The following is a 71,568-nucleotide window of genomic DNA, read 5'->3' as shown; positions in this document are numbered from 1 at the left end:
AATTCGGACCGGATGTCTGGCTGGTTTCCGGTTCGATCAATCCAACCGGCCAATCCGGTCCGAGTTTAAAAACACCAGGTTTCTCTTGCTTGGCCAAGAAATATCAGGAAAATCTTCCCATATTCTGCAACGCCAACAACAACAATAGCTGATTCTTCCTTGAAACTCCGAGTTATGCTGTTAGGATTTCTAAAACCTGATGTTCTTCATAATCTTGTTGAGGTTGTCGATTCTGTCGTGAAGAAACACTTTCAAACTCACTGGGATTTCCAAAAAGAAGTCAATGTTTTATCACTTGTCAAGAAGTTTGCCTGTAGATTTTTTTTGAGCATTGATGATCCTAACCAAATTTAACATTTTTCCGAGCCATTTGATGTAATGGCTGCTGGGATTTTCTCCTTTCCTATAAACTTACCAGGGACTTCATTTTATCGTGGAATCAAAGCCGCACATTCTATAAGAAAGAAATTATTAGGAATTATAAGGCAAAGAAAAATGGATCTCGTGGAAAAGAAATCATGTCATGCTGATGATCTTTCATCATATCTGCTAACCGTGCCAGATGATGGAGGCAAATTCATGTCTGAGCTGGAAACTGCTGATAAAATATGGGGCTCGATTATCGGTAGCCAAGACTCAACTACCACAGCCATCACTTTTGTTATGAAATATCTTGCCGAATTTCCCGATATCTATGATGAAGTCCTAAAAGGTAGAAAAATCTACAATTTTCCTTTTATATATAATTGCAAGAAAGTATTGGACTGACCCTTCTGATCTGAATTTTGGAATTAACAAGAACAAAGGAGCATTGCAGAAAAGAAAATTCCTGGGGAGCCGCTAAATTGGAAAGACCTACAGAACATGAAGTATGCCTGCAATGTGGCTTGTGAAGTACTGAGACTTGTACCTCCAATTCAAGGGAACTTCCGCGAGGCCTTAACTGACGTCACATTTTCCACCTTCTTCATTCCGAAAGGATGGAAGGTATGGAACCTTTTGATCTTGAGTTAACCTTTATTTGATCTTTATTTGAGAGCATGGTAAATTTCTTTAAGCAGTTTATAAAATGAATTAAATATTCTTTTTGATAAAAAAGATCATTTCATTTAATAAATTTGTAATAATGGCAGAAAATATATCAAACATGATCCATATACATATAGATCTGAAATCTATAGATATAACCTATTTAATAAATCAATGCAAATAAAGATAATATTGATACTTTTACATATCTTCCATTCGAATGAATCATTGTAGCTTAACATATTTGTGTATGTCTTTTGATAGTCACACTTGATTAAAACTGATTTAAGTCCAAAGAAAATTTTAAATTTGATAATAATAGAAAAATTGCATATATGAAAAAATAGATCTTAAATCTACAAAATCTCAAATTTCACAAAAAAGATAAACAAAAATAACTTTCACAAAGAAAAACTCAGGAAACTGCGCTAGAACAATTTAGGAGAGAAAAGAAAAACTCTCACTAAGAAATATTAGGAGAGAAGAATCTCTCATTGGGAAATCCTAGAAAAGAATTTATTCAAACAAGAGAAGCTAAGAACCAGAGAGAGCACTTCCTCTAAAGTGGAAGAGAGATGAAGGAGATTTTGATTGAGTTAGAAAAGGAAAAGAATTTAGAAGAAGAGACTATTTATGTACTGACAATGCAGTGATATTTTTATGCTAGAAATAATGAATGAATATCACATGTGGCTGATTTAAATTTTAAAATTGAGTTTATCTTATGTGGTATGATCTAAATTTGTTAGAATAAAAAATTTTGTGCTCACTCTTAAAAATTGAGAAACTTACAAATTATTTCTCTCAAACGTATTGTTAATCTATTTCCATATCCTTAAATTATAAGTATGCCCATCCCTATTTTCTAGACACTCATGAATCTTGAAAATCTCAAGTAATGACAAGTAATGACTTTCCAAGTTGTGTTTAGATTGAGAGATTTGATGAAGAATTTGAATCCTTTCAAATCTTTTTAATTGTTTAAATTACTCAAGAGATATTTGGATTTATAAACTACCAATTAATTTAGTGTTGAAAGGACTTCCCATTCGCCTCTATCCCCATTCAACTTGAATTCCCATTGAGTCTATGATGGCAATGGAAGTAATGCACAATTGTACAAGGAGAGAGGGTTGTTTTATTTATTTCTTCTATCATAATTAAAGAGATTACAAAGGTTTATCATGCAATTAGACATGAGAAGAAGGAAAATTGTTGCAACATGCCAATGCATATAGTTGTCCACTTAACATTAACAATTGTAAATAATCTGGTGATTTGAGACGTCTTGATAAAACTGAGAATGTAAATGCTTATGTATTATAACCACAATCGGATCTCTTTGAATTCACTAGTCTTGCTGAAATTTGTTGCACTCTTCGCTTTGTTTTCATTTTTGGGCTGAGAATCACAATTGATAAAAATAATCTTCTGTTAGGACTAGCAAAAGATGGTTGTTATTTTGCCAACTAAAGAATCCACAGCTTCTGCTAGTTTGAACAAGATATGGGTTGGGAAGAATGATTTCTTTAGCTTCCTTCGCCAATTATTTATTTTTAAACATGATTGATTTATGGGCTTGTCTTTTGATTTTTGATTGCTTTTTTGCCATTGCGTTCTTCCACTTATATTCATACATATGCTAAACACACGAGATCATACTTCAAATACTAAATTACTTCAAGAGAGTACATTGGTAAGAAGTTTTCCACCAGTTTATGAATCAAAATGCAGGGATAAAAAATTGAAAGATAATGAAAAAAATGATGAAATTCCATGAAGAAGCTAATGGATTTCGCGGAAATCACTCAACGGGGAAGAGGTTTTAATTATTTTGTTACTAATCCGAGGTGAAAAATTGGCATTTAATCCGCATATAAAGTCACTAAAATCCAACACTCACAGTATAATGCTGAGATTTGTTTTCCCTTTCTTTGTCTTTTTTGGGAGGTGGTAACTTGGAGTTTTCTGGTAATAAACGGTATTTCCTATGTAATATTGGCACTTTATTCCAAAATGCTGAGATGGATGAGAAAAATATTAAGCTGGCATATGGAAGAAATGGGAATTTTTTGCTCTTTAAGCTGATAATTTAAAAGTCTAAATGTTGGTTCAGTAATAATATCAATTACGATATGTCTAATTTCTCATAACTTGTAACCGCAAGATGTCAATTGACTGTCAAAATGTTACGGAAAAAAACAAATTTGTTTGAAAAGGAAATGATAAAAGTAGATAACTGTTCCATTGAAGGATTTCTTAATTGTTGTAGAGGTAATAGCCAGGAAAAGAACCCCCTTTCACCCTTTTGTTGTTAATTAAAAAGATCAGCAAATTTAATATATGAAGTATCTCAAAATATTTGCTTTCCGGTATGAAAATCCAAATTGGTCTTCCAAAAATTTGACATCTTTTGGCTGATGACACTTTTATTATTCTGTAGTATCTCAATATCTTAAACTCATCAGATTTCAGATCATATATTAATTATAGACCTGTTAAGTCTTACCAAAGAGACATCAGAATAATAAAAGAATAAATTGAAAAAAAAAAAAAAGCCAACTGCATAGCTTTGTCATTTGAATGAAAAAAAATTCTAGCAGATCTTTTGGAATTATTCTAACTTATTAGCAAGTAATCCCCTTGCATATTCCAAGTTATAAAAAGTACTGCAAGTTATAAAAATTAATTTCGTTTTTAAACTGAATTTCATGTGCTTTATTATATGCAGGGATGATTTCATAAACCTCCATGAGATTTCTAACCATCACAAGAAGCTCCCTCTGAATTTCATGCGCTTTATAAGTAGCATCATATATTATGTGATTTTGAAAGTTACATATACTTCTATAAGTCTTATTTGTTACTTTGATACTTTTAAATATTATAAAACCTCTGAATTTCATGAATAAAATGAATTAGCAAAAGGTCAAGTTTAAAGGTTAAGTAGGTGGTTTTGAAATTCAATTTTAGTGTCAAAGTATCTTCAACTTTGCAATTTCTCATTTATGATGGCTTGCCTTATATATGATGAATGCGGTCAGAATGGTTCAGGGTAACATACATTACTGGTAACATATATTTACTGTACAATAACGTATGCTCATTCCTCCCGTAATAGATATACTCATTTACGTTTGATTTGATTTGATTTCTCATCACTATTTGATTTGATTTTTTTTTTGCTTTATTAAGACAGATATTCTTCATTATTAATATCCCCAACTTTATTATGCTGAAACATTGGCGCCTATAATTTGTGGCAATTTAGCATATCGAAAGCAAGATCACCAGCTGGTAAAATGTGTTATATTTCAGCAAAAACCCATTTCTCCTTCGTAATTCTGACACTTTATATTTCCCCAGTGATATATGTTTCCGCAACTTTGGAACCATATGATGTCTATGTAGTTAACAATCTTCCTGATAATACTAGCCCTTTAATCATTCATTGCAAATCAAAGAATAATGACCTGGGAATTCAACATCTTTTTCAGAATAGCGGTTTCCATTGGCATTTTCGCATGAATTTCTGGGACAGCACTTTGTACTATTGTGGTTTTTTGTGGGCTCAGAAGAATATTACTTTCACAGTTTTTGATTCGGGCTTGGCTGATCATGAATGTGGTCGCAAGGCTAAGGACAACATATGCTATTGGTCGGTACAAAGTGATGGTTTTTATATTGCTAACATTCTTAATCCACCTGCAGGTAGTTTGAAGAAAAAGCAGACTTGGTGATAAGGTGAGAAAATTGTCATTCAATGCTGCTTTCACACAACCATGATTAATAAGTAAAATCTCTTTCATTCTTTACTTTTCTTCTTTGTTGGCCTTTTTTTTTTTTTTGTTGGAATTTGCATCAGTTTTGTTTCTTGGCATTCTTGGTCCAATATATGGTGATGATAGGAGGCCATCCTTTATCAAGATCTTTGGTCGTACTAAAAGTATTAAGGGAAGCTAACAAATTCATGCCAAGGAAAAATACAACCTAGATGGATGTATACTATTTTGATGGTTCATATTTTAACGATCACTTAATAATTTGACTATTAGGCATGTAAAATAATTGTTTCGAACTGACATAAAATTTCTCAATCACCATCCAATTTATTCTCTCTAAAGGATAGATGAACTGCATAATCTGATGTAGAATATATAACTACTCCATGTTCACATATATTAAAGAAATCGTATGCTTTTTTTTTTCCTTGATTGTTTTTGTTGGGCCCTAAAAATATATATTTTAGATGAGAGGCTCAAAGGAAATGAGCCCAATAGTTTATCAGCAAGAAAACAAAGCTTAAGGGAGGAAGTTGTATGAAAGGGAGATGGCTTGAGATGGAAATTTTATCACAAGAGGTAGAGTTTCAATTGGAGTTTTTGGTATTTTCTGCACAAAGGAAAGGAGAATGAACTGAGAAAGGACAAGCACATTCATCAGAAACTCTAATCAAGTTAATTTTCTATTCTGTAGCAACCATTTAGGCAGGCTCTTTCTATTTCTAGTTCCTTTTGATCAATTTTTAATCCTAAACAAGGTAGAAAATCTTTTCGCAAACAGTTTTTATTTTGTATCTACCTAGAATTCTACTACGTCAAGGGTCTTATTTTAATTTCAATCCAAGTTTGAAGGTTAAGACAGCCTAGATACCGGTATCATCCTTGGAGACACAAAAACATTGCATAAACAGGGTTTGAAAGAAGGATCTTGCGAAAGCCTGCTGGCAAGAGGATTTCTTTAAGATGAGAGTACTAAAAGCATGTAATTTGTTATGTTTCTAAACATAATTTTTTCCCAAAATACAAATAAATAAGTCAAAAAAAAAAAAAAAAAAGCTTTTCACCATCTACATTTTGGAATAGTGGATGCTATTCCTTTTTCCTTTTGTTATTCTAATGCATGAAGTTTCGTGTTCATCTTATCTCAATCGTGGTCTTTCCTCCATAAAAAAAAGGAACAATATCCCCCCCCTCAACACATGCGCGCGTACACACACATATGTGTGCGTATATATATATATATGTATATATGTATAACTTATGGCAAATTAAGCATTTCAAAAGCAAGATCATAGCAAATAAAATGAGTTTTCTTTCAATTAAAATCCCTTTTTCAAATAAAATGTATTTGCGGGTTTAGAACCATATAGAGTTTTATATAGTCAATAACCTTCCCAGTGATACTAGTCCTCTTAACCTTCCATTGTAAATCGAAAAATGATGGTCCTGGAATTCATCAGCTTGGTGAGTTGGTACGAATAATGGGTTCCATTTGAAATTTCGCATGAATTTGTGGGAACCACTTTGTACAACTGTGGATTTTCATGGCCGCCGAGGAGTACTGGTTTCGAGGGTTTCAATAAAGACAGCTTGTACTCACTGTGGTAGCTAGTAACTATAAGACTAACACACACATGTTATTGGTCAGTCGAAGGAGATGGTTTCTCTTTTGCTAGTGTAACGAATCCATCTCTAGATAGATTGACAAAAAATGAGGTATTGGTAACGTAAATATTTCCTCTTCCTCAATACGAAAATTATGATGAGCAAAACATATGTGAAGAAATTGCAGATCTTTTATTTCTAGTATTTAATTATCCCTTTTTGTTACTAATATAAATTACTTCACAAGCACATTCAAAATTTCCTTTAGTTCTTAAAGAAATTGGAGCAATAAAATGAAAAATAATGGTTCCATGAAGAAAAGAGAATAGGTTCCATGGCAATTTAAGGAACCAATGGGAAAGAAAATTTTGGTTATTTGTTAACTAGCTTGAAACAAAGGTCACTATTATGGGACAACTGCCGCTAATTAGTAACAACTATTAAGTGAAGGCCGAGTTTGTAAAATTCGCTAATGTAAAGCAGATGCAACTATATAACGAAGTTGGATGGCCATAAACATCATATTATATATGTTCTTTTTAAATCCAGTATTTCTAAACTAGAATGGGATCAGACCGGCTAATTCAACTGGTTGAACAAAAATCGGATGGTTATTCGGTCTGAGTTGACAAAAATCGAATATTCATTGACTCGGAGAACTTGGTCAAACAGTTTGATCAAAAAATTTTGGAAAAAAATGTGTTTCCTAATTTCTTTGTTTTTTTAAATACTATTTTGTCTTTTTTTTGTACTTTTTTGCATGTTATTTAGTTATTTGATAATAATTAATAAATCTATGATATCATGCAATTTTTATTATTGGTCTAACCAGATCGAGCCGCTTTCCTGTTCAAGTATTAAAACATAATTTAGATTGAGAGTGGTAAATTTCAATTAATGATGTCCTCACTAAAAAATGATTGCTTCCAAATTAAAAATAAATACAAGAATGAAAGACACAAGTCTCATGAAACTGAATATGCAATTTCTCAAAAGCATGAATGAGAATTAAAATATATTACACATCGATGTATATGTAATTCAAGTTTCATATATTTCCAAGCTTTTATCTTGGTGCCATAGAGGCTGCATTTTGGAGGAGGAGGGGCCGTGAAAAATGTATGGCAAGGAGTTGGGATAGAGTTGGTGGCTGGAATGGATGCAGGATACTAGATGGCACGGGATCATCCCTGAACCGTATAACATGTTTTTGAACTTTTTGTAACTTTAAATGAATTTTTTGTACGTTCTTATAGTAGATGTGTGATATTCTGTTATCATTCATATACAATAATTGCATCTTTATTGTTAAGTTTTACAAGTAATTTACATAAAATTAGACCTTGTTTAAAAAATATTACACCATTTAAAATGGTTGTCATGTGCCCCTAATCCGATACTAGAAGGGCTTTGGGGGAGGGATGGCACAGCCTCTTATTGTTATATCAAGAAATTTATTATTTATATTGTCTTTTCAATAAGATTACAAGTAAACTACAATTTATGAGATTAATACAAGCTATTACAATTGATTGAATTTGGACAATAAGATTCAGAACTTGGTGAGAAAAAACTCCTAAACCTCAACCTTAACTACTTGATGAAGGCCTCATTGGCAGCATGATAATACTTATTTACCAATTCTTGGCAAGAAAATTCTAATAAAAAAATATTGAATTAAACCATGAACAAAAGAGAATTTAATTTTTAAGTTTATAGAGTTGGGGCTACATGGTACATACCAGAGCTATAATAAATTTTAGTCTAGCCTATCTCCAATTACTGGCCATAGACAAGATTATCCGCGGCAAATAAGACTAGTTGCGAAAATGTAACGACATTCAATTAACAAATCCTTCTTTATATTTAGTTTTCTTGAGCTTTATCTATTTTTCGAAATGTGGATTCTATTCCTTTTTCCTTTTGTTATTTTAAACAAGAATTTCGTGTTCTTAATAAGTTCGTACTAGTATTTTTCATTTCAATCTGGGTACATCCTCCAAAAAGGAACATAATGCCTATCTGTGTATATAGTTGCAAGTTTAAAATGTAGACCTTGATTAACTGACAAGTAATATTGGATACAAATTACAAACAAAAAAAGATGCGTTACAGGAACTTTCACATCTAGCGCCTAAATAATAGGGCTATAAATGAATCGAATCTCGATTTGAAGTTTTGGACTCGAACTTGAATGTGAACTCAAATCTTGTATGAACTCAAAATCTAAACTTGAGCTTGATTCGATTTCATATTCAATGAGTTCAAGCTCGATTCAAGAGCTCTAAAATTTATTTAATCCTTTCATTTTTAATATTAAATTATCACTAATGCATATAATATATATAATAAAATAATAAATATATAATTTTATCTAAAATATTAACAAATATTTTAAATTAAAAATTAAAAATTAATTGAATTGAATCAAATCTTAACGAGCAGAATATCTACAAGTTCAAACTTGATTTGATACTATAAATGAATTCTAAATTTTATTCGAATTCAAATTCGAGTTCGTCGCAAATCAAACTCGAATTGAAGCCTTAACAAGTCGAGGCCAAATTGTTCGTTAAGGCCTCGGCTCATTTACAATCCTATTACTACATAATAGCTCAGATTTCTAGGGTTTATAAGTGAATGAAGGGATGGTGCAGGTGCAACCACACCAAGCTATTCATGACTTAGATTAGGCCAACTCAAATTGGCCTGATCTTGGCCGTTGATCTAAAGAGTTATGCTGGTTTGATTCGGACTGTGAACAGCCCTCTATAGTTGCATTTGCTATCACAGAGACCCTTGTTCTGTTTATGAGTGTTTCTTTTTTTCCTTTTTTTTTTTTTTCAAGTTTTACTTACTCAATCCGGATATAAATGGATGACGTGGATTACCATCTACCAACCACTAAATTAAATGAATTAAAGTGGTCTTAAAAGAATTAAATAAATCAAAGTGAGTCAACCATTTAAATGTACTTGTTTTAGTTATCCATGTACATTTGTCAGCTTTGGTGTTGGTTGGGTAATTATTTATGGATTGAATTATCTCCTCTAACATGTATGCATATACATATATACACGCACAAAAAAAAGCCAATTCATTCTTACAACAACAAGAAGAAATGATGCACAAGCAATGATGCCAAATGATAATTTCCTCAAACTAAGGTATATATTTACAATATCTATCCGAAGGTGAGGGGTAAATAAAAAAAAAATACACAATTTTGTATATAAAAATTCACCTAGTGCCTCATATATTCAAAATTGCAAAAGGGTCCCCAAATTTTTCTGACTTAAATTAGAGATGCCTGAATCATATTGTTTTAAATTGAAAAATGGAGCTAAAGTTTTGGTTGCCTGCAATTGGGACAACCTAACAATTCATGGCAGATTGACCCATCCTTTCAACAAGGAGGACTGTAAAACATACATCATTTCGACATGAATTGTGTGTATCGATTTGACCTCTCTATGTTCAAGATTTAATTCAATGTGCTGTTACGTCAGTTAAGATTTTTCCGTATTATGACGTACTTCATTTTGACCCGCAATTTTTACGGTGCCCTGTTGATCACCTCTGTATCAGGCGGGAATTCTGCATTTCACGTGCAAGATTGCAGCCTACAGCTACAGGACGTACAATGAGTTTCATTTCAATTAAATGCCCTTTCTGCTGGTTCATCCTAACTGTTTACTTGGTTCAGACCATATATGTAAATTACCCGTTTAGGAAAATGATTAGTCTTATGTACAGTGTATATATTCACGGAATTTGATAAATATCATATTATTTAAATTTAAATTTAAATATTATATATATATATATGACATGCATTTAGATTCACTAGTATATACAGTATCAATATATAAAAAATTTAGGAAAAAGAGTTCCAATGACCCTTCAACTCTTTCCCAAGTAAAGTTTTAGTCATCCAATAATTAATATTAAAGTTTTGGTCCTCGTTCTAATAAAATAATATATTCATAGCCATTCTGTCAAATCCAGCAGTTAAAATTAACGGAAAGCATCATTTAGTGAGATGCACGACCAAATATCAAGGACATTATAGTTTCTAAGCAAAGAAATGATTTTTCCCTGCAACAATTTCCATCCCTTTTGCTCCAAAACCCTAGCACCAACTAAAGAAACAGGACACAATGATAGCATCCCAGTTGAAGATGATGTAGATGAGCCTGGAGACTGCTGGGGTTGGGCCTGCTGCTGTTGATCAGGGCGCCTTCTCTGTACATAGTATCCTCCAGAGCTGATGCAACTGAATTGGTACCAGCAGAATTTGGGGACTGAGGCTGCATATAAGGATTTGAGAAAAAGAGTTGAGCTTGCTGCAAGTTCTTTGTTAGTGGTGAGAGCAGTAGGACTCTAGCAGCACCTTTTTAAGTTTTAACACATCCCAACGAAGGAGTAGGGGCGGGAAATGCAGAGCACTCCTGTGATGTAATGGTAAATTGTAGATATATAGAGTGGATTGATGGGTCAGTGAATTGAGAAATTGACAGCGGCAATAAATTGCGACCCTACTGGTGTGTCCTTGTCTCTGTCAATTCTGATGCTGACTTCTCTACCGATGCTTTTTTCGTTGAGTCCCCTTCACCGGATCCTCCTTTTAATTCCCATTCCCCCCCCCCCCCAATATTCCCTCTGTTATAAAAACCCTTTTGAGCAGAGCACGGTGAGTAAAGGGTCAAACAACAATGGGATTGTCAAGCCCCCTCCCTCCTCCAGAATCCATTATCGTCAGACATCCATCCAGTAGTATCTCCTCCGAAAACCCAAGATTTTTCTTGGAAGCTGCAAATTTTGGTGATGAATATTTCGTGCTCTCGTCCATTATTCCCCGGAAATTGTTGGAGAAAAAATCAATAATGATAAAAGTGTTTTTACTTTTCTTTGCTTAAAAACTATGGCTCCGTTTGGATTAGCTGTTTTTAGGATTGTTTTTCAAAAACAGCACTGTAGCATTTTGTTTATGAAATACAAGTCCGTTTGGATTAATTGTTTTTGGAGTTGTTTTTCAAAAACTATATGAAAAACTTTTACTGTAGATTTTTTTGGATTATTTTTAGAAGTATTTTTAAAACATATTTTTGGGTATTTTTATAATTTATAATTTATAAATTTTTTTATTTTTATATACATTTATGCATTTATAATACATTTATAAATATTTATAAATAAATATATTTATATATTCGCTAAAAAATATATAAATGTATTATAAATGTATTATATTATATATAATACATAATATAAATATATTTATAAATATATAAGTGTATATTATTATAAATGTATAAATTATAAATGAATATTATATAAATGTATAAATTACAATTTATAATTTTTATATTTTTATATAAATATACATTTATGCATTTATAATACATTTCTAAATATTTATAAATAAATATATTTATATAAAAATATATAAATGTATTATAAATGTATTATATTATATATAATACATAATATAAATATATTTATAAATGTATAAGTGTATATTATTGTAAATGTATAAATTATAAATGAATATTATATATATGTATTAATTATAATTTATAATTTTTATATAAATATACATTTATGCATTTATAATACATTTATAAATATTTATAAATAAATATATTTATGTATTTATATAAAAAAATATATAAATGTATTATATTATATATAATACATAATATAAATATATTTATAAACGTATAAGTCTATATTATTATAAATGTATAAATTACAAATGAATATTATATAAATGTATAAATTATAATTTTATTAATAGATATTAATATTAAGTATAAATGTATTAATATAATTAAAATAAATGTACAAATGTATTAATATTATGTATAAATATAAAATTAATATTATGTATATTAATATAAAGTTATAAATGTATTATATTATATATAATACATAATATAAATGTATATTATAAATATACATTAATATATATTATGTATAAATGCACATTTATATAAATGTATAATATATATAATATACAATATTCATATAAATATATAAAAATATTTATAATATGTATAAATAAATATATAAATATTTAATATATAATATGCATTAATATTAATTATAAATATTATAATATTATAAATATGGTGTTTATATAGTATTTCAATTTGTAATATTTATTGTATATTTCATTATATAAATATTTATATAATATATAATATATAAATATATAATATATAATTTTTAATTTGTAAAATATACATAGTATTGTATATATATAATATAATATACATAATATAATATATCATACATAATATACATTATTACATTATTACATATTATGTATATTATATATTATACATACCATTATTATACACAATAATGTACATAATAATATTATACATTAATAATGTATATATTATAATATAATGTACATAATATATTATGTATAAATATTTACACATTTATGTATACAATATTACATATTATATATATTATATTATATTATGTATAATATACAATATTATGTATAATATTAATTTATATAAATATTTATATAATATATAATATATATATAATTTTCAATCTGTATATTTCAATTTATATTAATATAATATAATATATATAATATACATAATTGAAATATACAAATTGAAATATACATATGTAGTTGTTTTTGATATAATGTTTGGATATGGTGTTTTTAGAGTTGTTTTGGAAATACACATTTACTGTAGCATTTGGAATGTGAAAAACAGTTTTTCAAAAACAGCCCCAAAAACAAGGGATCCAAACACACCCTATAATACCCTTGATATTTGGTCGTGCTCTCACAAAAGTGTTTTTACTTTTCTGATGGATTTGATAGAAGGGTCACGAATATACTATTTTATTAGATCGAGAGCTAAAACTTTAATATTAATTGTTAGAGAACTAAAACTTTATTTGGGAAAGAATTGGAGGGCCATTGGGACTCTTTTCCCAAAAATTTAAGAAAAAAAGTCTCAATGACCGTCGAATTTTTAACTACATAAGGTTTTAGTCCTTCAATAATTAGGAGTAAACTTTTGGCTCCCGATCTATCAATAGTGTAAATTGCTGGCTCTTCTGTGAATTCCAGCCATTTATGTGTGACGAAAATGAGGACATTTTTGTCCATTCAAGAATATTAATCGAATATCCAAAGTATCAATGGACACCTCAACCAAAATGGACATTAACTCACAAATATACACAGAAAAAAACTCAAAAAATTTCATTTTTTCCATTCTCTTTTTAATGTTTTCACACAATTCAATGGATCTGAAACCAAACCTTATATACCTCCTCCTCTGTGTGCTTTTCTCCATGTGAAATTGAGTGAGAGAGAAAGATAGTAATAAGACAAATATTCAGCAATGGAGAGAGGAGGTGACGATGGATCTATGCAATTCATACTTTCTTCTCTGTGCTTGCTTTTCTGCTTTCTCATCTTCTGTGTCATGCTGCTATCAAGGATGGGTTTCTTTAGAAAAGGAAAAGATGCAGGATGGGTTTCTTGAGAAAGTGATGGACTCCAATCAAGATAATGGAAAGAAGGTCAAAGAATTATTGAATTTGGAAAACCCACTATGAATGTCGCCCCATCAGCTATTGTTCTTCTTTTGCTTTGAAGCCACAATACTTACTACTTTTACCTTTCAAGGATCACCCCTAAAGAGTTTCATATGGTATAAAATTAATGATTGTAAATATGTTGATTTTATTTGCATTTGTAAGATTCAAAAAACCCATTTGTTGGTTTTATAAGTTTTGTACATATCTATGTTAAAGAGTGATTTTTAGGCTGTAAAAATTTGAAATTTTTGGAATTTCTTAATTTTTTAATTTGTCCTTTAAATGGGCGTTCTAGGATTTGTTGCATTTGGGTAGCATTGTTAAAGTTGAGGAGAATTTTGACTTTATAGATTTCATTAGAGAAAATGGTTTTATTTTTTTAGCAGGAGTTTGAGTTTATTGCCGTTTACCCGATTAATATTTCTACATGGACAAGAATGCCCTCATTTCCGTTACTCATAACGGTTGGAATTCACAGAAGGGTCAACAATTTACACTATTGATAGATCGGGGGGCCAAAAGTTTCCTCATAATTGTTGAAGGGCAAAAACTTTATCTGGTTAAAAGTTGGAGGGCCATTGAGACTTTTTTCCCAAAAATTTATCCTTAGAAAAATATAAAGTTTTTATAGCCAATAACCCAGTTAGGATTTTTTATGTCACTATTCGGTGTGTCAAATCCAATATCAATGCTACTTATCATGAAAAATTACATAAACAGCACATGATAAGTTAAATAAACATGACATTTGCTATAAATATATCCCATTAACCTAGCCGATGCCAAAAGTCCTTTGATCGTCCATTGCAAATCGAAAAAAGAAGATCTCGGAGTTCATCAGCTTGCCATGAATAGGAATTTTAACTGAGACATTTCGCATGAATTTGCTAGCTACCACTTCATTCACCGGTGGATTTTGGTGGTTTCCGAAGAATCGTAACTTGTCTTCTCAATGTGGTCGCAATTTAATTAAAACTAACATATGTCTTTGGTCAGTTAAAAAAGATGGCTTTTATCTTGTTAAGGGAATGAATCCACCTGCGGACAAATTCAAGAAAATGCCCGATTTGTAGCATAAGGATTTCTCCTTCTTCCATAAGAAATTATGATGAAAAAAGTTTATGTTAAGAAATTTCAGATTTTGTTCTTCTATGCTTCTATCAGCTTGCAATTTCTTTCTTTTAGAGACTTATGCTGATTCCTCCATATTATCCTTGAGTAGTGTTTGGATTGCATTTTTTATGATTTTTCATGGAAAAATTACTGTTGCGATTTGATGTATGTGAAGAAAAAAGATAATAGAAAAATGTGATTACGGAAACGCGTAATTTTTTGACGGAAAACAGCAATTTAAACAAGGTACTTCGCAAGCAGAGTACTTGGAAGTTTCCCTCTAGTTTGTGAAGAAATTGCAGGAATTAGTATTAAGAAGTAATGGTTCCACCAAGAAAAGTTAATAGTTTTCAAGTCAATATTAGGACTGAAAGGAAAAGTAATTATGGTTATTTGTTAAAAGCAAAACTCATAGGATAAATTACATTTTATCCCCCTCTGATTTTCGTAAAAACCACATAATCCTCATAATTCTAAAAGCTATATATAAACTTTTTGTGATTTGGGTTGAAGTGTCAAACAGACTAAAATCACTTATCGTAACAATTCATGAATTAAACGCGCTTGTACTACTGGTAGCAATAAGAAATATTCTCATATCACCCCTGACCACTTTAACGGACTCGATAAAACCTAGATCTAGATCTGTGCTCTTTATCTCTTTCAATGACGACAGTGGATATGGCTCTGTAGATGGTAATGGTGGTGGTTATGGGGGCTGAAAGCGGAGGCAGCAATGACGGCAGTGGATATGGCTCTGTAGGTGGTAATGGTGGTGGGTCAGGTGGAAGTGGTGGTAGTAGGTCTGGATTGGGTGGAGGTGGTGGTCCAGGCGGTAAATATGGTCCAGGTGGCGGCGGTAATGGTGGTGGATGGAATGGTGGTAGCTATGGTCCTGGTGCAAGCAGCAGGCTAGGGAGTCGAGGCAGCAGCTATGGCTATGGCAGGGGCTGGCGCAGGGCCCTAGCTCAGAATATAGCAGCAGTAGTACTGGTCATGGCAGTGGAGGTAACAACGGAGAAGGGCAGTATGGAATCAATGGTGGGGGCCTAGACAGGGACAAGCAGCAGCTCCCATGCAGCATGAAACCATGACTAGAGCTCTTGTTTCAAAATACTTTTTCGTGACACTCTTTGACAGATACTCCTTCACAGCTACTTTTGCAACAAAGATTAGAACAAGGGAAAATCTGACTTTCATTTGCTTCTTTTTTTGTATTTATATTAGGGTAATTTAGACATTTCACTCACAAATCATTATGATAGGTGCTTTTGGTTTGTTTGACACTTCAACCCAAATCACAGAGGATTTATGTATAGCTTTTTAGAATCATGAGAGGGTTATGTGATTTTTGCAAAAATTACGGAGGGTAAAATGTAATTTGCCCAAACTCATGAGATGGTCATTGAGAGGTACTGCCTATTGGCTCGTATGGTAGTAGTATAGTTCACATATCTCTGCTGATGGCATCAGATTTACACACTTTTATTTAGATCAGACTGGCAATTAGACAAATAGAGGACATGCACAGAAGTGCTTACATTAACAAACAAAATCTGTAAATGAAAATTATTACCACATTCCTCTACATTTTTTCTTTAAAATTTTCAATTAGATGAGCCAAAGAAATGTAGGATGAACCTTCCTCCACAATTGCCTGTCTGCATATTTCTTTCAGATCCTTCACCTTCTCTCTGATTTCGTCCTTGTTTCTGTCCATCATAAGTCTCTTTATCCCATTCTCTATCTCATCAGCTGAGACTATTATCTTGCTCTCCATGTTAGCATCGTTCCTGTAATCCATTTTTATTTCAACAGCAATTCCCAGCTCCGCTACAACCTCAAAAGCATTTGTCTGTTGCTCAGCATACATAGGCCAGGCAGCAATGGGCACTCCAGCCCACAAGCTCTCCAAGATAGAATTCCAACCACAGTGAGAAACAAAACCTCCGACTGCAGGGTGAGATAAGACTGCCATTTGTGGTGCCCAACCAATCACTTTTCCAACCCCAGAAGTTCTCTGCAAGAAGCCTTCAGGGAGAACTTCCTCGGGATTTGCATATGCAGATGGAGCATCAATCTCTCCCTTTGCTGGAGGCTGCCTTAAGGACCACAGAAACCGACACCGACTATGCTCCAGAGCCACTGCAATCTCCTTCACCTGCTCACAGCTGAAGCTTCCTAAGCTCCCAAAACACAAAAACACCACAGAACAAGAAGGTTGAGTGTCTAACCAGCTCATGATCCCATCATCCTGCTTAGAGTTCCAGTTGATTATAGGTCCGATCGGGTAGATTCGTGGGATCTTTCCTTCTTGACCCGAAAGTGACTTAATTGCATATGACTCTAGCTCGTGGAACGTGTTAACTATGATTCCTTTCACTTCTAGCATCCTTCGAGCTGAAGTAACAACAGCTGCCGAGCCCCAGTTTTTGTCTAGCATTGTGGTAGGCAACACCTTAGCAGGCACTGGATTGCTGAAACTCGGGACCAAGAGCTCAGCATCTGAATCTTTATAGTGGGTGATATCTTCATTGTATTCATCATGTAATGACTGAACATGCAACATAAGTCCAAGAAAACCAGCGCTAGAAGTGAAGAACATGTAACTGGGCAGCTCAAATTCTTGTGCCACATCAATCATGCCTACACAGAACATGTCAACTACAATACCTGCAATTTCTCGATCCGAATTGGCCTTAGATATTATGTCAAGGACTGCATCTCTGACAAGTGGTTTCTGTCGATTGATCAGCTCAACAGCGACAACATTTCTGTTCTTGGATTTTGGTTCTTGATGATCTGATGAATCAATCTGATAAGGGATGTTCACAAATCGTATGCATGAATAGGCGTCTGTTAATTGGGGTTCCATGAAGGCATCAACTCCAGTATTATAGGAAAGGTCAATGATGATGTAAACTATAGAAAGATGCTCATCTCGATTGATAAGAAGCTTCCCAAACTCCACAGCCGAGGCCAGATGACCCATCCCTGGACCAGGGATGAACAAGAGCTCTGTTTTCTTCATTTTCGTTGTGGTCAAAGATCTAGCGTTGTGCTATATGTCTACTTCTTTAGCTTGTATATAATGACGTTTTGCCTAGTCTTTTTCCCTTAGGTCACGCGCATTGCACGTGATTATAATATTATAAAATATAATATTTCTTATACATTAAAATTTATTGGTGAAAATTATTTTAAAGAATTTAATATTTGCATTTTTTTATTTTTTATTTAATTTTTTATCTTCATAAATTAATTATCCTTAATACCATTATTTTTAAAAACAAAAAAAAATCACAAAATGTTATATCTATAAGTTCATGTAAAATCTGTAGAGAATTTTAATAAATAAGGATACATTCAGTCTCTTTCAATTCAAAAAAATGATTTCAAGGACAATTAATTAAAGAAGATGAAAAATTAACATTTATAAAAATAAAGATTTGACCAAATATGAAATGATTTAACAAAATTATCAATGATCCAATATTTTGAATGGTATGTGCAATATTGATACTTCTAAAATACTTCTTTTATTCTTTTCTATGACAAATAAATTGTGATAATGCTACTAAAATTTTTTGGTTCTTAATTAGATGTATGAACAATTTTTTATTTTTCTTTTAGAGTTGGATGACTTAAATTTGCATCCTAAGCAAAAGTTAATTATTTGTTAATCACTGTGGTTGACTTAGAGATTAAGTTAGGGCTCTTAGGGTTCTCTATAGTTCAGGATTTGAATTCTGTATCTGATAGTTGGGGATGAAAAAGATATGGAGAGCAGTAGGAGGGTAAAAAAATAAAATAAAATATTTTTTTACATAAATATCCACTGCATGCTCTACCATTATTATTTTTCATGTTATATAAGTTGAATTTATTAGTATCTTAATGAAATTTCTCAATATTAAGTTATATGCACCATTTTTTGAAAAATGAAGAGATGTCTATTCTTTGAAATTGAATCCTTTGTATTATTTTATATATTATTTCTATTAACAACAGAGTATAGATGATTAACCAAATAAAAAAATTCCCCTCTAACTATTCATTTTTTGAGAATTGAAATTTCATAGGTAGAGATAGTTGATTTGTTCTTTTTTTTTCTTTTGTTATTTTTTTATTTTTTTGGGTAGAATCTAAAATGAAACACAAACAAAAAAATTCTATTAGAAAATTTGAAAATTTCCTAAGAGCACCATGTTTAAGTATCAATAGTGATGTTTTTGAAGATTTGAAAATTTAATTAGGCTATAGCCAATCGACAATTTTTAATGGGAAATAAAAAATGAAAAATAGAATTCAAAGAGACGCATTGGTTTAGAGTGTTATATTTTGTTTATTATCTTCACAATTTAAATTTAATTGAGGTTACTTTTTTTCCTAACTGCTACGATTATTGCTATTATTAAAATATAATAAATCTAATTATTAAGAAGAATGTTATTTTAGACAAATAGAAAACTAAGACCAAATCTTGCTTAGTCTCTCATGCTTAAACATTTTATCTTGTCATCAACTATTATTTTCTTCTAAATCAATAGATATGATATAATGAATTTTAATCATCATAATAAAATTTTAAAAAATATAATATGAAATTTCAATCATCAATTAATAAGCGCATATATAATTGAAATAATAAAAGCTAATATCACAAGAATGCTTAGTTTACACTTACACTCCAAAATACCAAGACTCATGATACTTTTTATATACTAATGATAATGATACGCAATTTCCGGTGTCTACCTTCCGTGTTTATCACAAGTTAGAATCTTTACCGCTTTAATCTTAATGATCAACCAATTGGCACTAAAAAAAACCATGAAAGCAACTCTTTGGTTGTCCCTAGTAATAAAATCAAGAAAGACAAGATGCTTGTGGACAAAAAGGATCTGTCACTGCATGGTTTATTAAGCGACGGATGTATCACGTAACAAAAAACTACTTACAAAAACTTGGGGTCCGTTTGGATTGAGTGTTTTTGCACATGTTTTTGAAAAACTGTTTTTCACATTCCAAATGCTATAGTAAATGCGTATTTCAAAAATAATTTCAAAAACACCATATCCAAACAATATATCAAAAACAACTCCAAATATATTTCAATTATGTATATTTAATTTGTATATTTTAATAAGTATATTTCAATTTGTATGTTTTAATTATGTATTTTAATACGTATATTTCAATTATATTTTATTATATTTTAATATGTATATTTCAATTATGTATATTATATATATATATATATTATATTAATATAAATATATTTATTTCAATTATGTATAATATTATATATATTATATCAATTGAAATAAACATTATATATTTATATAAATACATTTATTTATATATAAATTTATAAATATATTTATTCAATTTTGTTTTATAATATATATTAATATGTATATTTCAATTATGTATATTATACATAAATTATATTAATAACAATGTATATTATATATATTATACATTTCTAATATTATATATTTATACATACATATTATAAATATTTTATTTCATTTATAATATATTTTTATATATTTATAATATATTTACATAAATATTATATGTTATATAAATTATATATAATATAATATATAATATATTATACATTATACATTTATATAAATGTACATTTATACATAATATATAAATATTTATGTATATTTATAATATACATTTATATTATGTATAATAAATAATATAATACATTTATAAATTTATATTAATATACATAATATTAATTTTACATTTATACATAATATTAATACATGTATACATTTATATTAATTATATTAATGCATTTCTACATAATATTAATATATATTTATAATATATTAATTTATACATTTATATAATATTCATTTATAATTTATACATTTTTAATAATATACACTTATACATTTAAATATACATTTATATTATGTATTATATATAATATAATACATTTATACATTTATATTAATATACATAATATTAATTATATATTTATACATAATATCAATACATATATACATTTATATTAATTATATAAATACATTTCTACATAATATTAATATATATTTATAATATATTAATTTATACATTTATAATATTCATTTATAATTTATACATTTATAATAATATACACTTATAATTTATAATATATTTATAATTTATACATTTATAATAATATACACTTATACATTTATAAATATATTTATATTATGTATTATATATAATATAATACATATATATATTTTTATATGAATATATAAATATATTTATTTATAAATATGTATAAATGTATTATAAATGCATAAATGCATATTTATATAAAAATATAAAAATTATAATTTATAATTTATATATTGATATAATATTCATTTATAATTTATACATTTATAATAATATACATTTATACATTTGTAAATATAAATGTATTATAAATGCATAAATGTATATTTATATAAAAATATAAAAATTATAATATTCTAAAAATACTCAAAAATATGTTTCAAAAATACCTCTAAAAATAATCCAAAAAAATCTACAGTAAAAGTTTTTCATATAGTTTTTGAAAAACAACCCCAAAAACAACTAATCCAAACGGACTTATTTTTCAGATTCAAAATGCTACAGTGATGTTTTTGAAAAACAAATTCAAAAACAACTAATCCAAACGGAGCCTTGGCTTTTCTTTTACATGGGACGGAGGAAGATGCCGTGACGAAAGGAGGAAACAAGAAAATAGGTTTTTATATTCATTGGACGGAGGAAGAGGCCGTGCCGGGAGGAGGACGTAGTTTGTGAATCGAGCCAAAGTTCTGTGATGTGACACGAGGCATAAACCAATTATTCTACATTAGATTCTTGAATCAACTGCATAATTGATTTCTACAATCTCTTCTTCGAGTATGATTTTTATCTTGTATTTTTACATCCCATGACTAAGGATATCCGGCTAAAGGGATGGTTTTTCTTTTTTTTTTTTTTTTTTTTTTTTCCGAAATCGGAATGAAACACACACACCCAAATAATATCAGACACGCAGCAGGCATCAGCAAACCGACCCAAAGGTAACCTAAGCGGGATCCACGTAGCACACACATCCAGCCAATTGGTGACAGGACGGTGCACCTAAAGGATGGTTTTTCTCACTGAGATGAAATCCCACAGAGCTGAATCCAAACACACAAAAGGAAAGATCCACAGTAGCTCTCCTTTCTGCCAAAGCATCCATGCAACAAGTGGCTTCTCTTAAGTATGGTGGATCTCTAAACATGCTATGAGCCTATGACCAAGGATATCTGGCAAAAGTGATGCTTTGAATCTTTGTAACAAAAGGTATCACGTTAGCCTGATATATGGCCTTAGTCATAGAATGTTGAACTTTGAGAAATTAAGTTGTGCCAATAAATTGTTCTTGAGAGAAGTAACTGCTTCAAAATCCTAACACCAGCAATCCTTGGCCTTCTTGTATTCTGGCCCTTCTAGGGTTAAAAAGATTAAGACCCTCCTTGTGTTTTCAAGTCAAAATCCTTTTTCAAGCTTCAGCTGACATGTACCTAACCGTAGATGATAATACTACAATTTCTTACGAGGGAGCCAATTTCAAGTGTTGGGATTATTACAACAAAAGAAAACCAGTTGCAGGGTTGGTTTGACATATATATGGATTAGTGAACCGGATGAACTGATTCATGTATACCATTTCTGCAAGTATGTCGTGCAAAACCGAAGTTGCAGATTGTCAAAACTCAAAACCATCTTAGTGCTTCAGATAGAGATCATGTTTCACTAATCAGGAAGAAAATGAGTGGTTAGGCAGACAATCAGGATGTTGAATACAGTTAAAGCATTATATAGACTGCTAGTGCCTAAAGATCTGAAAATGAAAATTTCAGTGCAATTGTTGTAAGCCGTCATCTGATTACCTGACTCATTCCTGGTGGGCGCCATGATGAATAGCGCAACAGCAACAGCAGCAGCCGAATTTCCATTTTCCAACACTTGTCTAGCCTATAGATTTTATTGCATAATCAAGAATATCTTCTTCGTCATATCAGTCAATAGTCGTATTATACAGTAGAAAATCCTTATTTCAAAGTATGCCATAAAAAAAAAATAATAATCAAGGATTCATTAGAAGGTTCCCATGATGAGTTACTAATGAGTCACCAAACTAGCTTGGATCAGGCTTCGATATGGCTACGGCTTAAGCCAACCTGCTCCATCTATCAATTCCAATGAAAAGATGGAGCTGATCTTAGAAACAAGCAACAACCCCCATGCAATGCAGGCAACTTGAGAGATACTTGGCCTTGATTACTCGTGAGATGCAATTTCAGATGGGGAAAGCAGAATTCCATAACTTTCTTGAAATTTCTTATCTATAAACTCAAAAATATGAGAAGAGGAAATGAGTGAATATAATCACATTTTAAGGCAGTATGCAAACAAGCAACGCAGGCTAATCATTAGGATAATATTGTAAGGTACAATTATCTAATGACCTTCAATTAGCAAATCCTTCCTTATATTCCATGTGTGGTAAATCTGTGTTATTAACTAAAAATCAAAGAGGGACTTGAGAAATACTGCAATCCAGGCTAATCATTAGGATAATAATTCCAGCAAGCAACGCAGAAGTTCAAAGCATCATATTTTTGTCCTCGGGAAAACTTTCCAGCCTTCAAACATGATCCATCAGGGCTTGCGATCAAATTATCAGGACTACTGAGTTTTAGTATATACTCTCAGCGTACCCAGTCTTCGCTTCTAGGCTAGAAATTATCAGATGTGGAAAAAAAACTTATCGTACAAAATTCTCTATGCTAAAACAAGTCATGCATTTCCTCCAATTGCAGAGCTATACCTGCCAAGAGAAGCATTTTTTGCATTCATTCCTGTTCCTTCAATTTCTTTAAAGTTCAACAGTATACCATCCATAACTTTCACAGGTTACATATTCAAGGGTACTTTCAATCTTTAGAGCTACTAATCACTTCAAGAGTGACAATAACCATCCTTTGATTTATCATTCTTCTTCCCTTAAAGGTAAATGAACACTTACAAATTCAGGCAGGATAGCATTTCCACCAACTTAAAGCCGCAATTCGAATTCCCTCTATACACAAAAAATATCCTGCAATTCCTGCCATAACACTAATCCTCTGCCACCATTCACTTAATTTCAACTTAAACCCCAATACTAAATAACGGCAATAGCCTGAAAAAAATCCAGTTGAAGGGGAACTTCAATAAAAATAAATAAAATCATTCATGACATGACAAAACCATTTTGCTTCATTTCATCGATCACCATATCTAGCTTCTCCTGCAAGCCAGCTCGTCTATACCCAGCAACCAAGAGATCATAAGTCGATCTTCTGAGCGTAAAAGAATCTCTTATGCACTCTAGAAACAGGTCTAGCCTTTCGTAAGCAGCCTGCCGGAAATACAAACAAATTACGTTTTCAACATCATCTGGAAACCTGAATGACATCCCGTGTTTTAACATCCTCCCAACAGCAAATTCTACGTCATCCAATCTATCTGCCCTAACATACATTCTGATAATTGCATGATGCACATAGGAAAGAATATCTGAGGCTTGATTTGAATTAGATAAAACAACTAATAGCTCCTCCAAATCTTCCACTCTTCCCAGATCAAGATACAGAGTCACAACCTTCTTTGCTGTGCGACGATCAATATTACCTGAACCATCCAATACAAACATCATAAACTCTTTGATTTTATGAAATTTTCTCTGCTCAGAGTAAACCAGAAGCATGTTCTGCAAAATGGATAAATTTGGTACAAAACCAGTTGATGTCATTTCTTCATAGAATTTCTCAGCATTACTGAAATCTTTTGACTTGACACAACCAAATATGAGGGCATCATATGTTTGAGGATCCGGCGTATACCCAGCATCCATTCTAGCCGAGTACCAAGCTTGCATTGCCTCCTTGTTTCCTGAACTTGCATATGCTGTAATAAAAGCAGTATACGTGTCAGCATCAGGTTTAGACTCCTCGGAGATCTCCATTAATTCATATAAACTTAATGCTGTGACAATTTCATTCGAGGCCAAGCATGCAGATGTGAGGCCATTAAAGACTGAAGCGGTTGGCTTGATTCCTTGAGCCTCCATAGCAGAAAATATTCGCAATGCAGTTTCAATATTGTGTATCTTTCCACATAGCAATATTAACCGAGAATAAGAATCTTGATTTTTCTCATTTTCCTTAATAAATTTCTCTAATCTCCACTCGACAACCTGAATACATCAACCAACAAGAATAGTATCAATAACTTTTCCCTTCAATATTAAAAAACCTTCTAAATCCAGAGTTAGGGAGTAATGTTGTATAGGCTCTTAAAAGAAGGCCATATTTACGTCACACAAATATATCGGTAAGATTTTGACCTTCTAGCAGTTGAGTGGTACTGAGCAGGCTAAAAGGACAGGTTTAGCAAAGCTATTAGCACAAGCAAAACAAATGTAACATAACCCACCCCTCCAGCCAAATAAGAATAATAATAATAAAATAAGCCACCATCAACCTGTTGACTATTCTTCCCACAAATGCAAAATGAACCAGTAATTTTTCCAGCTGCCATCAATCAGCAGTCCCCAATAGGGAAGCAAAATGCACAAATAATTACATGAAAAAGAAATGTTCTTTACCTTCTTGAAACCATCTATCCCCAATTCTTAGTTCACATCTATTAAACTAAATGCAGTGACAGATGAAATTTAAAAAATCCATTATAAAAGACTGGACTGAAACACAATTATAAAAATGCTAATTCAACTCAATGAGAGTTATCCCAAAATATAAACTTGAAAACGAAAGAAAAATACCCACAGAAAAGGTACAAGCTTACTCACCAAATTGGCCTTTCTGGGAAATGAAGAAGACAAGAGAGCAGAAACAAGCCCATCCCATGAAAAGTCTTGGCTTTTGAGGGTGGAAAAATGATTTTTCTCCTCAGAATCCAGTGTTTCTTTGATTCTTGAAAGTGGCACCTGGACCAATTTTGCTGCTAAAGAACTGTTGCCACGGACCAAGAAAAGACGAGAAATTGAACTGATGATTAAAAACTGCTTTATCTTCGTTGAGTGGATGATAGAACGAGCTGAAGCTAGAGCCATATTTCTTTTCATGAAGAAATTTCCTATTCATTGATTGAGATTTTTCAGAAGTCGACTAGCCGGGATGGTGGTTTTTATTTCATTACCGGAAAAAAAAATTCATTATTCTTGTTTTCCTATTATCCTATGTAAACCGTATTTACATTAAACCCCCTACAATTAGTGCTAATAATACTTCAATCCAACTTATAGCCGGTCGTGCATCGAATTAAACGAGGGAGTCTGCTAAGAATCTTTTGTGATAGATTTCTTCCTTTCATATTAGTGACATTCCAAGCCAAAGACAAAGGATGCAGCTAATTATGAAGTGATTTTGACATTATTTAGAGAAATATTTATGCAGCATGAAACTAGGCCTCGACTAATTTAGTGTATGTCCTTAAGAGTATGTTTTTTAATACACGGTCAATGTATAATATATATATTTTTTACATTAGCACGTTTAGATTATAGCAGATAACATAAATGCAAATTTAAAATTCAAATTATGCATACGTGATATATGTATATATATAATTGTTAGTGTAAAAAATCAATATCGGTAGATATAAAGTTCATCCATATTCTTATACCAACAACTTGAACCTCGTGTTACAAATGTGTAGAATTGATTTTTGGACTAAACTCACATTGCGATAATCTTTTTGTATGGTAACGGGAGATAATGAATATGTGGGTGTAATATATATGAGTCAATATAAAATTTGAAGGAAGTTGAGTATGATTTCACTATACACAATGTTGATATGATATCTTTTAATCCTATTTCAAGCATTAATTTTTCAAAGAGTGATGTTGAGTTGGGCACTGAACAAATTATTTGCATTCCTAACTTTATACTGTTGAAAATTTGTTTCTCAAATTTCATTTAGTTTTTGGTAGTGCAGAAAAGTTTCTTTTCAACACTCAAAAGGGAAAATGACCATTTTCGTCTCTAAATTTTTTTTTTCTGTCGATTTAGTCCCTAACTTTTATTTCTGGCCAATTTAATACATGAACATAATTTTCGATTCCAATTAAGGACTTCTACGGCGGCACCACTATCTAAAAGCAATTTGGCCCCTAATTTAACATCAAATAAGGGCATTTTGGAAACTTCAGATAAGGAAAACATAGTCTTCAACTAAGGAAAGACAGATTGGCTCAAGACCGCAGCTAAGGAAAGACAGATCCCAGTGAGGGATGGTCTTCAACTGCCACTAGCCAGCGGTTTAAAGAGTAGCCTCTAAACCTTGACCCTTTTGTTATTATTGAATCCCAAACTAGGGTTTGTTTGGATAGAGATTATTTATCAAATTTTATTTGTTTATATCATCAACATATTTTCAATAATCTTTTTATCTTATACACATCACATAAAAAAAAAAGTGTTAAACACACTCTAATATTATGTTAAACTTGACATACACGGTACATAATTTCTCACGAACATAAAATTACCCTCTCAAGGCCTCCAATGTGCACCTCTACTAGGTTTGCCTGGTTGAGTCGCAAGTTTCAACTATGGCTTTTGTGGTTTTATAGGCCCCTTTTTTAATTCTTTTTTTCAATTTATTATTATTATTATTATTATTATTATTATTATAAAGTAAGGAAAGAAGAGAATTTAAGAAGTGGACAAGAAGAAAATGAGGACATGAGTAAATCTTATACATATTGTTAATATACACACTATTATGATTAAATGAATACCACTTATATAAAATTTATATTTGAAATTCAAATTCAACAGATATGATATTCATCCAAGCGTGTCAGTATATATAAAATTAATCAAAATCCAAGCATGTAAGTGTATATAAAATTAATCAAAGCTTCTATCTAGTATTTGCTCAATCCTTTTAGGTGGAAATAATCTAACAACATGCCTCTCGTTTGCCTTTTCTCTTGTATTGGTCTATTATTTCATCAACTGGCAAAAAAAAGAAAATTTACATTGAAAAAAAAAAACTTCATCTACTTCCATACAGAATCAATAAGATCAATGCTCGAACAAATCAAGGCAAACCAAACTTGGACAAGGCTGATTGGAGCAAAGATGAGAAAGCCTCGGACGTACTCTGATCATCAGCTTTGATCTTCAACTGAGCTTTACTTGCTGATGTATTGATTATGCATTCTACAAGGTAGTTTGAAGATTCTTTTGCCTTTTGTGCGAAGAAGAAGAACTTAAAGTTTGGAGCTTGACCACCTGAAGCCATGCAGTGAATCGATTGCCCTTGCATGTGCCGAATAAGCGCTTGAGGAGTTGTCAGTGCTGTAATTCCTTGAGGGCTTATGGAGATCTCCTGAACAGAACCACCAGGCAATAAAACGATTAAAGAAACGACAAAATATCAGACTTGCAATAGAAGAAAGAGTAGCCTGTAAGTCTTGCCACGTAACAGCAAAACATGAAAGCTCTTCCCATACATGTTCTCATAATGGAATGCAAAAGAATTTCATGTGATAATTAAGAATCAAGAACCAAGTTACGAGAGGAAGTGCCAAGGAGAACCTGTGATATAGATATTGGCAGCTGTCTCCATTTTTGCTGAAATGAGTTTGGATCCAGAACAGCTTTGGGATTTAGTTCCAAGGCAGGAGGTGGAGGAGGAGCAGGGGTAGATGCAACTGGCAATCCTAGGCCAAGTAGATCATCAATTGCTAAGCTGGTTGATGATACACTTGCTGCTGGTGTGTGGTCGAGGGACACAAGATCTAATTGAGTCTGTGGTGCTGCTGTCAATGCAGGAGAACCATCATATGCTGGAGCATTATAGGCGGAACCATTATTACCAGGGCCCCTACTTTCTTCTTTTTCAGAAGTACCCAACAGTAAATCCTTGTCATTTGCCTCAACTCTCTGGGCTGTGACTATGTCATCCGCAGATTCAACACCGATAGACAAACTCCCGAGTTCTTCTGAGAAAGCAAAGGGTCCTCTGTGTTCTTTATCAGTAAACATGTATGATGGCTGCAAGATTTACAGATTCTTAGTAAAACAAATGGTCTTCCAACAAGCAGATGGTGTTAAGTCTCTAGACTCTCTACATAACGTGAAGTCAGATTGGTATACAGGTTAAACTTACAACTATCACAAAGATCACATACACTTGTTTGCTATTAACACAGAAAGTAAGTTAGCCACATCATAGCCTCAAGCAAGATTAGTAATGGCACTCTTATGAACAACATAATCTAATTAGAAGTAACAAAAAACAGTTTATGATGGATACAATTCAGTAAAATGTTATAAAATACTGATTACCTTTTGATATACAACAGAAAGACTGTTAAATTCATCAAAAATGCGATCTTTAATTTCACTACTTTGAGTGTCAGCAAAGACTGAAACAGCTTGCTTTGGAGGATTAACCACACGTTCTGCTACAGATACATCATACTGTAAAAGTCTGTAGTAGAGCATTGCTCTGTCATGAACATCCTGCAGTCAAAGAAAGATGAAACAAATTCTTTGGCAGCAAAGTATAGGAAATGTTCTATTCAAAGATCAAGTAGAATCTGCTAGATTTAAGTATGATAAAAAAGAAAAAATAAAAAATAGGAGAAGACCTGGTGAAAATCAGCAATACCAGAAGCCAAGGCATCTCCTAGAGCTTTTTGAGTCTCTGGTGGTCTTCTTAAGAAACACTTCATAACTGCAGTGAGTAAATGTAAACGAACCTGCAAAACCAAAAGTATCAGTTGCTTGTTCACATTATACGAGTTGCTTGAACTATGTTGTAATTGTCAACCGATTCTCCAGAGCCATGGTGCCCAGCAAAACATTAATGCCTCAAAGATTTCTACAAAATGAATGAGATACTTCCCAGTTCTATAACAAAAACAACCTAAGCACCAAGAGTCGAACTGCACTTAGTTCTGTAAGACGATTGTTGAGCCATAGAAGTTGTCATATGTTGTCCAGCTTCTTTTGTACACAAGTATAAATTTAAAGTGACAAGCAGGTGAATTATGTGACTATCTCAAGCCAAATCCAACAAATGAGAACATAAATCAACAAAATGGAGCAAAAACTACTTGCACATTTTCTTTTTCAAATTTTCGAGTTTTCTAATTCCTAAACGCTTATATATGTTCTGCACACAAGTTTTTCCAATAATGGGGATTTCAATAGGAGGTTCTCAACTGCAAAATGCACTTCTGATGCTGATCCCTAGTTGGCAGTCCATTTGGGAGTAAGCTACAGGAGACATGTTTGTTTGCTTGTTTCATGTTAAAAAAGTCTGAATATTCAACACTTCCACAGGAAACATTGTTAGGGACATCCAGAAAGAAATTCCAGAAACTTTGGTAATGTGCTGAAAACACACTCTTAACATAAGACTACAAACACGTACACAATACTCACAATGCAATGCCTTGGGCCCAAGGGCTGCCCCAACAACCTTTGAGCGAAATCCACCGGCTAGAAATGGTTTACCCAGGTTGTTAGTATCCCATGAGCCTAAAGACCTAAACCAAACATTTCCACTCCATTTTCCCAATGTGGGACAAACTGGGGTATCACACACAGAGACAGAGCCAGTGCAGATAATGAATTACTAATAAGTCCAAAGTTGTATTTAATAAAGATGAATTATTAAAAAGGAAGGCTACCTCTGCAGAATGCTCCTCATCCCAATTCTCAATAAGACTTTCCAAGATGTAAGGAGCATCTTGCATGTCTTGAGCATACTCCCCTAGCATCCAAATTAGAGCAGCCTTGGCTTTAGGTTCCTGAACATTTTTGCTACTAATATTCCCGACAACTGCTATACAATCATGACTCCACTGGGGGTACTTTCTGAGAAGATCTTTGACCAGAACCTAAAAGGGAAAATTCTAATTCTCTCAAGCTTGCTGGTAAAGGAAAGAACACCATTTAAGCAACCAGAAGAAAGTAATCACCAGTGTTTCAGCGGTCACATAGTCCTTTTCCATTTCCAGAAACTGAAGCAGCCTATCCACAATTGCATTTACATCATACTGCTGAAGAGCTATTTTTCCAACAGCCCGAATTGATTCTCTTGCTATGGGTATGTCGACATTTGCAGCATATTCACATAGTTCAGTCACTGAAAGGACATACAAACAAGGGTCATGGAAGAGTTAGATGAGAATCAAGAACATAAACACAATGGAGTAGAAGTTACAAGCTAGATTAAAAATCATCCTATACAACAAAAGCACCAAAACATCCTCATCTGATTCATACGTACTGACCTATCTCATAAGTATTGCTTTCATTTGCAACAGCAGTTAACATCTCAAGCTTCAATTTTTTGACATAAAATGGTTCATTGTACTGACAGTAGAAGTTCTTGTAGTCTGAAGAAAAAATATATGGTGCACGCATCACTAATAGATGCAGGTGACTTAACATTGCATATGATTGTTCTGGACTTCCCGAGCTCATCAGTGTAAGCAGAGGGGCTTTGATACGCTCATACACCTGAAAACATGCACAAAATAACTTCAATTCAGAAAACCAATTCAGGATATTCTGACTCGGCTAGTAGACACGTTTAAAACAATTCAGAGGTAATACAATAAATGAGTAAATTGAGAATAATTAACGGGGAAAATTTAAAGTAGTCACCTGCTGATGAACATCAGTCATGGACAATGTCAACTGCAGGAACACCTTAATAGTTGCCAGGACAACAGCACCATTCGCATGCTGAAGTCTATCTTCAAGAAGATTCATGATGTCAAATATGTCATTGCTATCTGAAGGCACATATTTAGCTACCAACTCAAGAACGATACACTGTGCCCATTCATTGAATTCTTTAATTCTGCAAAGAATCGTGTCAAAAGTAAGCATCTTTTGAGGCATACCCTTGATGATCAAATTACTGCACCAATAATAGGGAAATAATAGGGAAAATAATGCCATTGCCCCATTACAAGGTCAAGTTGAACTCAATTGTTGCGTTTTCCTCAATTTTTCTTAAAGGAAAAGAGACTGATAATTCTGCAAAGATGATCTGACTACTATTAGTAGTTCCAGTTGCAACTTGATGCTTCCACTAGTTGGACAATAGATGTTGCAGTTTTTTGGAAATAAGCTACACAGTTATAAGGCGAGAAATCTTACCTATTTAAAAGGTAGTATACAACTGGCTTGCTTAGCAAAGCTTCTCTCTCCCTTGAGGCTTCCTCAGATTTACTTGCCTCCAAACTCCAGATCTCTTGTAAGGCTGATAAGCAGTTTGCAACCACCTAAAAAATGATAAAGAGAATAACGGAACTTTTCATTGGTTAGTGCAGAGGATGAGAATCTGGATTTCAACTTATGGCTACATCTAGATATCAAAGGCCTGGTTCTATATCCTATAATTTATGTTCCTACTGCTTTGAGTATGCTGAATATCACAGATCTCTTGCATTTTTAAGGAGGTTTAAACATAGAATTATATAGTGCATAACTATGTTTTTAGTGCAAGTTAAAACCAGTTAATTGGACCTCAGGTAACACAGCGAGTGCCAGAAACAAAGAAATCCATTGACATTTGGACCACAGAAATGATGGTTCTAAACTTGTAAATAAACCATTTAAGAATGGAATTTAATCATGGAGTGTAAAGTTTGTTGTGAGCGAACTCAACTGCTAAAAACAGCAATGCACATATATAATATACTTTCCTCTTGCGGTTGAACTTCTTTTTTCTGCTTTAAATCGTAAACACACTTAATTTTAAAACAAACTATAATCCAAACAATATCAATAACAAATCTATAACGACGATACAACTTTTTGTTAATCATCATGATCATCAAATTATAAAAAAACTACCCGTAACCAATAATTCCATCTTGAGTAATGGACAAAAAGATTATGAATCCGTGAATATAATAGGTAAAAATATGATTGCTATCTTTAAAAAGAAAATGATTACTGTCAAGTAACAAGAATTCATATACTTATAGGACAGAAAATATTCTATTAAGTCATTCTTCAACAGCTAAGCCAACGTGTGAAGAACGCCATTTCCAACCAACTATTTTCATTTTTGACCCTCTTCTTCCTACTCACTTGTATGTTACGAATTACCTCTTTTACATCTTTACTGCATAAATTACAGTAAATATAGAAAACAACATTAAAATTTAATTCACAAAATTGTGAATTTGCTTAATTATCTGAATGACCATAAATTTGGAAAGCTAACTAAAAGAATCCATGTTGTACTTGCAAAAAGTATTCTAAAGATTGTCTTCACCATGCTAACGAAGGAAGCAAAACCCTTAAGGACATCTAAGACTTACTGTAAAACCACAAAGTAAGGGCCTCTAGTCTTGACAAAGAGACAAGTGACAAAAAGGCTTTTAAGTGGCTCAGAATGCCCTTCTCTCTGCAATACTTAGAGCATGCTCATGTTACCTACCACAGGAAAAATACTTCCTCTCACATTCAAGATTTCAAGTACATGGCATTGCATAGAACATGTGTGGCACCTTTGTACTATCTTCACACAAAAGCTTATGCAGACTCAAACTGTGTGGTCCTGTAGTAAAGCAGCAACAAAACGGAACTACTTTATAAAGAACAAAAATGTCACCTGAGCATCTGGATCATTGAGCATCAAATGCTTTAGCGTGGTTGGGAAATCTGCATCCACACAAGTAGAAGCTGAAATATGGTATAATTTCAAAACACCCATTGCTGCAACCATCCTTACATAATTATTGGAATCTTTTAACCCTGAGCCCAATGGACCAACCAAGTACTCCACTAAATTTGCAACCCGAAGAGAACACAAGCTCCTCAAAGCCAATCCCCGAATCATGGGATCCTCATCCTTACAGTCCCTCTGAAGAAAATTAATTGTCAAAAGTGAAAGATCCGGATTGTGTTTAGCATAATTGCCAACATAAAGATAGCACATTTTCTTCAGCACAATGTCTGAGGTAGCCGAGCACATAACCATCTCACTGAAAACGGAGGAAACATCAATCCCTATGGTCATGTATGATATCACTTTCTTGAAAAGATCCCGCTTTGCATCATCAGTCCCTGGCGCTCGGCTCCCAGCAAGCTGCCGGAGCTGCATTTTCAGGTCGGAGACTTCACCTTTTCTGGTCAGATTAAATTTTGAGTGAGATTGATCAGGATCAGGGTTTTCTCTAAATTCATGCATGTTGGCACGCCCAGAAGAGATACGAAACTTCATTGCTTTTTGCAACATAAAAGCCCTAAAGTCTCTAGCAGCAATTATTTTGTTTACAAAGACAAAATAACCACCCTCACTATAATAACCATCAAAGGCACAACTATCTGGATTACACTTTAAAGAAAGATGATTCTTTTTTAATTCTAAAATCGAATAAGATCATAGACACAACATGATAACATGAACAACTCCGATGATTCAAGATTTCTGACCATAAACCAAGCTAAGCAAGCTAAATTCAGCGTAGAAATCATATGAATGGCCATTTGGCATTCCCAAATAGTAAAGTTTCAGCTCCAGACGCAATGTCTGAACAATCTAACTGTTGCATGAATTCATCCAATTTGACAACTTTTGTTGGCACAAGGGTCCAAACATAGCTTATAGCTACAATGGTGCAAGTGGAAGCTTCGTGCTTTGTCTTTAGTAGCTGGCAATTAGTACAACCTAGTGGATCCCTTTTAGACCCTTATAAATTCTCCGCCTGAAGACACTAAAATACCAATCAAATAATACAAATACATGCAAATACAATAAGGGAAAAGGGATGATTAATAAGAAAACACACCCAGATGGTTGAGAAGGAGAAGGGGATCTTTGATTATAAACTGGAGGAGGAGCCATTCCTTCTTCTTTTCTGAATTCAGCAGTGAACTTGCAGGATCTTGAGTTGATTCTGATACTGAGAGAAAGTTCTCGGAGGTAAAACTGCTGGATTTTTGTGGATCTTTGAATCTAATCTAATGCCTGCTCTGCAGTCTGAATCAATTAATTCCACGTTCTCTTCTTTTACCAACAAGAAAAAGCGGAGGAAAAAAAAAGATCGAATTTTTGCCCAATGCAGAAAAAAGGAAGCGCCCTTTGTTTTAGCGCTTTATTCGAGAGAGATGTCGTCGACTTATCCGCAGCACGCTTTCGTGTTTCATAAGACCCTTGTGGCAAAGTCATTTTGTTCCGGAGTTAATTTATTTTGACTCCCCCAGAGTTGCCATGAAATTGGAATTCAACTCCAAAAAGTGAAAGCAATTAATTTAACTTCCAAATGAAGAAAATTATTTGAATTGGACCCTTGATTTCAGTTTTTTTTTTAAAAGTACAATAGACTCTTAAAATTATTTAAGACCCCAGTTTTTGCCCTAGTTTCTGTTCAATATTTTGAGACACCAATTCGTCTTCAAACTGCCCTGAAACCATATCAACCAAGGCTGATTTCTCCTTCTTGTTTCATGATCATTTGTCACTCTTAAATACTTTTTGCTTTCTTCGCTTAGCAACTTGATACTTTCATTTGTTATTTTTCTACAAAATCAACCACACAAAATGAATAAATAGGTACAAAATAGCAATATTCATTGATCACATTCAAGCACAACTTCTTTGACAATATCACCACTTCAATCCTAGATTCCACTCAAGAAGTGACTGAACTTTCTAAATAATCACAAAGTACAGTACATTAATATATACTTATCAAATTGGATTAATGAGAAACCTGTCTATGGCCATCTTAGTAATTTTATCTACTCTTTCTTTATTGATATATAGTTTTATCTACTCTATTACATACATTAATAGATGAAAACTTTTGATATATACAATTTACATTTTCTCAAATAAGTCAATAGATGTTAAAAACTTTTGATCAAAACATCATATGCATCCATAAAATAAATTGTCATCTTAGCTTTCACTAAGTGCTTCTTTGAAATCATGCGAGGCCTATGTTGTATGGGAAACCAAAAAAAATGCAATGATGGCCAAATTTTGGAAAAAAAAAAAAAAAGTCTCTTGTTTGTAGGGTTAAATAAAAATTCTTTCACTTTAGGGAGCTCAATTAAAACTTCTGGGTATTTTGAAGGATCTGATTGAAACTAATTATTCTGCAATTCTTTTATTGTTTTAAAATTTTTTCTGTGATTCTTTTTATTTATTCTTTTCTATTTTTTTGGTCCTCAAGCCTATTTTCTAAGGTTTAACCCGCAAAGCAACCTGAGAGCCCTGAGACCAAATCCAAATTTTCAGCTCCAAAGAAACAAATGATTGTCTCCAATCTTCCAAGGCTCCACTCTCACTGGTTACCAATCATCACTTCACCTCTGACCCAATTCTTCATCTCCAAAACACCAAAGAAACAGTTTTTCATCAACTCCACGCTCCTATCGAAGCCTTTGTCAACAACCCTTTTCACTAAAACCCCGGACAAAAACTCCTCCACATTGCAAGAATCAAGAAACCAAGAAAAATTTGTTGAAACACCTCAGATTGAGCTATCCCTTGAAAAGCTGTTTTTGCCCCCTGATACTGATGTTTCTTCCTTGACAACCCCTTTGAGTAGCAGAGTTTTGAAGGGCTCTAACATTGTGCTTAGCAAGTATGCTTCTGATGCTCAAGTTGACTGTGCTGAGTTCATAAAGAGCAGTGTTAAAACTGAAGAATGTCCTTCTGATGGATTGCCTGAATTTGCTCTTGTCGGGAGGTCTAATGTGGGGAAATCTTCGCTTCTTAATTCGCTTGTTAGACGAAAACGTCTTGCTCTCACCTCGAAGAAGCCTGGTATGTGGTTTGTTGCTTACGGTTTTTAAATTGATTTTACGATGTAATTGCATATTCTTTTGATTCTGGTCATAAAATCTTGCATTTCTTTTTGTTTGTTCATTCTGAACTCATTGAATGACAAAAGCTTACTGTTTCACTTGGTGCTAATTTCAGTATTAAGCTGCTTGAGTAGGTAATAGGTTCCCCCAGTCAGAAGCTTATTTGATTTGTTTCAGGATTTTGAAAGCTTTTGAATTGCAAGATTAGGTGTATGATCCTTGAAATGAGCGGCTGTCACTTGTCCGATTCAATGAGCAAGTTGTAATAGATTGTAAGCATACCAAAATCTCGGTAAAGTCATATTAGTCTAGTTAATTAAAAATATGATGCCCTTAACTGTCTATATTTGGTCCTTACTGAAAAACATGCAACATTTAGAAAATGATTTTTCTTGACAATTATATTATGTGAAGATAAAGCAGAGATTCTTCGAATAGATGAAATGGAAACTATAGATTGATTTACTGCTTAATGAACACTACACAGAGTACATGTTTGTGAGAGGGATAATAGGGCAAAAGAATGCTAGAGCATTAATGTTCAGGTAAGGGTTTGATCCGAAACTCGAGCTATGAGAAGTCAATTATGCAGAAAAATTGCAGAATGAAAATACTTCCATGTATCGGAATTGAGATGCAGATATATTAATTGCAGTTAAATTTAAAATTAGGGCAATAAAATCAATGTTTAGCAATTCGTTCAAATTGGTTAGGTTGTTGGCTATCGCGTGTTAGGATTTAGAAGCAGATGGAGTAATTTCTGCTGTTATTGGTTCGTGCCATCAAACTGCTTTAGTTGAATTCCGTATATTTCTCCTTTATTATGGTTAACTGTGTTTGAGAAATTTGTTATAAAACTACTTGTTTCTTGTCATCCATGAATGGGTTGTCTTGCTGAGTTACATTTTTACATGTTTATTTTGCAGGAAAAACACAGTGTATTAACCATTTTAAGATCAATAATAACTGGTACCTTGTGGATTTGCCTGGTTATGGGTATGGAATTTATCACAAAATCTTCCTATCTCTTATTCAGTTTCAGAAGATGGTTTTTTATTTAATGCAAATAATGCAAGAAAATAACTTCATAGGTTCTGCTCTATCATTAAATTTGTAAGTAACAGCATAGCAACTTAAACACCAATTTTTCATTGTCAGACATTCTTATCATGGACATATCAGTCTCCAGCCTGTAATTAGATTATCTGAATCTGGTCAAATATATCTAAATATCCTATTTATTTTTGGTAGTAGATTTATAACCAAGTCATGTAAAGTAAAGTTCTCCACGTAACATAAAAGGTTGAGCGTAAAAGTTATTCCCTGTCCAGAAACATTAGAAGCTTGAAGCAGATATTGTCACCGAGTACTTTCGAACTCCTTGCCTTGGCTATAAGGGCTCGATATTGCATTATCCTCCCCATCTTTTTGTGAAAAATTCTTTTTTCAGTCTAAATTTGAATGTATTAGAGACCAAGGAATCACTAATTTACTTCAAATACTTATGTTGTGGATTCTTCAAATTTAGCTGAAACATCAATTAGAATTGATTGAGACTTTTGTTAGCTAAGCAGCCAATCGAATTTGAGTTCATAGTGGCATAATTACCATCTGATGGACATCTTGTTGAAGTCAAATATACTGATTCTTCATCTCTTGTAGCTTAAGTTTTATATATGTTGGCAGCTTAACATGATACTGGAGGTGGCAAGTCTGCACATTTCACATATGACAGACAGAACTGACAATTATTTTGCAGCAAAAGCATAGTCTTGGAATGAAGCCTTGCAATGTTGCATGTGCATTTAGCTAGGGTTATTGCATCTTTTCACCCTGATATTTTTCATTTTACCTGAAGATGCTTAATATTTAGAAAAAACTGCTGGTTTTTTTGTACCTAGTATCTCAATGTTGTCAGCTTGTTGCCAATACTAGGTCTGACACTTAGCAAAGTTTGAAAGATTGCCGAGCATTAAGAAGCACCCTTGTTAGTTTGACTTAGATGACTTGCCATTTATGAATCAAAAACAAAATGAGAGAGCTAAGGTCATGCCGACTGACTGCCAAATTCTGGTCCTCTATCCTGTTTTGGGTACAAAAAAGATCCTCTTCCTGCATGTCCAATGCAATATTTAGGCAATTGACAAATTATGCTTCAGGTGAATTGACTGCAGTGTGAACAGCACTGCAAAAGCATTCTTGTTATTGCTTAATTGGTATTCTCATTTATTGTAACCTCCAAAACCAGAAGGATAGGAAACCATAACTTGTCTGAAAACCTGTCATGCATTATTGTTTAAACAAACTTTATAGACTGTTAGACTTTTGTCAAGATAAAAACTATTAATAGTTTAACTTATGGATGCTAGGATCTCATTGATCTAAATTATTATTAGTGCATGCTTCAAAAAGTGCTTTATGTCAACTGCATTATCTTTTAAAAAGGAGATCTTGCAGTCAAAATCACATGTTTGATGGTTGCTTTCTCTGACTGCTATGAAAGCTTGTTATAAACAAGACTGGTTGTTATACTGCTCTGTGACTTTTATCTGACAATAATTTAGATGGGTTTAAAACTATGCTAGGAATTTCAATTTTATTTCCAAACTTTTCTGGACGGTCTCATTACCATGTTTACTATGCATGTATATGATCGGCAGAGGTTAAAAAATATTTCTCACGGCTTTTTCTCCCAAAGGAGAAAGGTTATGGTTATGCCTACTCAATTTGGTATTGAAACCCATTGTTTGTGAAATGAGATTTGTGGACTCTCCATACGTCATCCATTTATGGTTATGCCTACTGAATTTGGTATTGAAACCCATTGTTTGTGAAATGAGATTTGTGGACTCTCCATATGTCATCCATTTTGCTAACATTGTGAAAAAGTCTTACTGATGTTTGTTTCATGCTAAGATAGGCTGGGTATATTATAACATGAATGAACAAACTTAATTTTGACTATATAGCTATTACATGTTTTAGCTGCCTCTTTCATTTGGAGGTTCCTTTCATGAGTGTTGGTTAATGACCACAATTTCATCAAAAGACAGTTAAAAATAAGTCCCAAGTTACCCATGCTGATAAATGGTTTCTGTAAATCATGAGCACTTCGGGCCAGCATAACTATTTGATATACATATTCTCTATACTATGGTGACTCTGGCCGCAAGGTGATTCTACTCCCTTTGACCACTCCTGATTCATGCTTTCCTACAGTGGAGTGCCTTTAGGTATAATGTTCTAAGTGCGCTCTAGCAGAAGCCCTAGTTTATCAAATATTAGGAATAGAGTGTGCTTATGTGTTTTGTGTTTTTTTTATTTGTTTATTTCCCTGTGAGGAACATTGAAAGAATGCTACTCACTAGTGACTCAAGGATGATTCAATACTGTTTTATCGCCCAACTCCACAACCCAAATTTTAGATTGAAGTCAATTTAGGTTGTCTTGGAAGCTATATTTTCTGATTTAGTTCATTGTATTCATCTCTATCGACTATAGTTGGTCTTATCTTATGATTGAAAAATATTGTGCTATATTGGACAGGTATGCAGCTGCACCTCAGGAATTGCGAACAGACTGGGATAAGTTCACCAAAGATTATTTCCTAAACCGGCCAAATCTTGTTTCAGTGTTTCTCTTGATAGATGCTAGTATTCCTGCTAAAACAATTGATCTCGAGTATGCTAGTTGGCTGGGACGGAATCAGGTGATTCGATCACTTTAGTTTCTCCTTTCTTCTAAATTACAAAATGACTAGTGGAGGAGGAATTTCTTGTAATTGTTTTTTCCTCTTCTGGGTCTCAAGACAAAGTAGTCAAGATGGGCCTTCTCTTGAATTATCTGTTTCACTTAATATTACTTATTCAACTTGATTTTATACCCCCACCATGTGCACACATCCATCCCTAAAGTAGAAAAAATTTGCAAGATATCCATTGCATAGTAGTTTTACCTAAGTGTGACCCCCTGCTTTTCTATCTTGTTAACTTTTTACAATGAAATCAATGTGCTGAATTCTCATGATTGGTAAATTTTTTTCTGGCGGGGAACTAATCAAGAGTTCTTAGCTCATTTGTGTCTTACCTCATATCTCAAGGTTATCATTCTTCCTTGTCTCTTTTGCTTGTGTTGAGAAATATATTCCTTTTGGTTTCAGATTCCCATGACTTTAGTGTTTACCAAATGTGACAAGCGGAAAAAGAAAAAGCATGGAGGGCGAAGACCTGAGGAAAATATTCAAAATTTTCAGGAGTTGATACGTGAATTTTTCCAAACTGCCCCTCCTTGGATTATGACCAGCAGCATAACCAATCAAGGTCGAGATGAGATACTGTTGCATATGTCTCAGCTAAGGAACTACTGGCTCAAGCACTGAAGTTTGGATCAACCTCTCAAATGTAAGCATTCAGGCGCATTTTCCTAATTCCCTCTGGGAAGTGTAGCTTGTAATTAATTCATCCCATGCTTTTGTTAATGGTCGGGTCTATAGCATCCTAATTCTTCCCATGCCTTGTTAAATGCTCTGGAGAACCAGATGTGATTGGGTCTATAGCATCCTCGTCGTGTATGGAGCATCTGAATGCCAGCTGACAGCAAGAAAATGGAGTCAATAGATGCCATGATTTGATCCTTGAGATTGAAGAATGATGCTTGGTAGTGTGAAATCTTTGTGAAAGGGCAGATGATAGATGTCCTGGATCATATGAAGCGGTCAAACTGAATTTGGCATTAATCTTGCAGGTCGAAGAAAGGTGACTTAGGTGGGTGATGTAACTGCATAGAGACGCTTTTCTGTTTCTTTTGACAAGAATGTTAAAATAGGAGATTTAAATGATGAACTAAGCCCTGCAACGAGAATGCCACTGAAGCCAAACCTGTCATTCTATGTATTATCTTCATTTACAGCATTTACAAATGATGAGGTTATCTCAACTGGATTTTAATCGCAATTTCATTAAATGAGCTTATGGCTGCGGAAACACTGTATGGCTTCAGGGTGGCAGGCATAGCACTTCTGAATTGTCGGTAGAATAACTTGTGATGAGTCAACAGATTCATCACAAGACAAGATTTCGGTTGCCCACACAGACGTCCAGATGTGAACTAAACAATGTCACAAGAATTAATTAAAAAATAATACTCTCAGATAAGATAAGTAGATAACAAGAGCTCGTGCAGATGCCCAGAAAGCAATTAAAACCACATTTCTTTATCTGCATTCCTGTAAAAGCCATCCCTAATCAGTGATTCTGTACATATGATTGAATTTGTTAATGTTTACAACAGATAGCAACAGCTAGAAGATTCAAAATGACCTACACTGACCCTCAGAAAGACGAGTGAAACTAAACAAAACTACAACAGCCTTTCAGGTTTATGATGCTGCATCAGCTGCTACCTTCTTTCTTGGTGCTGCTACAGTACCTAAAAAGATCAAGAACTATGAGTCAGATACTGATATACTAAAAAGAACTCCACCTAAAACAGTACATAGATGCATAGGCCTATACCTTCTCTGAAGTTACTCTTGAACCTAACAGCAACATGACGTAGGTACCTCATACGGCCTGTTCCAGTGGTCTTTCTTCGAATTGCCTTGATGCTCCAATTATCTGAATGCCACGCAAAAGAATAAACATTCAATTATCAAAACTTCAACATGTTTAGCCTAATGTCGGGACTGAATGAACTGTATCTGCAAGGTTCAATGTACAAAAGCGCACAAGAAATATCCAAATCCTAAGTTAATTCTCATATCAATCTTCCATCCTTAATACAAAAGCAAACTATTAGTTTCCTTTTGACTGGTAATTGCCTATAATTGAAAACGGACTTGCATCTTTAAAACCTTTATAACATTTTAGCCAAATGAAAACCAAGAAAATCATTAATGCAAGAAATCAAAGTTCCAAATGGACATCAACCATTTGAAAAGATGTAGTTTCCCAACGTCCAAATGCTCCACAATTGAAGCACTGGATAGCGAGAGAAACAATTTTCTGGCTTCACTTTAAATAGTTCAACACATGGTATGAGACTGTGTAAACCAATAAAAACCAAGCAAAGCCACGCCAATAAAATGATTAGGAGGATTTGAGGAACTACAGAGTTAGAACAGGAAGAATGTTAAACAAACTCAGTCCCTTAGATGTTCATAAAAAACTGCGATCATATCCGCAACTCATTACAGGTCTGTATATACTCATCATCGTTGTTCAATCACTTCCTGACTAAATCATAAAAAAAGCATATACATACAAGAAATACAAAATGTAGCTGCCCCAGTGTTCTTCCAAGACAATGACAGAGTTGCCAAAGAGGAGATATGGAAGAACAGCACACCCAATTTCGCTTCAAGGGAACGAGTTGGTCAGAAACTAATTTGTTCTGGCAACCAGATAGTGAAGCCTTGCGATCTAATGGCACTACAGACACATAGAAAACCATAAACTTCACCATCAGCACTCAGGACACTCTTAAACTCAATAAAAAAAAAAAAAAAAAAAGCAGATGGATTGCAATGTGCATTTACCTAACACTTGCAAGTGATAGAAATGTTTGAATCTATCTAGGAAAGGAACAGGACAAAAAATGTTCCCTACCCTCAAACTGATTCACGGAAAGACTCAAGTCTCTCTTCTTGTGCGCCTCTGTCTGAACCGAACAGCTTGTGTGCAATTGCAGCACCTTCCGGTTATTCAAGAGGCGACCATGTTCAGCAGGTTATACACATGGAAAGACTAACAGATTCAAAAATAGGAAGGAACAGCAAATATGACTCAAAGACAGAAGCCAATACTATTGATATTTCTTGCAAATAAACATCCCTATAGGGAAACAGAAGGAAAAAAGAGGGGGGGCCATAAAGAATGTCTAAGGCTGCTTGGAGGACACTTTATAGAGTGCAAAGAGTCCCCTCAAAAGGCCTTCAAAGACCCAAAATACCTTAAGATATTTTGAATCCACATTTCATTTTATGCCTCTTAACTAAGCCAAATATGAAACTCCTAAATTGTTCATATGGCTACTCAAAGAGGCACTGCACTCTAGTAACAAATATGACATCTACATGAAGCAAAGGGGAACAAACCCTGAACTGAAAAATGAGGCATTTCTGTCCATTTAAAAAGAAATTAATGTCAAAATGGGAAACCCTCACCGTGAAAGAAAGATATCTACCAAAATGGTCACATCATAAGAAAGTTCGATTTAGCTATTTAGCTTTAGCAAAATAAGCATCTTCCACACTTTTTGCCCATTTTGAGTACAAATACCCAAAAAGAAAATAACCATAACAAAAGCTAATCAATTGACAATACCCAATTTTGATGCATATAACAGACAATTTCCATGATCTAAACCCTCAAAATCCATCTTCGTCTTAATTCTAGCTAAAATCAGTTTCTCTCCAAGCCTTCACCATTTACATTTCTAATTAATCTTTCCTAAATAGTCTCATCTCAACAACATGGCAATAAAACATAAACAGGAAAAAAAAACTGAACGACAGTAAAACAAATCCCATATGCATAAGAAGTTATTTTTTTTATTTCATCAAAAAGGTTAATTTTAAAACAGAAATAAATGAAAACTGAGATTAGTGAATATACATTTCCGAAGACGAGCTGCAGGGTAACCACATGAAGCACAACGGCTCTTCTGCAGGTGGAAGCTCCGCCGCCCACATCTCACACACAGTGTGTGTGTTTTGTTCCTTCTCTTACCAAAACTACCTGTTCCTTTTCCCTTTCATCCATAAAAAAGGGCAAAAAAAACAAATACAAACATCAATAACCATCAAATACGGTAATATTTATGCATATAAACATAGATTAAAAAAAAATGAGGGATTCAAGGGGCATAGAAAAAGCACCATGGAAGGAAGGAAACCCTAAAGAAACCCTAGGCGAACACCTGAGTTTTAGAAATGTCTGTTGTGAGATTTAATTTATAAGTAAATCGTTCTCAAGTTAGGGTTTTTTTTTTTCCTTTGATAGGGCTATTTTCTTCTGCACAACTGGGCCGTGATTTTAGACGAGTAATTTTCATTTGTGTTCTTGGGTCCTTTAGCAGTTGTCACAACTGGGCTGAATCCAGTTTCTGCGTATCTCATGTCTTTTGTTTGGACCATGTCTTTGAATTTTTTGTTTTTTTTTTCAACATAAGTAGATAACGTCCCAAGTGAATTCAGCCAAAAGTTTCGTCGTCCTCTCACGTGCCCGGCATGTGGATTGGAAGCATCATGTTGTTCGCGCATCGCGCGTTAGCTCCCCATCTGGCCTCACCTACCAGTGTCCCATGTGCCGGTACTTCTTTCTTTCTATTCTTCTGCTGCATTTGCTCTCTTTCCGCTACCTTTTCTCTCTCCATTTTTTTTTGGGCAATGTTGCTCTGTCGCTTACCCAGATGTAACCTCCACTTCCATCTTGTCTATTTACTTTAGGGTTTACATACACAGAGCAGCAAATACCTCTCCGCCGCTTCTCCTCTCCGCCGCTTTCCTCACCAAAAAATAATACTACCAAAATCTTCAGTAGCGGTGAGCTTCCTTGCTCTTAGCTTCCTTTTTTTTTTTTTGGGTCAATTTGCAGCTTCCTTATTTTTTTCAGTTTGCAGCTTTCTCTATATTCTTTTTTTGGGCAATGTTGCTCTGTCGCTTAGCTAGATGCTCTAAACCCTGGTACAAAAGCTTGTTGAGGTATCTGGTGATGCATTGTCTTCTTACAACGCAAGGAGTATTGAGCCTTTGTCTCTCGCGCGCTCTGGTTGCAGCGGTCCAAATCATGTGCCGTCCGTTTGGTTCTCCTCCCCCTTCAGTGTAAGTTTTTTTTTCCCCCTTTGTAATGCAGCTCCCGTTTTCCTCTTTTCTTCTGAGTTGAGTCTGTTTTGCTGTCCAGAGAGGTGCAATCTTGGTCTTTTCCTCTGTACGTTTTAGGCTAGAGTTGATATGTTTCGTCCTTTATTTCGCTTGGCCAAACTAGGACCTTTCTTGCCTTCTCTAGATCATCTGTTTTGCTCTCCGGAGAGGTGCAATCTTGCTCTTTTCCTCTGTACGTTTTCTAAGTTGTCATGTTTCTTTATATTTCTTTTCTTTCTACTTCTACCGTATGTTGTTCTCCGATCTCTTCCCCTTCTTCTTGCCTCTAGGGTGTTTCTTAAATTTCCGCCACCGCCCCTCTCTCTCTTCCCTTTCTCCCTCGCCTCTCTCTCTTCCTTTCCCTCGTTCCTTCTTCAGTCCACCACTGCTGCTATTGGTTAAGACGGAACAACTTGCTCTGGTAATTCCATAATTTTTCTTTCCTTTTTTTTGAACTATTTTATCTTAGATGCTCTGAATGGATTCCAATTCTCCTCTAGACCAGAAAGATTGAAGAGGTTTGTCTTTGTTTTCTTTTTATTATCCAGCCATATTTCTTTCTTTTCTTCCATTCTTCTCATTTAGTTTTTTTTTCACAGGGAGCTGCCCTTTTTTTTTTTTTTCCTTTTTTTAATCATTCTTTGGAATACTTGGTAGCATATTATTTGCGGAATCTTCTTCATCTGTTATGATGTTAAAGTTTTCTTCATCTGTCCTTCTATTAGTAAATAAAGCATATTTTCTTCATCAATTTGATCCTATGTTGTTTTAAATCCTATAAGCAGATATAATGATCTCACTTTGTTTTGTGTTTCATTTTGAAGGGAATCGAAATGCTTTCACTTGGCTCATTCAAGACTGAAGCTATTCTTTTGGTAAGTGAAGGAAGCTTAGTAACTTAAATAAACTTATTTGTATAAATGCAATAAGATAAATTGAAAGGTGACGACTAAGACTGTGTATGCCAAAAAATTTATTATTGTGTATCAATGTTTTGTCAATATGCTTTGATAGATACAAATGGACACACATGTATTTATGCATTTTTATCAGTATTCCCGCTCTAATTGATGCATCTTCTAGATTGCACTATCCTACCATTTGTTTACTATGATGTAATATACATGTTTTAAATTTGCAGGCTAGACTTTTTGTATATGACATTTTCTGGGTCTTTTTTACCCAAGTAATGATTAGTGTTGTTAAATCTTTTGATGCTCCTATCGAGGTAAGTGTGTCATATTGCGTTCTGTATATCTTTAACAGAAATTCTTGTACTTGGATTCTGTCTATCATAGTTTGCAACTAAGTGTAATAATATATACTTTCTACAGTTTTTGTTCCCAACGGCTGACTCTGCAGGTTTGTTTTCAATGCTAGCTCTTGGGGATACAGTAATTCTTGGTATGGCTTTTATTCTAATTGTTCTAATAGTTGTTGTCAGTTTGTCATCCTCATTTTGGCTGCTATGTTGAGAGTCCATGGCTAAGTTTTTGAATTTGATGTTCAATTGTTTTTCTTCCTCGGCTGCTTATAAGGGAACACATGTATCCGGTGATGAGATTCATCATTTTTAATCCAACCCTCTCTACAGCATTGCATTTTTTACTATTTGGAATAATTGTGTAGCTTTTCGTTTTCATCTCTAAGCTTCTTATTTGGTTGGTGATCCCTTGTGATGTGTGCATGGTTCTAAATTGTATGAAGAAATACTCGAAAGCGTGCTAAGTAAAATCTGCATCTGTAATTTATATATCTCAGGGATTTTTGTGGCATTGGCATCGCACTTTAAAGTTTCTTAGGGTGAGCAGAACCAATATTTCAAGAGTGCTTTTGTAGGATACTCTGTTGGTTTGATCCTGACAATAATTATCATGAACTGGTTTCAAGCTGCACAGGTAGGTGTTTTATGCATGTCCTTACCTTTGAAAGTAGATAGATACATTTGAGAAGTGTAAATTTGTTCCAGTGAGGGTCCATACTTCTCATTTTGTTGATCCTTTTTAATGGTTATTTATTTAGGGCTGCACTCTTGTATATTGTACTGGCTGTCATTGAATTTTTGGCTGTGCACGTCTTTTGGAAAGGAGAAGTGAAACCAGTAAGTCTTTTGTGATCATGAATTTATTTTATAATTGTTGTTAAATGCTGAACTTCTGTCTTTCCTGGTGTATTATAGTGAAATGACTTTATGCATGTCTTTGGGAGATACTTTTAAATGGCCGGATAGCTGCCTGGCTCATAGCCATTTGATTTTAAACTTTTGCAACTAAGACAATGAAAATAAAACTAGAGATAGCAACCAGCAATACAAAATCAACGAAGGTATTATTGTTTAATATTTTGGATTATGAATTTTTTTCATAAGTTCTTTTCTGAAGGTTCGAGTTTTGCTTGCATATTTCTTATGTATGATTGAATGACATTCTGTAGATGGAAAGGGCTACCAATAGAATGTTTACTTTTTGGACTGAAATTTTTTATGAATTCTTCCCTGAAGGTGCGAGTTTTGCTTGGCATGTGCATGAGTAAACCACATTCTATAGATGGACTGGGTTACCGATTGAACCTTTTAATTATGACAACCTTAAACAAGAAGAAAATTATATTTAGAAGTTTTTAAGTTCCATAATCTGTCATGCTACATTTTAGTTCAATCACGTTACTGGTTCTGAGTACCTTGATCTTGTACATAAGTTTAATTTTATTGCTTACATGATAAATTGTCATAAAAGTGAAGTATGGAGTAGCCCAACAGTATGCAAATTTTAGTTTGATCATCAAGCACTGGTTCTAAATACCTTCAGCTTTAATTTTGCACTTTTATTCTAGAACTAAAAGTAGTTTTTTTTTTATTTTGCACTTTAATCCTTCTGCTTTGGTTGCTTTTTTTCTGTAATTAGTGCGTTTTGGTAAGCTTGATGAACCGATCCTTCTGCCTAATCTTGATATTTACCCTTTTACCTCTTTTCCAACATTTGGTTGATGGCCATGCCTCTATAATTGAGTCATTGGTTTCCTTTTTTTGTCCTTTTTTTTTATAGAGTAGTCATTTTGTCTCTGAACTGATATTGTGACAAACTAACTCGTCTTTTGGTTGACTGATTTGTAATAGATATGATAGGAGTTGTTTTATATATTTTACCAGTGAGAAAGGCGCTTTTAGATGGTGTTTCTGTTGTTGCTAGAGATGACGTTGTTAATCAAAGGTGATTCCCGGTGCTTGGATCTTGCCGTGTTGCTTTTGTTGGCTCCTACATTTTTTGAGATTGCTGACTCCTTGTTGTTTATGTTTGTTGCTATAGTAAGAAGCCTGTGCTTCTGACATTGTTCCGTGATTTTTGAGACTGAAGTGGGATGGACCAAAGTAGATGCTAGGGGGTCTATTGAGTCCAATCCAGTTATTATTCGTATTAGACTCAGAGTGAATCTGTGGCGACCCCACTTCCCCCTAAGGCGAACCAAAGGGTTGGCGGGCCGTCTGCCCAACTCTCGCCAGGACTCACGCAAGCATTCTAGCCCAAATCCTTTCAAAGGATAACTTAATCTATTACCAAAAACAAGTTTTCTCGAATGGAGTCATCCTTAAAGCCACATTATCTTCAAAGATAGCGATGATAAAATCGCCAGTCGAGGCCCTTAAACGTCCTACGTGCTACTTACCAAAGTACAAAGTCATCGCAATCTGTATGGATAAAATGCATAATTCCATAATACAGCTTACAAGCTAAGTAATCAAATTAAGGTTACACGTTTTCCAGCTTCAAGTGGCAATCCAAAGGAAAAGTGCATTATCTCAAATAACACATTCCAGTCCACATAATAAGTTGTAATATTCAAATACAATCCAAAAGGAAAACATGAGTAAGCATCCAGCTTTCAGTTTCCAGGACCTGTTAAGGAAAACAATAAACGTGGGGTGAGCTAAAGCTCAGTGGTGCCCCAAAACATGCAATCACATAAATTAAACAGCGGTTAATAATTTAAATCAAATTGAAACAGTTAGGAAAGCGTGTAACAGCACAAGGTAGGATACAAGGGCTCTCAGGAGCCATTTTCCACGCTTGATCCGGTACCATCGTAGTTGACCCTCCGTCAACTTTCCCTACTTAATTTCCATGTAGATACACTTATTTTAATCCTAACCCGTCACCGTTCATACCTCTGCTTTGGGCCCAAACTTCATCTACCGACGCAGTATACTCGAGATATACCCGTAATAAATTTGTCGAGGGATTCACCCAACGACGTAATTGTAGTTTGATTCATGCGTCGAGGGATTCACCCAACAACGTAACTACATTTAGATTGCAGTCAGATTCACGCGTCGAGGGATTCACCCATCAACGTAACTGCGTTTATGTTTAAGAATTTAGTTGTAGTAGTCAGATTCACGCATCGAGGAATTCACCCAACGATGTAACTACTTTTAGATTGCAGTCAGATTCACGCGTCGAGGGATTCACCCAACAACGTAGCTGCGTTTATGTTTAAGAATTTAGTTGTAGTAGTCAGATTCACGCATCGAGGAATTCACCCAACGATGTAACTACTTTTAGATTCATAGTAGTCAGATTCATGCGTCGAGGGATTCACCCAACAACGTAACTACATTTAGATTCATAGAAAATATTTCACACACATCACCACTCGAACGGCTCGTGCGATAAAGTACACACTGCTCACTTCGATGGATCAAAATCATTTATTGCATGTTGACAATTATCACATAGCGGATTGATAAAGCGCTTAACCACATAACATAGAACAAGCAGGGACACTCACCACGAGTGAAGTTCAGATATTGGATTGAGGATCGAGTTCCGCGTCCTCGTAAAATCCTAGAATATCAGAATTTAAGCCATAAGTTTTCTATTGAAACTTTTGGCTTGCACATGTAGAGTTTTCTAGCATGTTGCTAGTTTACTTTTTCTCAAAATATTTTACTTGGAATCGAACTTGTGAGAACCGTACAATATTTCTTATAATATTTCTGGAATACTTTTTCTTGAAGAAAATACTATGATTATTTTCTTAAAATAAGTCGGCAAGCTATGTACTATCGAGGCTAAGAGTATACCTTGAGAAAAAGTTCCTTTGAGTGGCGGTGCTTGCAAAATTTATTGTTAAGGCTTCAGGATAAGGTTTCTTATACAATTGTTGCTAAAGCTGTTTGTTAAAAGGAAATAAGGTCTTTCTTGCCGAGCGAGTTTTCTATGCATATAGCTAAGGTGATCAAGACTCACCCTTTAAACTTTTCCTTAGTTACAACTAGTCTTAGACGATTTATAAAGAAGGAAGGAATTTGAAACAAAACTAAGGTTTTGAGTCTGGAAAAATCATTTTCCCAAATTAATAAGGCTAGTCTAACTTAAGGGTAAAAGTCATGTTGCCCAAGTTTCTAAGGCAAAAATAGTAGACACTATGTTTAGCAATACGATGCTAAATCTGTACCGTTCGAGACTTAAAGCAAAATATTTTTCATTTACTTAGTCAAGCGTTTACTTGGAGTCACAAGGTCGGTACAACTCCTCACATTTTCGATTCCAATCCAAAATCACATTTCCTCAATATTGCACAATTAGAATTTAAACAGTAATAACACTAGAGCTCGTCAATTCTTAGCCCTGTGTTCCAACAATTTTATATCTAAGCATAAGCAGGAAAATTTACCAAGGCTTCGTCAATACTTAGCACTTGGTAATCAATACTTATATCAACTCACAGTTTCACAAAATAGTAGCACAGATTTCTAAACAATTTCAGCAATTCAGTCATCTATTCAAGTGGGAATTCATAGAGCCCACTATCAACAGTTTTCCAATAGATTGACCAATAGTTCAAAGGTGGGAATTCATAGAGCCCACTGTCAGCAATTCTAACACATTGTTTTCTCAAGGAAAAAAAAAATAAATAAATTTCAACAATTCACTTCCAATATCACAATAGGATCGGGTCACAGACATTACATCAACATTTTCCATGTGTTTCCAATCATTAAGCTTCAAGAAATAACTTCACAATTTAAGTTGGAAATTCGTACTCAAACTTTGGCAATCACAAGGAAAATTTCCAGCATTGGTATGCAAATATCTTTGGTTAGACCATCCCATATATTAAATATCACATTGCTACCCAACTTGTATCTCTTAAAATTTGCATCTCTCATGCAGTTTTGACCCATTATGATTCAAGGGAAATAAAATAAAATTCCAGAAACTGATTACAATTTCCAAAGACAACTGAAATTCTGGTTGATACCACTCGGTTATCAACAAAATTTCCAGCAGCTAAAGTTTTACAAAAATCCAAGCTTTCCTTAGTTTAAACATGGTGCTAGGGACTCAATTTCAGCAATTTCCAAAGACAACTGAAATTCTGGTTGATACCACTCGGTTATCAACAAAATTTCCAGCAATAACAATGGTTCTAAAACAGGATTTTCTTTGGTTAAAACAGAATTTCAGTTGCATTTCCAAACCATTCTCTCGGCAGAATCATTCCCCAACCAAACAGAATTTTTCTAAGCTCCTTAGTTCATCATCCAATATCTCTTTAATTAAAGCCTTTTATTGCCCTTAAGGTCTCACATGCACAATTGCTGAGTTAATTAGCTAACATCCAGACCAGAAAATCAGCTCGGCAACAGCAAAACACATTCATAAATCCAGAACTAGGTGAGACTACACTCGAATGAGTTTGCATGTGAAAAGTTCTATTTCATTTTTATTTCCAAAGTAATCCAGGCTAATTAAATTTATGCATGACCCTAATCATAATAATCATCCTAGATCCAGTTAGATAAACATCATTCATGCTCAGATTGTCCAAATTCAGACCCATTCAGCAGCCAAAATAAAACAGTGCATCAGGCTCACGGCAGGAGCTTTATAGCTAACCAAATTTTTTTTTTCTTTGTAGGCCTTCACTATGCCATCCGAAGGTACAATCAGCATGCAAAATAGAAATCATCACATTTTCATTTGACTAAATCCACTTAAGTGCTCAAATCACCACAGGAAATCAGAATTGGAGTGCGTTATCATCTCAGCTTTCGGATGGTACCTCATCATTCAAAACAGAATTTTCTAATGATTCCATTCAACTTCCGAATGCTCAAACATCACGTACATATTACTAGATAACTCCAACTACCTCAGATTAATCCTAAAATGATCCAGAAATTACCTCACAACTAGTCAAGCTTTCACACGAAAATCTGGAAAATGTTTTCCTCCTCTCGGCTCACAAGCACGCGACAGGGTAGTGGTCCTGGTTCAGTGAGTTGCGGCTGGAATTGGCGAGGTGCAGAGTGGTTAAGGTTGCAGTTGTGATGTTGGTCTGAGGTTATCGAAGGTGGTGATGGTTCTCTGGTTTCTCCCTCAGCTTACGGACAAGACAAGGGGAAATGCAACTCGCGGACAGCACCAGAATTGGAATTTGCAGCTCTCAACTTCCTCCCTCACTCTCGGCTATATGGTGCAGCTCAAGCTTTTCTCTTCACTCTCGGTCGATGATAACCAAGTGAAGGTGGGGTGTTTTGGTATGTGGAATGGACTGAGTGAAGTATTGCCGTGGTTATTGAAATATATGTGGACAGAATTTGTGGAGTGTGCGAATTGTTTTGCTTGTAGAAGTGGTGATGGTCTTGATTGGTGGATGTTGCGGTGCTGCCTTGGTTGTCTGTTCAGTTTGGGGCTGTGAATGGAAAGGGTTGTATGGTGTTGGCTCAGTTGGAGTGTGGCCGAGCTTTGTGTGCTGCAGTGGAGAAGAGTTGTGGAGTTAGGGAGTTTTTGATTGGCTAAGTGGGCGGCAATGACAGGTTGTAAGAGGGAGTGTTTGGCCGTGCATGATGAGGTTGTGGTGGAGTGGAGATTTTGGGGATCGTGAGGGTCATTTTGGTCTTTTCACTTTGCCCTCTAACCTCTTCTTGAATCTAGATTCGAACTTAGTATCAACGATTTTCCTCAAGTATGATTTAATGGCCTAACTATACTTTGGTATACCTTAAACCGTTTTATCGAATTTTTATAGATTACAAATTAGTATTAAGGTTCCCAACATTCTTACTTTATTAGTTTCTTATTAAAATCAAGTTTGACCTTGTAATAAAAATCTAACATTTGATTTTAAGGCGAAAATTTAATCCAACCCTAAAGATATTAATTTAGTCAAATAAAACCAAGAAATTTCATGACTTTGGAAAAGTGTATTATTTTTCACCTAAATCTATTTTTACACACTTAATTGTGAACAATTAAAAGTAATGCTAGAAGTTATCGAACAATGCAAATGAAATATGCACTAATTTATATATCTATTTTTCAGGGTTCTCACATCCTCCCCTCCTTACAAGAATTTTGTCCTCAAAATTCATACTTTCTAATGAAATAAATCAGGATACTTTTTCTGCATTTCCTCTTCTAATTCCCAAGTTGCTTCCTCCAGCCCATGATTTCTCCATAACATTTTTACCAGAGGAATTTTCTTGTTCCTTAGCTCCTTCACTTCTCTTTCCAAAATCTTGACTGGTCCTTCTTCATAGCTTAACGTCTCATCCACCTCAATTCCTTCTAGTTGCAGCACATGGCTTGGGTCAGGGTAATATTTCCTAAGCATGGAAACGTGAAATACATCGTGAATCTTAGCCATGCTTGCAGGCAATTTCAGCTGGTATGCTACATTCCCAACTTTTCTCAAGATTTCAAAAGGTCCGATATACCTTGGCTTCAGTTTCTTACATTTCTTAGATACTACTCCGCTCTTCAAGGGTTTAACTCTTAGGAAAACCTTGTCCCCTATTTCAAACTCCAAATCTTTCCTCCTTGTGTCGGCGTAGCTCTTTTGTCTACTTTGGGCAATTTGAAGCCTTTCTCTAATTAGCTTCACCTTCTCCTGGGCTTCTTCTATCCAAGGTATGGCTGTAGGATCTATAATCTTCTTTTCTCCAACTTCATCCCAATGAATCGGAGATCGACACCTTCTCCCGTACAAAGCTTCATAAGGTGCCATTTGAATCGAAGCCTGATAGCTATTATTATATGCAAATTCTACCAAGGTCATATATTTACTCCATTTACCTCCAAAATCCAATATACACGATCTTAGCAGGTCCTCCAAAGTTTGGATTGTCCTTTCCGATTGCCCGTCGGTTTGGGGATGATACGCAGTACTAAATTTCAACTTGGTCCCCAAAGACTCTTGAAATTTCTGCCAAAAACGCGAGACAAACCTTGGATCTCGGTCGGACACGATACTCACTGGAATACCATGTAGCCTTAGGATCTCTTCTGTGTACAACTTGACCAATTTCTCCAATGAAAAACTCATGCTCACAGGTAGGAAATGTGCAGACTTAGTGAGTCGATCGACTATTACCCAAATTGCATCGAATCCTTTTTGACTCTTAGGCAGTCCCGTTACGAAATCCATTGTTATATGATCCCATTTCCATTCAGGGATTTCCAACGGTTGCAGTAAACCAGAGGGCTTCTGATGCTCGGCTTTCACTTGTTGGCAAGTCAAACATTTCTGCACGTACTCAGCCACATCCTTTTTCAAACCTTCCCACCAATATAAACTCTTCACATCATGATACATCTTGGTCACTCCTGGATGTATAGTATACTTTGATCGATGTGATTCTTCCAAGATTTCTTTTCTGATCTCTTCATCTGCCGGAATCACAATACGATCTCGGAACCTCAATACACCTTCAGACCCCAATTTAAAATCTAGGATTTCCCCTTTTTGCACTTTCTCCAAATTCTTCTGAATCACAGGGTCCGATTCCTGAGCCTCCTTAATACGCTCTAGTAATGGTGATTTCAGAGATAGATTCCCAAATAATATCTTCAATTTCTCCAAGCGAGGGTTCCAATTACTTATTTCTTCTAGCATGTCCCATTCTTTAACCATCAACCCCGCTATTTGGGCCTTTCTACTTAAAGCGTCAGCTACCACATTTGCTTTTCCTGGATGGTAGTTGATCGAACAATCATAATCTTCCAAAAATTCTACCCATCGCCTTTGTCTCAGATTCAGTTCCTTTTGGGAGAACAAATACTTGAGACTCTTATGGTCTGTAAAAACCTCAAAAGTCACGCCATACAAGTAGTGTCTCCATTTCTTTAAGGCGAAAATCACTGCTGCTAACTCTAGGTCATGAGTTGGGTAGTTCTGTTCATGAGGCTTCAATCTCCTGGAAGCATAAGCAATTACTTTACCCTTTTGCATTAAAACACATCCGAGACCTTCTCCAGAGGCATCGGAGTACACGGCATAACCTTCGTCTCCGTCAGGTAACACCAAAACAGGAGCGGATGTTAAACGCCTCTTTAACTCCTGAAAACTTGACTCGCATTTTGGAGTCCAGATAAACTTATTTCCTTTCTTGGTTAGCTCGGTCATAGGTCCTGCAATTTTCGAAAAATCCTGGATAAATCGCCTATAATAACCTGCTAAACCCAAGAAACTTCTGATTTCAGTTGGAGTTTCTGGCCGCTTCCAATTCATAACGGCATCAACTTTTGCCGAATCCACAGCAATTCCATCTTTGGAAACCTTATGCCCTAAAAAGGAAATCTCATCTAACCAAAACTCGCACTTGCTGAATTTTGCATACAACTTATGCTCTCTTAGTATCTTCAATACTATCTCCAAGTGCTTAACGTGTTCCTCCTGAGTCTTGGAGTATATCAAAATATCATCTATAAAAACTACTACAAATTGGTCCAGGTATTTCTTAAAAATTCTCTGCATTAAATCCATAAATGCAGCTGGTGCATTAGTTAAACCAAAAGGCATGACTGCGAACTCAAAATGTCCATATCTTGTACTAAAAGCAGTCTTGGGTATGTCTTCCTTCTTAATCTTCCACTGGTAATACCCTTGCCTTAAATCCAACTTAGAGAAGACCACTGATCCTTGCAGTTGGTCGAACAAACTATCAATCAACGGTAGAGGGTATTTATTCTTAATAGTAACCTCATTTAACCCTCGGTAATCGATACATAGCCTCAAACTCCCGTCCTTTTTCTTAACAAATAGAACGGGCGCTCCCCATGGTGAGTCACTTTCCTTCACGAAACCTTTCTCCAACAGGTCTTGTAACTGGATTTTCAACTCTTTAAGCTCGGCAGGAGCCATTCGGTACGGAGTCTTAGAAATTGGAGCCGTTCCAGGCACCAAGTCGATCTTAAACTCTACCTCTCTCTCTGGTGGTAAAGTCATTAATTCTTCAGGGAAAACATCCGAAAATTCCCGTACCACTAGCACATCTTCTAATCTTACTTGATCACTGGGAGTATTGATCAAGAAGGCTATGAAACCTTGAGCTCCTTTAGATAACATTTTCCTTGCCCGTATTCCCGAGACCATAGCAGAAGATGCTAACCTACCTTTGACATCTAACCTCAGGGTTGCTTCTCCAGGTATACAAAATTCCACTATTTTTTCTCGGCAGTCAAGCTTAGCATGATGGTGACCTAGGAAATCCATTCCTATGATAACGTCATAGCCTTTTATGTCCAAACTAATCAAATCCACTAGCATTTTTCGCTCTCCAATCCAGAATTCGCAATTCTTATAGGTCAAACTAGTGATTACCTTCTTATTACCCATTGGTGTCCTAATTTCAAGATCGTAGGGTAATCTAACAGGTTGCACTTCTATTCCGGACATAAAAGATGGATTTACAAATGAATGCGTTGCACCCGGGTCAATTAACACTTTAGCTAATCTATGAAAAATTGGAAGTGTACCTTCCACAACTTCCGAGGAATCAGGTACGGGTTGATCATCTATAGCATACACTCTGGCAGGAACTGTTGGCCGGCTCCCTCCAGCAGTGTTTGGTCTAGCGTTCTGAGGAGTCCCTTCCTGCACCTTTGGACATCCAGAGATTTGGTGCTCACTACTTCCGCATCTCAAACACCTTCCTTGTTTCTTCCAGCATCCATCCATAGTATGACCGGTTTTCTTGCAATAAGTGCAGGTCAATTGAGGAATTATGGCTCGTCCTCCCTGCGAGTTATTCCTAGATTGCCCTCTCCCAATCGGTCCCACTCTAGCTCCATTATTTCGTCCCCCTGCGTTCCTGGCCCCATTTCCTCTTGCTTGGGTGCCTCGTGGTGTTCCATAACTATTCACTCCACTGGTTCCTCGGCCCACTTTGGCCGGTGGAGCATTTCCAACAGTCGGCTCCCGACTACTGCTAGGAGCAAATCTTTTCTTGGACTGAAAAGACTTCACTTGAGCTCTGGCTACTTCAACTCGCTGCGCTCTTTCAACAGCCTCAGCGAAGGTATCTATCCTTATAGCGGCTAAACTTTCCTGTAGTTCCACATTCAAACCCTGCACAAACCTCCGAACACGCCTTTGCTCGGTGGCTATCAACTCAGGTGCAAAGCGTGACAGCTTTGTGAACTGGACTTCATATTCGGCGACACTCATCGCCCCTTGTTTGCATCTAATGAAATCATCCTCTCTCTTCTCCTGAATGAGAGGTGGAAGGAATTTGGCATTGAACTCCCTTGTGAAGTTCGCCCAAGTCCTTGGCGTATGGTTAGTCTCCCACGTAACCCTTACTAGATTCCACCAGGAGCGGGCAGCTCCCTCAAACTGGAAGGTAGCAAAAGTCACTTTTCGCTCCTCGGTATAGTTCAAGGCAGCGAAAATCTCAGTGATTCTCTCCCACCAGCCTTCGGCCACTTCCGGCTCGGGTCCTCCATAAAATTTGGGAGGTCCAAATTTCAGAAATCTTTCCAGTGCCCGATCATCGGAGTCAACTGGGCCTCCTGGTTGATGCACTGGTTCAGTGGTTTGGCGATCAGTCAATCGCTCGAGAACTTCAGTAATACGGTCAATTGCGGTGGCCACCCGGTCTCCGGCCACACCTTCCTGCCCTTGGTCTTGATCGACCTCGGGTTCCCTATCACCACCCGCTTCCGGGTGTTGTCTAGTGGGTCTTCCCCGGCTCCTTCCTATCACTTGGCGATCCATATTCTAAATATGCCTATTACGGAAGGATAGGTCAAATAGGCAAGAGTATTATTTATTTATGATTATTACCATTCTTTTTGATAAATAAAATCAATATGGACATAGAGAAAAGATAAATAAAACACTTAACATATAATTCCACATAAAATTCATATAAATAACAAGTTGGAACATTTCCAGAAGTAAGGCACATAGACTAGCAAAATACATACAGATAATCCCTTATACAAAAATTAGGGATATTGTGCCTCAGAGGTAAGTCATCCACCTAGACAAAACTTGATGACATAACTAATGTCCCTTGCCTAGCCTTCTATGTCTAGTGTAACCAGGTGAGTCCTAATCTAACCCTGAGCAGGGCTATCAGGAGCAATGTCCTCCTCCGGATCCTCCTCCGGGTCCTCCTCTGGGTCCTCCTCCGGATCCTCCTCTATCCCTGCCTGCTCACCACCCTGAATAAAGCTAGTGGCCTCATCCATCATCATCGCAGCATCAGCCCTGATGCCTGCGCTCCTATCACGCATCCTCTCTGCTAATCGAGTCGCCCTAGCCTTTTGCCGCTCTATCTCCAGGCGGGCAGCCTCCAGTAGATGATGCTCAGCAGTGAGCCTAACCTCTAAATCAGCTATGCGGTCAAACTGAGTATCCACCATTATACCCAGCTCCTCCACGTCCTGGATCAGGATGGAGTTAGCGTCCCTCAAGTGGCGGCGCTCATCGTCTAAGGATAACACTAGCTCATTGGGATACGCGTACATGGCTCGGCACTGACACCTAGGTTGCCTGTCAGCAGGTGAGTAACGTATATGAGCTCCTCCGCCTCGTGGCCTGTAGGAGATGGATCTAAGCGGCTCCGCATGTCCATTAGCCGCACTAACCCCGTTAGCATGTCCGTTTCCATTTTCCATACCTACAAAATGATCAAAACTTAAAGATTAGAACTTAAATAGCTAATTGGATCGGATATCACTTAACGTATAACTAAGGTCTCCATTCTTATTTCTAGAGAGGATTAGGGTTTCTAACACATCTATTAAGTCTCTTGAATAACTTTTCTAACCTAGGCTCTGATACCACCTGTGGCGACCCCACTTCCCCCTAAGGCGAACCAAAGGGTTGGCGGGCCGTCTGCCCAGCTCTCGCCAGGACTCACGCAAGCATTCTAGCCCAAATCCTTTCAAAGGATAACTTAATCTATTACCAAAAACAAGTTTTCTCGAATGGAGTCATCCTTAAAGCCACATTATCTTCAAAGATAGCGATGATAAAATCGCCAGTCGAGGCCCTTAAACGTCCTACGTGCTACTTACCAAAGTACAAAGTCATCGCAATCTGTATGGATAAAATGCATAATTCCATAATACAGCTTACAAGCTAAGTAATCAAATTAAGGTTACACGTTTTCCAGCTTCAAGTGGCAATCCAAAGGAAAAGTGCATTATCTCAAATAACACATTACAGTCCACATAATAAGTTGTAATATTCAAATACAATCCAAAAGGAAAACATGAGTAAGCATCCAGCTTTCAGTTTCCAGGACCTGTTAAGGAAAACAATAAACGTGGGGTGAGCTAAAGCTCAGTGGTGCCCCAAAACATGCAATCACATAAATTAAACAGCGGTTAATAATTTAAATCAAATTGAAACAGTTAGGAAAGCGTGTAACAGCACAAGGTAGGATACAAGGGCTCTCAGGAGCCATTTTCCACGCTTGATCCGGTACCATCGTAGTTGACCCTCCGTCAACTTTCCCTACTTAATTTCCATGTAGATACACTTATTTTAATCCTAACCCGTCACCGTTCATACCTCTGCTTTGGGCCCAAACTTCATCTACCGACGCAGTATACTCGAGATATACCCGTAATAAATTTGTCGAGGGATTCACCCAACGACGTAATTGTAGTTTGATTCATGCGTCGAGGGATTCACCCAACAACGTAACTACATTTAGATTGCAGTCAGATTCACGCGTCGAGGGATTCACCCATCAACGTAACTGCGTTTATGTTTAAGAATTTAGTTGTAGTAGTCAGATTCACGCATCGAGGAATTCACCCAACGATGTAACTACTTTTAGATTGCAGTCAGATTCACGCGTCGAGGGATTCACCCAACAACGTAGCTGCGTTTATGTTTAAGAATTTAGTTGTAGTAGTCAGATTCACGCATCGAGGAATTCACCCAACGATGTAACTACTTTTAGATTCATAGTAGTCAGATTCATGCGTCGAGGGATTCACCCAACAACGTAACTACATTTAGATTCATAGAAAATATTTCACACACATCACCACTCGAACGGCTAGTGCGATAAAGTACACACTGCTCACTTCGATGGATCAAAATCATTTATTGCATGTTGACAATTATCACATAGCGGATTGATAAAGCGCTTAACCACATAACATAGAACAAGCAGGGACACTCACCACGAGTGAAGTTCAGATATTGGATTGAGGATCGAGTTCCGCGTCCTCGTAAAATCCTAGAATATCAGAATTTAAGCCATAAGTTTTCTATTGAAACTTTTGGCTTGCACATGTAGAGTTTTCTAGCATGTTGCTAGTTTACTTTTTCTCAAAATATTTTACTTGGAATCGAACTTGTGAGAACCGTACAATATTTCTTATAATATTTCTGGAATACTTTTTCTTGAAGAAAATACTATGATTATTTTCTTAAAATAAGTCGGCAAGCTATGTACTATCGAGGCTAAGAGTATACCTTGAGAAAAAGTTCCTTTGAGTGGCGGTGCTTGCAAAATTTATTGTTAAGGCTTCAGGATAAGGTTTCTTATACAATTGTTGCTAAAGCTGTTTGTTAAAAGGAAATAAGGTCTTTCTTGCCGAGCGAGTTTTCTATGCATATAGCTAAGGTGATCAAGACTCACCCTTTAAACTTTTCCTTAGTTACAACTAGTCTTAGACGATTTATAAAGAAGGAAGGAATTTGAAACAAAACTAAGGTTTTGAGTCTGGAAAAATCATTTTCCCAAATTAATAAGGCTAGTCTAACTTAAGGGTAAAAGTCATGTTGCCCAAGTTTCTAAGGCAAAAATAGTAGACACTATGTTTAGCAATACGATGCTAAATCTGTACCGTTCGAGACTTAAAGCAAAATATTTTTCATTTACTTAGTCAAGCGTTTACTTGGAGTCACAAGGTCGGTACAACTCCTCACATTTTCGATTCCAATCCAAAATCACATTTCCTCAATATTGCACAATTAGAATTTAAACAGTAATAACACTAGAGCTCGTCAATTCTTAGCCCTGTGTTCCAACAATTTTATATCTAAGCATAAGCAGGAAAATTTACCAAGGCTTCGTCAATACTTAGCACTTGGTAATCAATACTTATATCAACTCACAGTTTCACAAAATAGTAGCACAGATTTCTAAACAATTTCAGCAATTCAGTCATCTATTCAAGTGGGAATTCATAGAGCCCACTATCAACAGTTTTCCAATAGATTGACCAATAGTTCAAAGGTGGGAATTCATAGAGCCCACTGTCAGCAATTCTAACACATTGTTTTCTCAAGGAAAAAAAAAATAAATAAATTTCAACAATTCACTTCCAATATCACAATAGGATCGGGTCACAGACATTACATCAACATTTTCCATGTGTTTCCAATCATTAAGCTTCAAGAAATAACTTCACAATTTAAGTTGGAAATTCGTACTCAAACTTTGGCAATCACAAGGAAAATTTCCAGCATTGGTATGCAAATATCTTTGGTTAGACCATCCCATATATTAAATATCACATTGCTACCCAACTTGTATCTCTTAAAATTTGCATCTCTCATGCAGTGTTGACCCATTATGATTCAAGGAAAATAAAATAAAATTCCAGAAACTGATTACAATTTCCAAAGACAACTGAAATTCTGGTTGATACCACTCGGTTATCAACAAAATTTCCAGCAATAACAATGGTTCTAAAACAGGATTTTCTTTGGTTAAAACAGAATTTCAGTTGCATTTCCAAACCATTCTCTCGGCAGAATCATTCCCCAACCAAACAGAATTTTTCTAAGCTCCTTAGTTCATCATCCAATATCTCTTTAATTAAAGCCTTTTATTGCCCTTAAGGTCTCACATGCACAATTGCTGAGTTAATTAGCTAACATCCAGACCAGAAAATCAGCTCGGCAACAGCAAAACACATTCATAAATCCAGAACTAGGTGAGACTACACTCGAATGAGTTTGCATGTGAAAAGTTCTATTTCATTTTTATTTCCAAAGTAATCCAGGCTAATTAAATTTATGCATGACCCTAATCATAATAATCATCCTAGATCCAGTTAGATAAACATCATTCATGCTCAGATTGTCCAAATTCAGACCCATTCAGCAGCCAAAATAAAACAGTGCATCAGGCTCACGGCAGGAGCTTTATAGCTAACCAAATTTTTTTTTTCTTTGTAGGCCTTCACTATGCCATCCGAAGGTACAATCAGCATGCAAAATAGAAATCATCACATTTTCATTTGACTAAATCCACTTAAGTGCTCAAATCACCACAGGAAATCAGAATTGGAGTGCGTTATCATCTCAGCTTTCGGATGGTACCTCATCATTCAAAACAGAATTTTCTAATGATTCCATTCAACTTCCGAATGCTCAAACATCACGTACATATTACTAGATAACTCCAACTACCTCAGATTAATCCTAAAATGATCCAGAAATTACCTCACAACTAGTCAAGCTTTCACACGAAAATCTGGAAAATGTTTTCCTCCTCTCGGCTCACAAGCACGCGACAGGGTAGTGGTCCTGGTTCAGTGAGTTGCGGCTGGAATTGGCGAGGTGCAGAGTGGTTAAGGTTGCAGTTGTGATGTTGGTCTGAGGTTATCGAAGGTGGTGATGGTTCTCTGGTTTCTCCCTCAGCTTACGGACAAGACAAGGGGAAATGCAACTCGCGGACAGCACCAGAATTGGAATTTGCAGCTCTCAACTTCCTCCCTCACTCTCGGCTATATGGTGCAGCTCAAGCTTTTCTCTTCACTCTCGGTCGATGATAACCAAGTGAAGGTGGGGTGTTTTGGTATGTGGAATGGACTGAGTGAAGTATTGCCGTGGTTATTGAAATATATGTGGACAGAATTTGTGGAGTGTGCGAATTGTTTTGCTTGTAGAAGTGGTGATGGTCTTGATTGGTGGATGTTGCGGTGCTGCCTTGGTTGTCTGTTCAGTTTGGGGCTGTGAATGGAAAGGGTTGTATGGTGTTGGCTCAGTTGGAGTGTGGCCGAGCTTTGTGTGCTGCAGTGGAGAAGAGTTGTGGAGTTAGTGAGTTTTTGATTGGCTAAGTGGGCGGCAATGACAGGTTGTAAGAGGGAGTGTTTGGCCGTGCATGATGAGGTTGTGGTGGAGTGGAGATTTTGGGGATCGTGAGGGTCATTTTGGTCTTTTCACTTTGCCTTCTAACCTCTTCTTGAATCTAGATTCGAACTTAGTATCAACGATTTTCCTCAAGTATGATTTAATGGCCTAACTATACTTTGGTATACCTTAAACCGTTTTATCGAATTTTTATAGATTACAAATTAGTATTAAGGTTCCCAACATTCTTACTTTATTAGTTTCTTATTAAAATCAAGTTTGACCTTGTAATAAAAATCTAACATTTGATTTTAAGGCGAAAATTTAATCCAACCCTAAAGATATTAATTTAGTCAAATAAAACCAAGAAATTTCATGACTTTGGAAAAGTGTATTATTTTTCACCTAAATCTATTTTTACACACTTAATTGTGAACAATTAAAAGTAATGCTAGAAGTTATCGAACAATGCAAATGAAATATGCACTAATTTATATATCTATTTTTCAGGGTTCTCACAGAATCCCTGATAATTGTGAGATCTGTTTCTATGTATATTCATGGTTCCTTAGTTAATTTGTGTTAGGCTATTGTGTTAGTGGTCACTATGCTATCATTTTTTTCTTGGTACTTTTCCCTTCTGGGCTTTAAATCACGGATTGTTTGCTAAGTCATAGCAAGCTAGAATGTTATATTGATCTTTTGAAAGGTGACATTTTTTGTAGGCATTCTGATGGAAGGTGAACCTCATTCCCTTTTTCAACTGATATCTTTGAATTTTTTTTCCCTCGTCCCAGGAAAAATGTTTTTTTTTTTGGGTAGAAGGAGGTGCCAACATGTTCTTGCTTAATATTGCATTAAGTGGTGCGATCCATGTTTGAATTTGCGTATGCCAAATTGTGAATTCAATGGTTTGTTGATAAGCACTAATTCATTATCTCCAAGGAAAAAACGTCAAGAATATGGATAGAATTTGAAACTTTTATTCAGACAATGCTTAAGAATGCGCAGTCTAAAAATATAGACATGGCCTAGGATTGCTTCGAGGCCCCTGAGCTTCCCCATTATGTTTTTGTTTTCTTTCTTTATTTGCTAATCAATTTAATAAAGCCAATTTCACCAATTAAACAATTTAAGACAGGTTCAACTAGCTACCCTAACAATCAAAAGAATAATTTTCTCTAGGAAAAAATAGAAATGACCTTAAAATTAGCTAAGCAGCAAAGGCTGCATGTTACATGTCTTCCAAAAGACATCCGGTAAAATTTATTGTCCAAAAAACATAAAGTAATCAGTAATCATTCATCCAATCACTCCAAAAATTTGGTATTCTCCAACTTCTAGCTACTTTACAGTCATGCTCAAATTTGTAGCACTCCAACACCTTTATTGTAAAGACCAAAATAGAAGGAAATTGAAAAAAAAAAAAAGAAAAAGGACAGAAGGGCTGGTTGTCAAATACATGCAAAATAAATATGGTCATAAATATATAGGCATGTTGTTCATATATTATTTCCAGCTATTAATCTTGAGCTGTAAATGAATAGGCATTTTTCCCAACTATTAATCATGAACTGGGCATATAAGCTTTTATTTCTACCGCGCGGGGCGCGGTTTATACCTCCTAGTTTCTTTCAAAAAAGGCAGTGTCCGCAGTTTGGGATAGCAGCTAGGCCGTGTTAGGGTAGAAGAAGTTTCTCCCACTCCTTTTTTTTTTTTTTTTTTTTTGGTCAATCGTCAACCCTACTTCTACTTCTATTCTATCTACGGGGAGATCCAACTGGCCTGTGGGGGACCGATGGGGACAGAATCACTACCGGACCAGACGAGTGCGTGGTGCATGGTGCACTCGTTTGGACAGAACCACCACTGTCATTATTATTATTACTATTATTTAATTTAACTTTTCAATTTATATAGATCTATTAATAGTTTTATTAATTATTCTTTTGAAATTTTAGCAAAAAAAATTACATTATTTTATTATAACATCATAACATGTTACTTATTTTATACAATATATTTATATAATAACAATAACAACTTAGCATTTATTTCATATTGTACAGATAAAAATATACATATATATTATACTATATTAAAATATAGACAGGGGCGGGGTGGGACGAGGGAGCACCATTTAATGCACGGGGAGAAAAAATCCCCCTACCATGCCCTAACCCCGGTTGCTTCTACGGTGGAAAGTGGGTTGAACATCCCACAGTAGACAAAAAGAGTGTTAGAAGTACAGCTGAGCGCAAGCATCTCTATCCATGTTTCTGGGGCCCTGTTGAGTGAAGGTGACCGGCAAAGCCTATTATCATCTGAAGGAGCTAAGAGCAAATACTAATATAAATTGGATTGGATGGTTAAATAAATTAGTAAAACTATGGATGCTATACTGGAATAACAATAAGGGGGCGTTTGGTAAAAGGGTATCCGAATCAAATAATGGAATAAACTCCATAATTGGTGTTTGGTTCACTGGTATAGGAATTGAAATTTTGGAATAATTTCTAAAAATTTGGCATCCCTCCATTCCTTAGTAAAAGGGTGGGTTTGGTCCAAAACCCATGCGTGATTCCAAAATTTTATAATTACATAATATTTAGTATAATTAATATTTATATATATTATATATTTATATTTATATTATAATATATACATATATAATATATTATAATTATATATTTTATTATAATATTAGTATATTATATAAATATATATTATAATTATTTAGTTAAATATAATTATATTTATATAATATATATTATAAATTTCTTAATATTATTGTAAGCCCCGATGCAATCAAATACAACCAAAATACTCAACCAGACAAGTAGTCAAGTAAATACAATGACAAAGAATATAAGCAATTTTAAAGCACAAAAATAGAGTAACAATAAAGTAAAAGAAATTCAAACCAATCAAATTCCCAAGCTTCTTCCAAACTTGGAGTTGAATCCACCAAATAGTTTTTTCAAGTGATGGTAGTGCTAACCAACTTGTACAAGTGAAGACTCACTCCTTCCTCACCCCAAACATACTTTGGTTGAGCAAAGGAATTTTACTACTCTCCAAGTAAACCCTCAACTAGCTACAATTGAAAGCTTACCCACTCAATTAAGAACTACTTTATACAAGTGAGGCAACCTTTATCAAGGTTTTACCACTCCAAGTGATAGGTTCACCTTCACCAAGGTTTTACTCCTCCTAGAGAGTAACCTTCACTTGAGCAACCTCACAACCCAACTTTCCCAACCCCTTATACAACCAACAAAGAATATTTCTACTCAAAGATCTCACTTGTAAGCTTGTATATAGTGTTGGCAAAAAGTCCGTGTCTTCTTGTGCTTTGGGGTATTTATAGAAGGTGAGAAATGGCTCCAAAAGTCTCTCCAACGGTCAAATATTAAATGCTGTCGAAACTAGCCGTTGGCCTGTCGGACGTCCGAACCATTTGCTCTGCGTTCGAATCATGCGTCCGAACCACCTATCGGACGTCCGAACCATTTGTTCTGCGTCCGAACCCTGCGTCCGATAGAAGTCAGAATGTTCAACTTTCATTCTTTTTGTGTCGGACGGCCGAAGCAATGAATGAGCGTCCGATCCAAGCGTCCGAAGAGTATCGTTGTCTGTCGGACGTCCGATCCTCTATCGAGCGTCCGATCCTCTACGTCCGAACCTTCATATTTCTTAACTTCTCTTTGATTCAAATCTTTTCGATTCTCTTTTGGATCAATGACCTGTTCTAACAAATTTCTCACATAAAAACATTAGTCCAAATCTACATTTTGGTTTGTTAATCATCAAAACCAATGACTGATCAACCAAGGTCAACAATTATATAATAATATATTTATAATATATATGTATATTTATAAATGTATATTATATGTGCATATAATTATAATAAATACATGTATATAATATTAATAAATTATATAATTATAATTATATTTATTTTTTAAAATATAATAATAACTATATCTAATTAATATGCATTATATTTATATAAAATATTAGTACAATTAATATTTATATATTATATAATTATAATTATATATTTATATTATAACATTTGTATAATTATAATTAATTATATATATAATATTTAATTTAATTAGTTACAAACTTAAAATAATGATATTATTACATTATATAATTATATATTATAATTATTTAGTTAAATATAATTATACTTATGTAATATATATTATAAATTTATTAATATTATATAATAATATATTTATAATATATATGTATATTTATAAATGTATATTATATGTGCATATAATTATAATATATACATGTATGTAATATTAATAAGTTATATAATTATAATAATTATTATTATTTTAAATATAGTAATATATAATAATAACTATATGTAATATATATTATATTTATATAAAATATTTGTATAATTAATATTTGTATATATTATATAATTATAATTATATATTTATATTATAACATTTGTATATTTATATTTAATTATATATAATATTTAATTTTATTAGTTACAAACTTATAATAATAATATTATTAGTTATATGTATTATATAATGTATATTAATTTATGTAATATAATTAATATTATCAATTATACTAATAATTATACATGTTTACTAATAGAAATTATTAATCAGTTAGACTAAATTTACTAATATATTTAATTAGTGAAAATTTCTTATATTCCATTTACAAAGAGCCAATAACTATCATTTACGATGTGATTTATAATATATTTATTATATTTCATTCCGAAAGAGTCGACGAACCAAACATCAACTATAGTAATGATACACATTCCAGGTACTTAAACCAAACAAATGTATTGAAATGAATGACCTCATTCCAAACCCAGGATATCCGATTTCAAATCCGAATCTGATTCTGATGTGCAAACCAAACGCCACCTAAGAGCAAAAGACCCTATAAATACCAAGAGATTGTAGGGTTTTAGTGAATAACCAAGCAGAGTGCGACGCTATCTGAATGAATTAAGGGTGGAAAAAAGGAATATCGTTTCTAGAGTGATTTGAACATGGGATTATAATTGACATTTATTTAGACATCGTTGCTTGTTTGTTTCAATGGATTTGCTATCATTAGATAATCTATATCAATATCTATATCACAACAAAATCTTTAAATTTAGCACTTACGGTTTAAGAGTAAACTTTGATTTTTACTATAATTTGGTTATTCTTATCATTAGATAATGTTAATATATTAAAAAGTCTCAAAATTTGACATTATATCACTAATCAATTTTGTGATTTAGAGTTTGTCATGTCCAGTATAACTAGTTGCGGAGTTAGGACTTAAGTTGTAACCATCTGAAATGTTCAATCTTTGAAACATTTGTATTATGTGATTTATCTTTATGATTATTTTATCTACAATCTCAATTCTAGTTTATTGGAGTACTATGTTAATTATATTTATGATTAGTTATCTACAAATTCGACATCGATTTGAAAGTCACCATGTTATGTATAAGATTACTTATCTAATTTCTAAATTTAAATTTAAATTTACTATGTCAATTATGTCACGATTCTAGTCTCTTGAAGCACTATGTTAATTATGTTTCTAATAATTCATCTATAATTTTGATTATAGTTAAAAAGCCACTATCTATGCAATATATAGAGTTAGAGGGGTCGCAGTTAGCGTAAACTTTTTATGTCTTTTTTTTTTAACTTTCAATTTTATCCTTAAAGAAAAACTAATTTTTGCTCCGATTACTTAATCAAATTTTGCCAATATAACTGCTCATAACTACCCTAAATATTGTAAGTACTAAATTACAATAACATTATAAGCCAAAATTCTTTAATAAATTTATAATAAATTTATTTATATAAAAATTAAATTTTATATAAAATTAATTTCTTTCAATTATTTATGTATATAATTACTCATCTATGTCAACTAACAATTAAATTTAAACCGTCATAACACTTTTGTCAAGTAAGCATTTACAAATTTAGATTGGAGTACACATGACTTCATTTTCACGTATCCCAAAGATTATTGCATCTAACCAATTTTTCCAACTCTTCTCGTTCTTTGCAACTTGTTTCCCGCCAAGTTGGCATGGGGAGCTACTCCCGAATTAATGATAATTTTTGGATGCATACAAATGCTCATAAGTTATTGAGGGGCATACATGTTATTTCTCCTAAAAGTACAATAGACCTTGTGAAAACCTTCCGGTTCCGGTCACTACTTTTAATGGCTTTTCTTTGCCTAGGCCCACAGTGCTGTGTTGTCGTAATTTCCATTGCTTTTCCCACCATGCATAGCTGAGTCAGCTTTTCACCATAAATGAAACCCCCTAACCCCCATCCATATTCCTCTACCTACAAGATGGACTCGCATGCACCCGTCCCCGTTACCATTCTTACACTGTTAGATGCACTTAGCACATTTCTTTTAGATGATTCTGCTATCTATTTTACGAAACAGTAAATTATATATATGTGAACATACATACATACATATATATATATATATATATATATATATATATATATATATATATATATATATATATATATATATATATACTAGAGATTTACTGGCTGTGCAACATATTGTGTCGAAAATATTGAAAAATTTCTCGGTCTTCTCATTTCTTTGAACAATGGTATGTAAATTTTGCCAGGTTGTATGTACTACGTCCACGCAAATGCATAACCCGTAGAACTGAAGCATTGAAGTAATTGTTAACTTAATTGGATTGCTAATTAAGCTGATTAATGGGCGAGACCACAATGGTAAAGTTCACTAAAAATTTTATGACGAAGACATTAATTTTTGCTCTTATATTTTAGATATCAATCAATTACTTCTCATATTGGCTGCCAATGAAGGACCTTAAGAAGAGATGTAAATCTTATGTCATTCTGGACCATAATGAAGTGCTTGCATACTCCCACATAAATCACGAAGAGTCCGGACAAAGGAGCACATATGCAAGATGAAAAATAAACATGAATGAAGAACACAATAAATGTAAATTAATTAAGTCACAGCACAGAGCCTTTCTTTCACACATTTTTACAATAGTTCGTATAGCTCCAAGAAGAATTAGGCGCGAAAGAAAATTCAAAAGTTACCCTTAATAGTTATTTACTGCTTTGAAAAGGAAAGGAGGATTATTTGACCCAACATGTTGAAAATAACCCTTAATAGTTACTTACTGTTTTGAGAAGATGTTATATCTGATAGGGCAAAATTGTCATTAAATGGTAAAAGACGTAAATTGTTCGGTCCAGAAATTAAAATTTGGATGCCATTGTTGGCAAAAGATAGCTGCTACAGT

The 71,568-nt window shown here is 34.5% G+C and overlaps 6 protein-coding genes and 4 non-coding genes across 13 annotated transcripts; 1 reads left to right on the top strand and 9 right to left on the bottom strand.

Annotated features, from left to right (window-relative positions):
* Nucleotides 1-16,571: 16,571 nt before the first annotated feature.
* LOC113706679 (anthocyanidin 3-O-glucosyltransferase 2) lies at nt 16,572-18,184 on the bottom strand. The gene has a single exon (XM_027228617.2). It carries the CDS (start codon nt 18,142-18,144, stop codon nt 16,699-16,701), a length of 1,446 nt encoding a protein of 481 aa, XP_027084418.1. The 5' UTR covers nt 18,145-18,184; the 3' UTR covers nt 16,572-16,698.
* Nucleotides 18,185-23,561: 5,377 nt separating this feature from the next.
* On the bottom strand, nt 23,562-26,394 carry LOC113706432 (pentatricopeptide repeat-containing protein At3g61360). 2 transcript variants are annotated; one of them, XM_027228334.2, is made up of 3 exons: nt 26,011-26,394; nt 24,939-25,395; nt 23,562-24,830 (listed from the first exon to the last, which is right to left on the bottom strand). In XM_027228334.2, exons 1-3 carry the CDS (start codon nt 26,284-26,286, stop codon nt 24,391-24,393), a joined length of 1,173 nt encoding a protein of 390 aa, XP_027084135.1. In that variant the 5' UTR covers nt 26,287-26,394; the 3' UTR covers nt 23,562-24,390. The 2 variants fall into 2 exon arrangements, with proteins under 2 accessions (XP_027084135.1, XP_027084134.1); XM_027228333.2 differs by having other exon boundaries at nt 23,562-25,395; nt 26,011-26,389.
* Nucleotides 26,395-28,014: 1,620 nt separating this feature from the next.
* On the bottom strand, nt 28,015-35,222 carry LOC113706842 (beta-adaptin-like protein A). The gene is made up of 11 exons (XM_027228869.2): nt 35,005-35,222; nt 33,825-34,341; nt 32,360-32,484; nt 31,859-32,057; nt 31,483-31,711; nt 31,168-31,334; nt 30,877-31,086; nt 29,830-29,940; nt 29,525-29,701; nt 28,772-29,230; nt 28,015-28,562 (listed from the first exon to the last, which is right to left on the bottom strand). The coding sequence occupies exons 1-11, from the start codon at nt 35,058-35,060 to the stop codon at nt 28,272-28,274; spliced, it is 2,541 nt and encodes an 846-aa protein (XP_027084670.1). The 5' UTR covers nt 35,061-35,222; the 3' UTR covers nt 28,015-28,271.
* Nucleotides 35,223-36,392: 1,170 nt separating this feature from the next.
* LOC113707220 (GTP-binding protein At2g22870-like) lies at nt 36,393-41,965 on the top strand. 2 transcript variants are annotated; one of them, XM_072063273.1, is made up of 5 exons: nt 36,393-36,989; nt 37,957-38,026; nt 40,577-40,739; nt 41,190-41,430; nt 41,774-41,965. In XM_072063273.1, the coding sequence occupies exons 1-4, from the start codon at nt 36,473-36,475 to the stop codon at nt 41,406-41,408; spliced, it is 969 nt and encodes a 322-aa protein (XP_071919374.1). In that variant the 5' UTR covers nt 36,393-36,472; the 3' UTR covers nt 41,409-41,430; nt 41,774-41,965. The 2 variants fall into 2 exon arrangements, with proteins under 2 accessions (XP_071919374.1, XP_027085235.1); XM_027229434.2 differs by having other exon boundaries at nt 41,568-41,965.
* Nucleotides 41,966-42,212: 247 nt separating this feature from the next.
* LOC113707221 (large ribosomal subunit protein eL37x) lies at nt 42,213-45,064 on the bottom strand. Of its 2 annotated transcripts, XM_072063274.1 has the most exons (5): nt 44,907-45,064; nt 44,644-44,779; nt 42,544-42,645; nt 42,359-42,457; nt 42,213-42,254 (listed from the first exon to the last, which is right to left on the bottom strand). In XM_072063274.1, the coding sequence occupies exons 1-4, from the start codon at nt 44,907-44,909 to the stop codon at nt 42,408-42,410; spliced, it is 291 nt and encodes a 96-aa protein (XP_071919375.1). In that variant the 5' UTR covers nt 44,910-45,064; the 3' UTR covers nt 42,213-42,254; nt 42,359-42,407. The 2 variants fall into 2 exon arrangements, with proteins under 2 accessions (XP_071919375.1, XP_027085236.1); XM_027229435.2 differs by having other exon boundaries at nt 42,213-42,457.
* LOC113707533 (small nucleolar RNA snoR136) lies at nt 42,967-43,103 on the bottom strand. Its single transcript, XR_003452260.1, has one exon. It is a non-coding gene; the product is annotated as a small nucleolar RNA snoR136 (small nucleolar RNA).
* On the bottom strand, nt 43,163-43,249 carry LOC113707549 (small nucleolar RNA SNORD25). The gene has a single exon (XR_003452272.1). It is a non-coding gene; the product is annotated as a small nucleolar RNA SNORD25 (small nucleolar RNA).
* On the bottom strand, nt 43,586-43,743 carry LOC113707535 (small nucleolar RNA snoR138). The gene has a single exon (XR_003452262.1). It is a non-coding gene; the product is annotated as a small nucleolar RNA snoR138 (small nucleolar RNA).
* Nucleotides 43,901-44,031, bottom strand: LOC113707530 (small nucleolar RNA U19). Its single transcript, XR_003452257.1, has one exon. It is a non-coding gene; the product is annotated as a small nucleolar RNA U19 (small nucleolar RNA).
* Nucleotides 45,065-53,691: 8,627 nt separating the features above from the next.
* Nucleotides 53,692-60,218, bottom strand: LOC140013567 (uncharacterized). Its single transcript, XM_072062898.1, has 6 exons — nt 60,203-60,218; nt 59,333-59,802; nt 58,479-58,895; nt 56,943-58,385; nt 54,366-56,645; nt 53,692-53,826 (listed from the first exon to the last, which is right to left on the bottom strand). The coding sequence occupies exons 1-6, from the start codon at nt 60,216-60,218 to the stop codon at nt 53,692-53,694; spliced, it is 4,761 nt and encodes a 1,586-aa protein (XP_071918999.1).
* Between the last annotated feature and the right edge of the window lie 11,350 nt (nt 60,219-71,568).

The sequence above is a fragment of the Coffea arabica genome, chromosome 8c (genome assembly GCF_036785885.1).
Source record: "Coffea arabica cultivar ET-39 chromosome 8c, Coffea Arabica ET-39 HiFi, whole genome shotgun sequence".
Lineage (NCBI taxonomy): Eukaryota > Viridiplantae > Streptophyta > Magnoliopsida > Gentianales > Rubiaceae > Coffea > Coffea arabica.
This window is presented reverse-complemented; position numbering and strand designations above follow the sequence as displayed.

Bases quoted from the DNA above. Each gene is read 5' to 3' on its own strand.
- LOC113707221 (XM_027229435.2), bottom strand. The intron at 42,646-44,643 runs GTATATTCACTA...CGTGGCATTCAG, and splicing joins TGCAGCTCGTCTTCGGAAAT to ATAATTGGAGCATCAAGGCA. The intron at 42,458-42,543 runs GTATAGGCCTAT...TGATCTTTTTAG, and splicing joins CAAGAGTAACTTCAGAGAAG to GTACTGTAGCAGCACCAAGA.
- LOC113706679 (XM_027228617.2), bottom strand. From the start codon at position 18,144: ATGAAGAAAACAGAGCTCTTGTTCATCCCTGGTCCAGGGATGGGTCAT.
- LOC113706842 (XM_027228869.2), bottom strand. From the start codon at position 35,060: ATGGCTCCTCCTCCAGTTTATAATCAAAGATCCCCTTCTCCTTCTCAA. The intron at 31,335-31,482 runs GTCAGTACGTAT...ATGTCCTTTCAG, and splicing joins AAGCAATACTTATGAGATAG to TGACTGAACTATGTGAATAT. The intron at 29,231-29,524 runs GTAATCAGTATT...TAAATCTTGCAG, and splicing joins TTTCTGTTGTATATCAAAAG to CCATCATACATGTTTACTGA.
- LOC113707220 (XM_072063273.1), top strand. From the start codon at position 36,473: ATGATTGTCTCCAATCTTCCAAGGCTCCACTCTCACTGGTTACCAATC. The intron at 36,990-37,956 runs GTATGTGGTTTG...TTTATTTTGCAG, and splicing joins TCTCACCTCGAAGAAGCCTG to GAAAAACACAGTGTATTAAC. The intron at 38,027-40,576 runs GTATGGAATTTA...TATATTGGACAG, and splicing joins GTGGATTTGCCTGGTTATGG to GTATGCAGCTGCACCTCAGG.
- LOC113706432 (XM_027228333.2), bottom strand. From the start codon at position 26,286: ATGAAAAGAAATATGGCTCTAGCTTCAGCTCGTTCTATCATCCACTCA. The intron at 25,396-26,010 runs GTGAGTAAGCTT...TGATGTATTCAG, and splicing joins TTCCCAGAAAGGCCAATTTG to GTTGTCGAGTGGAGATTAGA.
- LOC140013567 (XM_072062898.1), bottom strand. The intron at 58,896-59,332 runs GCAGGGATAGAG...AGGCATATTTAG, and splicing joins TTATTCAGGGTGGTGAGCAG to AATATGGATCGCCAAGTGAT. The intron at 58,386-58,478 runs GTAAGGGTTACG...CCTCTCATTCAG, and splicing joins CCCGCTCCTGGTGGAATCTA to GAGAAGAGAGAGGATGATTT.